Source organism: Medicago truncatula, chromosome 1 (assembly GCF_003473485.1).
Source record: "Medicago truncatula cultivar Jemalong A17 chromosome 1, MtrunA17r5.0-ANR, whole genome shotgun sequence".
NCBI classification, from domain to species: Eukaryota; Viridiplantae; Streptophyta; class Magnoliopsida; order Fabales; family Fabaceae; genus Medicago; species Medicago truncatula.
The window spans coordinates 47,918,278-47,990,366 of NC_053042.1; the positions used below are offsets into that span (position 1 = coordinate 47,918,278).

At 32.2% G+C, this 72,089-nt stretch overlaps 8 protein-coding genes and 2 long non-coding RNA genes across 11 annotated transcripts; 5 read left to right on the forward strand and 5 right to left on the reverse strand.

Annotated features, from left to right (window-relative positions):
- Positions 1-375: 375 nt before the first annotated feature.
- LOC120579318 (uncharacterized) lies at positions 376-1,002 on the forward strand. Its single transcript, XM_039831271.1, has one exon. The coding sequence runs from the start codon at positions 376-378 to the stop codon at positions 1,000-1,002; it is 627 nt and encodes a 208-aa protein (XP_039687205.1).
- Positions 1,003-1,921: 919 nt separating this feature from the next.
- On the reverse strand, positions 1,922-2,631 carry LOC120577919 (uncharacterized). Its single transcript, XR_005643854.1, has 2 exons — positions 2,283-2,631; positions 1,922-2,140 (listed from the first exon to the last, which is right to left on the reverse strand). It is a non-coding gene; the product is annotated as an uncharacterized lncRNA (long non-coding RNA).
- A 1,373-nt stretch (positions 2,632-4,004) lies between these two features.
- On the reverse strand, positions 4,005-5,483 carry LOC11410577 (phytosulfokine receptor 2). The gene has a single exon (XM_003592018.4). The coding sequence runs from the start codon at positions 5,294-5,296 to the stop codon at positions 4,145-4,147; it is 1,152 nt and encodes a 383-aa protein (XP_003592066.1). The 5' UTR covers positions 5,297-5,483; the 3' UTR covers positions 4,005-4,144.
- A 373-nt stretch (positions 5,484-5,856) lies between these two features.
- On the reverse strand, positions 5,857-12,056 carry LOC11418432 (histone-lysine N-methyltransferase ASHH1). Of its 2 annotated transcripts, XM_024786150.2 has the most exons (10): positions 11,823-12,056; positions 11,655-11,722; positions 9,497-9,653; positions 8,779-8,865; positions 8,591-8,675; positions 8,415-8,508; positions 8,078-8,276; positions 7,601-7,635; positions 6,788-7,211; positions 5,857-6,348 (listed from the first exon to the last, which is right to left on the reverse strand). In XM_024786150.2, the coding sequence occupies exons 1-10, from the start codon at positions 11,823-11,825 to the stop codon at positions 6,061-6,063; spliced, it is 1,440 nt and encodes a 479-aa protein (XP_024641918.1). In that variant the 5' UTR covers positions 11,826-12,056; the 3' UTR covers positions 5,857-6,060. The 2 variants fall into 2 exon arrangements, with proteins under 2 accessions (XP_024641918.1, XP_039685842.1); XM_039829908.1 differs by lacking the exons at positions 11,655-11,722; positions 11,823-12,056 and adding an exon at positions 10,935-11,598.
- Positions 12,057-19,472: 7,416 nt separating this feature from the next.
- Positions 19,473-23,887, forward strand: LOC11419453 (protein S-acyltransferase 8). The gene is made up of 5 exons (XM_003592021.4): positions 19,473-19,746; positions 21,365-21,550; positions 22,012-22,308; positions 22,419-22,655; positions 22,994-23,887. The coding sequence occupies exons 1-5, from the start codon at positions 19,705-19,707 to the stop codon at positions 23,498-23,500; spliced, it is 1,269 nt and encodes a 422-aa protein (XP_003592069.1). The 5' UTR covers positions 19,473-19,704; the 3' UTR covers positions 23,501-23,887.
- Positions 23,888-25,988: 2,101 nt separating this feature from the next.
- On the forward strand, positions 25,989-26,658 carry LOC11414193 (uncharacterized). Its single transcript, XM_003592022.3, has one exon. The coding sequence runs from the start codon at positions 26,055-26,057 to the stop codon at positions 26,583-26,585; it is 531 nt and encodes a 176-aa protein (XP_003592070.1). The 5' UTR covers positions 25,989-26,054; the 3' UTR covers positions 26,586-26,658.
- A 6,878-nt stretch (positions 26,659-33,536) lies between these two features.
- Positions 33,537-34,298, forward strand: LOC11416334 (uncharacterized). Its single transcript, XM_003592023.3, has one exon. It carries the CDS (start codon positions 33,574-33,576, stop codon positions 34,108-34,110), a length of 537 nt encoding a protein of 178 aa, XP_003592071.1. The 5' UTR covers positions 33,537-33,573; the 3' UTR covers positions 34,111-34,298.
- Positions 34,299-40,458: 6,160 nt separating this feature from the next.
- LOC11422432 (uncharacterized) lies at positions 40,459-41,417 on the forward strand. The gene has a single exon (XM_003592024.3). It carries the CDS (start codon positions 40,620-40,622, stop codon positions 41,163-41,165), a length of 546 nt encoding a protein of 181 aa, XP_003592072.1. The 5' UTR covers positions 40,459-40,619; the 3' UTR covers positions 41,166-41,417.
- A 14,955-nt stretch (positions 41,418-56,372) lies between these two features.
- Positions 56,373-59,207, reverse strand: LOC11405418 (ethylene-responsive transcription factor ERF110). Its single transcript, XM_003592027.4, has 2 exons — positions 58,309-59,207; positions 56,373-57,278 (listed from the first exon to the last, which is right to left on the reverse strand). The coding sequence occupies exons 1-2, from the start codon at positions 58,622-58,624 to the stop codon at positions 56,506-56,508; spliced, it is 1,089 nt and encodes a 362-aa protein (XP_003592075.1). The 5' UTR covers positions 58,625-59,207; the 3' UTR covers positions 56,373-56,505.
- Positions 59,208-64,323: 5,116 nt separating this feature from the next.
- Positions 64,324-65,076, reverse strand: LOC112416681 (uncharacterized). Its single transcript, XR_003007159.2, has 2 exons — positions 64,791-65,076; positions 64,324-64,594 (listed from the first exon to the last, which is right to left on the reverse strand). It is a non-coding gene; the product is annotated as an uncharacterized lncRNA (long non-coding RNA).
- Positions 65,077-72,089: the final 7,013 nt, after the last annotated feature.

Here is a 72,089-nt window from a genome sequence, read left to right on the forward strand (position 1 = left end):
ACAATGGATTAAACACACAAGATCTTTACACCAATCTTCCTCCCGCAATTGAAAATTACATCAACAACACACACATTATTTTCAATGCCTTTGTTGAAGATGTGTTCATTTGATCACACAACAAAAATGGGGTTTATACTGCGAAAAGTGGAAACTCATGGCTCCTCTCCCTCTTTGAAACTCAAGCTTCCACTGCTAACAAGTTTTCTTGGTCTTGGATATGGAAAATGAAAGTCCTAGAAAAATATAAATTTCTTGTTTGGTTAGCTTGTCATGATGTCATTCCAACCCTCTCCATGCTCCATCACCGCAGTATAGCCTCACCCCTCTTTATTTCTATCTAGTCTTTGGAGGATTTGGAGGCATCGAAGTTTAATGTGCCTCAACAATGAAGTTTGGTCCCAAACTCGTCTTATCAATAACATCCACAACTTTGTTGACACTATCATTTCGTCCTTCAATCAAGAAGATTTGATTGCCTCTCCTGAGCGTTTTGTTAAGTGGAATTGTGGCAATCATATTTGTAGCATTCTGAATGTAGACGGAAGCTGTAATGGAACTCCTATTTGTACCGGTTTTCGTGGTGTGTTCCGCAACAGTTTTGGTTTCTTCCTCTCTACCTTCTCAGGTTCGATCACTCACTCTAACGATATTCTGCTGGCTGAGTTAACAGCAATCTATCACGGTCTTAGGTTGGCAAGAAACATGGGCATCAATGATTTGGTTTGTTACTCAAATTCTCTCATTTCCATCAATCTCATACAGGGGGACACTCAGTACTATCATGTTTATGTTGTCCTAGTTCAAGACATTAAGGAGCTTTTGACCATTGGTAATTTCTCTCTTCAGCATACTCTCAGAGAAGACAACCAATGTGCGGATTTTTTGGCCAAATTAGGGGCGGTTTCAGATGTTGACATCATTATTCATCCTACTCCTCCAGCAGACCTCCTTAGGCTGTTAAGGAGTGACACTTCGAGAGTCTTTTTCCCAATGGCGTAGTTGCTCTTTCTTTTCCTTTTCTTTGCATTTTTCTTTCTTTTCCTTGATTAGCTTTGTGACCAAGAATAATAATTTATCCTCATAAGCCATTTTGAGTCCCAACCATTTAGTTTTAAGAACTTCTGTTTTAGAATAAAACGCTTTATTTTATTTTTTTTACTTAATTAGAATAAAACTCATAAATTTCTTAAAAAAAAAAAACTCATAAATTTATAAGCCTAAGGCAAAGCGCAATGTAAGATTTACAACTCCTAGTTTCGCAACTCAATTGGCAACAAATGTGCTCTCTTATGGATGGCATTTATCAATCGAATTGTTTTTGGCTACATTTTTTTTTTTTTTTTTGTTTACACGATTTATCAACTGAATGAAAACTAATATAATTAATATTTAATCCATTGGTTCCCTAATTAATTTCCATTTTTCATTTTGGTCTCATAATTAATAAAACGTACGTTTTGATCCTTCACTTTTTTCTCTGTTTGTCAATTAAATCCTGACTGTTAAGTTTAACCACAAATGCGTATGGTGGACCAACATTATATATAGTCCACCATAAACCTATTTATTTCTTTAATTTAAACCATTCGATTTAATTTTTTAAAAAGATGAGCGTTGGATTATGAAGGTCCATTATATGTTACGGTATACCATCAATAACTACTATTTTCTCCATTTCTTCATCTTCTTCCTTCATCAACATATCATCTTCATCATCAATCTTCATAAAAAATAAAAAATAAAAACACAGAAAACACAAAATCAAATTAACCCTTACCCCCATCAAACCCTAAATTCAATAATGGACTTCTAATTAACCAAACCCCATTAAACCACAAACCCACAATCACAAATCAAAACCATACAATAAAAGAAAATTGATTTTCCACCACCGCCGAATGAAGCATCAATCTTTGAGAACTGTTTATTTTTTTTAATTAGCACTACTGACATAATCTTCAAGAACTCAAAATACTGACAGCTTGTTGAGACCAGGACCCAGAAGACGAGGAATCTTCTTGATAACAGCTTCAGAAGCTAAAAAGGCACGGTACTTCTTTGCCAATTTCTTCACCAGTTTCTTATTTTTGTTTAGCTTCTTCAAAGCTTCAACATCCATTGATTCCAGTCCAATTTTCTGAGGCAATTTGACAGAACCACTGAAACACTTATCCTTTTGTGGGTCGTAGTTCTTTTGAGAATTGTGTTAACTGAGATTAAATAGAAAATGCTCACAAAATAAAAACTGTGTTTGGAGAATTTAATGGAAGCCATGTTACCTTGATTTACAGGAATGAGACATGTTCCAATTTTGTTTGTCTGATGTTTTGGTTAGTTTTTGTCACCGTGCGGTCGTCGTTGTTGTTGTTGCGGTAACTGTCACCGTAGTTGCAGTAACTGTCGCCGTCGTTGAGTTCATCTTCGACATTGTTGCTGCGTTCCCCATTTCCCTCATAGCGTGTTCCGGATCTTCCTCATCCTGCTTCATCGCTTTCTTCTTTCCCCACCTTACACCATCAATTCCGGCGAAATCCACAACCACCAACAGTTCCGGCGAAATGGGGTTACCTTAATTTATCTCTTTTTATCTGTATATTTGATACAAAGGGTGTGTTTGGTAAAAATAGTTATAAGCTAGCTGATAGCTGAAAAGCTAACTTATAGCTGGTGGCTGATAACTAAAAAACTAACTTATTAAATTTAAAATGTTTGGTAAAATTAGCTGTTGAAATGACTGATAAATATAAAATGACATAAAAGTTCATATTTGTTTATTTTTATTTCTTTATAAATCACATATATGATTTTTTTTCCTAATATATTTCTTTTTAATATTTCAAATTATTTTCATCTCCAAGATGATAAATGTGCTTTATGAACTCAATTGACATTTTTCAGTCAATAAATTTTATTTTTTTTACTAACTTTATTTAACTAAACTAGCTTCACAATTTATTTATTATTATAATTAAAATTAAATACTACATTAATTAAAAGCAATGTCATAAAGAAAAAGTTAACAACAAAATAGAAAAAAGTATATCGTGTGGGTAGGGTAGGTTGGTTGTAGTAAACTATAAAAACATGGGAACATGGGTAGTTTATTTTTCTTTTATAAAATATTAAAATTAATGTAATAAGGTTAAAATTGGAAAAAATTATAAAAAGTTATCAGCTATAAGCTAAAAAGCTACTTGAAATAGCTTTTTAAAAAACGCAATAAGCTCATGAGAAAAGCTTGTTACCAAACACATCACGTTTTCATCCAACTAGCTTATAAGCTAGTCCAACAAGCTATAAGTTAGCTTATTTGTGTTATCAAACACAGACTAAGTAAAGGTACAATGTTATGGTGATTGTGATATAGTTGATTCTGGTTTTTTCTTTCCTTTATTTTCTGGATTTTATTTGATGAATGTTGATGAAGATCAAGATGAAGAAGAAGTTGTGGGAAAGAAGATGAAGAAATGGGAAAGAAATTAAATGTTGTTGACTTACGGAAGGTAGAGTAGACATGCATAATCTAACGATCATGTTTTAATAAAAAAGATCAAATAGTTTAAATTAAAAAAGTGAAGGACCATCACTAACAGAACTTTTATTATTTTGACAGAAAGGATCTATTTGGCAAACGGAGAAAAAAATGAGGGACCAAAACGTACGTTTTATTAATCGTGGGACCAAAATGAAAACTTGAAATTAATTAGGGGATGTCTATGATCTCTTCCCAAACCAAACATGAATCTTTCAATCGAATGAGCATATCCTCTTTTCTCTATTTTTAAAAATCTTGAAAATGATTATTACCAATACAAGATTAAAATATTTGGAGGACTCTTCTGACCAAACAAATAATTGTCAACAAAGTTGTTTTTTTTTTTATTCAAATCCAAAGAATTCTGATTAATTTATATGTAGGTCATCAATTCCGCATTGTATAAAAGGAGGCGTTAAACAAAACACTTGTTTTTCCTATTTTTCATCGTAAAGAGAATTCACCATTGGATCAAATAAGCCTTAATTTTATAGCAATAATACAATTTAAATACATCAATCAACCAACAGTATTTCATTTGAATGTTTCTATTTACATGAACGTGATGATCAATTCTCAATTCTAAACTCAATAAAACATGCTTCTTCACAAGGGCATTGAGTCTAATAATTTGACAACCTCTGGCATTTCAGGTCTATCTTTCTGTAACTCACCAGTACACATGCAAGCAATACGTACATACTCCCTAACACTCTCCTCCTTCAACCCTTCTTCTCTTGGAATATTTCCATCCAACATCTCTAGTTCAGTGTTCCTTTCCTTCATCTTCCTGGCCCAATTAACAAGCCCAATATCATTTCCTTCCAATTTCACAGCCAAATTGGGCCTATGGCCCGACACGGTTTCAATCATCAACACTCCGAAACTATACACATCCACTTTCGGGTTTGCTACATTAGACCCATCTCGATACTCAGGTGGCATGTAACCTATAGTACCCGCCACCTGCGTTGACACATGCGAATGTGATTTATCCATCCTACGTGCGAGTCCGAAATCAGCTATATGGGCCTCAAACTCAGAGTCCAACAAAACATTACTGGCCTTGATATCTCGATGAATAATGGGCTTTTCAAGCCCATGTAAATAACAAAGCCCATGAGCAACACCACGTATGATTTTGACACGTGTTTCCCATGGCAAAGGAGAACGAATAAAATCGATTGAAATAGAAACCTCATCGTTTTGGTGAGTGGAAGAAGAGGTTGGAGATGATTCATGAAGCCATTGATCGAGGTTTCCTTTTTCAATGAACTCGTAAACGAGTAACCGTTCAGCTCCAGAAGCCCAATAACCGAGGATTTTCACGATGTTGTGGTGGCGGAGTTTGCTTAGCGTTTCCATCTCCGCTGCGAATTCACGGAAGCCTTGAAAAGCGTCAGGGGAGAGTTTTTTGACGGCGACGGTAGCGCCGGTGGAGAGACTAGCTTTGTAAACATAGCCGAAGCTACCATCGCCGACGATGAGGGTGTTGGAGAAATTTTTTGTAGCGCGTGAGAGTTCTTCCATGGAGATTTTGAGATTTGGATCCCATGACCAGCTGGCATCGACGGGGAGGGAGGAGGAGCTGGTTGGGTAATGATTTGGGTTACGAAGTGGTCGGGTTCGGATCTGGTTGTTACGGCGGGTTTGGGTGGTTTTGCGGTGTTGGCAGATGAGGATGATGGCGGCGAGTATGACTGTGACGACGAAAAAACTGGCGATGGCGGCGAGGACGGCTAGGGCAGCGTGATCCATGCAAGGCAAGAGAGAAAGAGAGTAAATTTATTGAGATTTGAGAGAGAAGGGGGGAAAAGATGGAATGAATGGTGTATGTAAGTTGAGTGGAAGGAATAAAAGGGTTTCGTGGAAAGTGTTGTTTGTAAGAGAGTTGACTAGACCAGTCAATGGTTTTTGTTTGCTTCTCTGGACTTAATCATTCAAACAAGTATACTCTCTTTTCTTGTTTTTTTTTTTTTTTTTTTTTTTTTTTAACATTTGGAATGCTGAATTGGAGCAATTATAATCTGTTATTAGTTGGTAATAGTTGACTTTAGAGGCTTGGAGTGAATGATTGAGTTTCCCCATCACAACATTGACTTTCATGACAATATATTTAAGAGCACCTTCTTTTAAAAAAAAAAAATTAATTTTATTAATGCTCAAAGGTAATGTCAATGGTGTTTTATGGTGGACTACTTGTTGAAGCAGTCTACAACTGCCCCTCTAGGCTCATGAATTTTGTGTAGTTATTTACGGACACAATTATTTGTTTTAGCGATTTAACGATACATAAATAAAACAGTAAACATATAATATTTTTTTGAAGAAGACGAAATAAACAGTAAACTTTGATAACTTCTCAGGTTGGCAAACTGCAAGTGCTGGTGCACTAGGTAGTATAACATGGAAAAATAACAGACAAAGATTTTGGATTTGTTTATCAGGTCCTAGGTTCTGTTATGAACTTCGGAAAAAAAAAAATGTTCTCAGAGTTGTCCATGTATTCTGTGAATCATCAATTATGGATTAGATGAGGGTGAGAACGTCAAAAGCTTCATTTTGTCTTCGTTATCGACTTCAGTACCTTTTGCTTGGCTGGGTGCCCTTTGAGGAGTACAAGCAACATTTTTAATAATTGACGAGTAAAGATCAAACTCCGCCTTGAGTTTTAGGCAGGAAGCCTGTATCCACTTCTCTGCTACTGTCGTAGATACACTATCTTGGGTATCCTTCTCGTGTTCTTCAATGGCAGGCCGTATTTCATTGTATAAAGAATCAAGGGCTTCCCTAGCGTCATCTTTTCTTTTCTGCATGGAAAATCTTTAAATGAGATGAACATAAAACCAGAGAATATAAATAACAATCACATGCTGCACATAATGAAACGACAATGAAGCATTTACGAATAAAGCAACAATGACCATGATTCATGACAGTTCTCATTCAAGCTATGCCTGAAAATTCAATTATTTTGACGATGAAGTTCAAATTGATGTTCTGTTAGTTGTGACAGATGATGTGTGCATTTGGCAGAAATTATAACAGATCTATGTTCTTACAATTATAACAAGGGTCTTCCAGATCGTACTATGAAATTACGACTAAATTATTAAAATGATCATCTTTGGAACTAAAAAGTTAAAATACCAAGGTAACTAAGTTTTAGTCCACTAATAACATAATTGAAAGCTAGATGATGATATTCAGTAATTGGCACTTAAGAGAAATGCATAAGAAACGTCATACCTCATAATCTAAAATCTCCTCCTGTGCTTCCTTTGATGCTAAAAGGCCAGCTGCATACTTTGCATCAATTTTCTTCTGTATGCGATTTTTAAGCTTTGCCCCCTTTGATCTTTTGGTAGAGATGGACTTTCCTCCTGCAGTGTTACTTCGAATGCGCGATATCATTGCATTTTTTTGGGGAAGATCCTGTTTGGTATCTTGGGAGTACAACCTCATGTCCTCGCTTTCTATTTCAGTTTTCATTTTCTGAATACCTAATCCATTGATCCCAATTGAATTCAGTGGTTGAATATTTAAAACAGTGGACTCCGATGGTTCTTCAACTTTCAGTATAATAGCCATGGATTGTTCACTCTGTCCACCAACATTTGACGTGAGTTCATCCTCCGCAGAGTCATATAAAGGAATTTTCTCAATTGAGTATCTGTAGTCAACAGCATAAACCAAAACTTATAAACCAGGATATGACAAGAAATATGAAATGAAGTAATCATGCAAAAAAGACAGTAAAATAAGAATAAAACTTTTATATTGCTGAAGTTATATGGTTTTGGATAAAGAGGAAGGAATAGATTGAATAAAAGACTTTGAATTGCTTTCAGGTTTGATATATGATCTGGTACAAAAAAGACTAAGCACAAAAGTGGGGGCAGATTCAATCAAGCACAAGTTCCTGTGCTAGGATCTCATCATTATGAGGTCTAGGAGTGGGGAAGGATTGACATATACATAGATATCCAGTCAGTAAAAGATAAAACGAAAGCAGCCTTTTAGAGATGAATACAGCACAGAAAAGAGTAAATTATAAATTACCTGTCATCATCATCTTCCCATAGATAAGTATCCTCCTGCTCCGATTATTCCAAACATGAGGAAGAAGAGTAGATGATTAAAACCAATAATAATCAATGAAAAAGAGAAGGAAATGAAGCTATTTCAATTGTTACAACTGCTAGATCTTTTTCATAAAAAAACATCATTTGAGCATACATTCCACACTATATCAAAACATACATAATCAAATCAAATAGAAGAGCCTGCCTCATTATTTATTAACATTGAATTTTCAATTTACAGTACTGTTTAACTTCAACCGTAGTATATCAAAACAATGAAAAACACCTAGCCATCACCTTCCAAGCTATTAGTGGGTCTTAAAAACTCATGGTCTACAACAGTCAACATCATGCCCATGCATTTAAAAGGCTTAACTAATAAAAAAATTGCAATGAATTTGCTTTCAAGCGTTTTAACATTTATAAGATACTAGTAATATTAATTAAAACTCACTTGAAAACCACGAGATTTTGCACCAAGGAATTCAGAACATTTGAGCGCACCACAGAGGCAGCGAACCTTTGCACCTCCAAACCATTCAAAATTATAGTCATATGCCAGTTCAGTTCCAATAGGAATATTTTCCAGTGCAAATATTCCAACTCTTATTTCCCCCATGACATTCCATTTTCTTGTCTCACAGTTTGGTTGACTGCAAACATAAAAGCATTCAGTTGATGTCAAACCTTGGGCAGTGGGAAATAGGAGGATAACAAAACAGGTCTACAATACTTGCATATTAGCAGGTCCAATTAATTTAATATTAGGATTTTTGTTTGAAGTGGTTTACCAGGAATGGTTTATAAATCTTGCAAGGCTTCCTTTTCTAGTTGCATCGATAGATTCAGACGCATTAAGAGAAATGATAAATGCATCCTTAAGACCTGCAAAAGCAAACATAAGTTTTACAAAAACATAAAGCTAAATACTAGTCAGATAGAAACATTGATTTTATTGATGTTTGACCTTGAATTTCATAAGTATGGGATCTGCGCTTGGCTTCTTTGCATGATATTACTTCTCCACAGTATTCAATGACAAACTGTCCTGCCTGTATGAAATAAACAAACAAATAAATAAATGAGAGCATGGCACTGCTGAAATAAAAGAAAAATAACCATATTAAGGCCTAAATTTCCCCATTATATGATTACCTTAATTTCCTCATCAGCCAAAAGACCCCACCCTCGGCCTTCAGTTTTAAACAACTTTGTTTTTGCATATTCACACTTCTGAAATTTCTGCAAGCATGAGACATGGGACATGAATATATTTCATCTAGAGAAGAGAGAAAGAAAACGAGAATATTTCTTTAGGTAAAAGCTATTGAATTCATCTTCCGATTGCAATGATATCTATAGCCGCACTACTTAGAAGAAAAGTTGTACAGAGTAACCAATTATAACTACAGACTGCTATTAGCTAACTAGTTCGTTCATAATTGAATGCCAGTTATGCAAGTTAAGTTAACTGACTAGAAGCATCTAAAACCTTTCTTGATATCAGAATATATCATATATGAATTGGCGTAAGCTTCAATGCATCATCTGAAGTAAAGTTTAAGTAGGTCAAAGATTAAAAAAAGTATGCAATGAAAATAGGATATGAAAAAATTCAAGACAAGCAAACTTGACTGCTACTAAGAAACTTGTAGAACAAAATAACCAGGGAAAGCAGAATACAAATACGCAACAAATTATCCTCTAAAAAAAAATATGCAACAAATTATGACAAGTGCCTCCAGAGACACAGGTTAAAGCAAATAGTAATAACTAATAACTTCTCTTGACCAACTTTTCAACTACCTGCAGGATGGTTATAGTGCGAAAGACTAACAAATATCATCACAAACAGACCCAAACACGAACTCACCTGATTTTTACAATGGATGTCACAAGGGCAAAATCCAGGGGTGCATTCAGTGCTGGTTAATACATTTAGACACCCATCTCCACAGGCACTGTCAGGATCATCTTCATCATACCTGCATTCACATATAGCAATATCCTCCTCCTTCTGCTTCTTATGCCTGCACAGAGATAAAGAGAAGTGCAAATGTATTAATATAACATTAAGATTTCTCAAGAATGCTGATTCAGTAGTCGGTCAATTTTCCATTCCTCTGTCCTGGTCCTTGTACCATAGCCCTTGAATTGGTGGAATTGGTGGTGAGGGATCTAAATTCCAATGGGCTGGTATTCCATTGTTTGGATTTAAATAGGATATAATACAATTCGATTGGATAGACTCCATTATACTCCACACTCCACCTTTCCTACCCTCCAAATCAAAGGGTACAAGGTTGGAGTTAAATTTTTAATTGATTAAGTTAGAAAACTATATTTCCATATACAATATAATGTTCTGCTACTGCATGATGATGTTACCAAATTCCTCTTCTGTATTATGAAGCAGGAAGGCACTGGATAACTTATGACAGCGGGAGATTTTATGAGTTCGTCAACAGAATGGAATTGGAAGTGAAGTGGTTAGTGCGATATTTGATTTCAGGGCATCAGCAATGAACCGCCTTCTATCCCACTGACTAAAAACTATCCCACAAGGCCAGAAGTCGGATGAAATTTCTAGAGAGTTTACTCTTTTCGGCTAATAGCAATAAGGATATTAAAGAAAGCTAAGCACTAAATCAATTGAAAGCTAAAAAACAAAAGATTCAGCACTAAAACAATTTAGTAGAACTAAAACAAAGGGGTTTTTCACTAAAGATCCAGCATAAGTGGGGGGAAATGCATAGCCCATAAGAATGATGGTTTTTACTTTGTAAAGCTATCCTGACGGTCTTCGCAAGAGTATGCATACTGCTATCACAGTTCAAGCTATTCATCTAAATTTACATTAAAGATGAAAGAGAGGCAGAAGCAGAGTGATGATTTTATTTCTTATGTAGTAGCCTATCTAACAAATACAAGCACTGCGCAGGATTAATTTGGCGAAGTACACAAGCAAAAAATGTTCAAAATATTTTGGTTGCGAGGCAGAAGGGCTAAATCTGAAGCTAGTGAAGAAAGAATAAAGGTTTTATAATCAGAAAAAGATAAGAGAATTGGTATGAACATGACACATCAAAACATTTTAAACAAAATCAAAATATCCACTAGCTGGGAGATTAATTCAATATGGAAAAGTTTCGGGATGAAAAAAATTGATATATCCGCCGGCTGGTAGAGTTGGTATATGTGGTCGCCCAGTATGACATAGGTCAAAATATCTATTAGCTACGCGATTCTTACCGGAAGTTACATTTAAGAATATATCCATTAAAGGAAGATTGGCCAATGGGGATCTTTACCTAACGATGCGGAGCAAATTCGGCATTTCTTGCTAGTTCTTCTCCCAATCTCGGACTCGACCTTTTAGCCGATTCGCACCTTTACTCTCTGTCTCAATCAATTCGGTCAGATCAATAGAGAAGTCAGGCACTCGATTGACTTAAAGGAAGATTCCGCCCGTAAATTGATTGATCAATGTTACCGGGAAGCAGCAACAGAGACAGATTGAGTGCTAAAGCTTCTTAACAATTAAACTTATGTTAATTGAGAAGAGAACCTACAAGGGCCGGCCCAAGGGTAAATCCACTAAAGCCCTTGTTTTCGGCCCACCAACAAAAATTTATCTGTCTTCAGTTTTATAAAGAAAAAAAAGGCATCATATGCGGATAAAAAAGTCCCGTGTTATAAAATTTGATTTAAGCCTCACCGAATATTGAAAATTATTGGGCCGGCCCTGGAACCTACCATAAGAGAGAAACTAATCCAAACAAAGCCTAATTGAATACAGAAAAGTCCAAGATAGAGCAACATCAAACTATCCTATAACCTAAATAACTCATAACAGTAATGCACCTGATAGTTAACTTAGCAAACCAGTAATTAACATAACCAGTTAGTAATGCTACCGAGTGATAATATTTTTAACAAAGTTTAGAATCAAATTATATATTCCATCATAAGCATAAGATAGCAAATTAAATTGAATGACCTAAATAAATTATAAGAAAATGAATACTAACCTTCGCATAAAAAAATCATTTTGATTGATATGAATGTATTGAGGCAAATCTTCAGCAGCATGAGGATCCTTCAAAATAATAATAATAATAATAATAATGTACTTGTTATTACTTAGAGTCAAACATGAAGGAAACAAAAATTGTAAGAAAGAGGGAAAAGAAAATTACCATATGAATAACCTGAGAAGAAAAGTTGGCAATAAGAGGAATGGGAAAATGGAAACGAAGGGAACGTTGCAGAAGAGAGAAAAGGGTTGGGGGTGTGAAATAATGAATTATGATCGAAGAAATTTCAAAGGGGAATTTGATTTCTGGTAGAAACTAAACTCTTCTTGCGTTGCGTTCCAACTGTAGTGGTAGCGGTGCTTTCCTCACTTCCCTTTTTCACCAACAAATTTTGTGTTGGTGTGTATCTTGAGTGTATATATAAAAATCAACTGGTCTTGCTAACCATTGCGCTTAAGGGTTAATAAGTTAAAAGTAACATGTTTGCATTGGTTTTAATAATATTTTAATTTTTAAAAAGTTAAATTTATCATTTTTCACTATTCTCTAATACTGTATTTTTATTTTTATCCTTTTATATAATGCCCCAAGGATAATAGTTAGCATTCTCCAAATCAATATCATGATCTTTATTGGATATCAAATATTGTATAAATGTTTAGTTGAAGAAAATGTTACGTTACAATCTCCAATATGGTCTTTAAATTTTTTTTGTTGGTTGGAGTTTTAATTTTTTTTGAATAGTTGAAATTTAAACTCCGAACCTTATATATATTACGTATTATTCATACCAATTGAGCTAAGTTTACGAATACAGTATTTAAAATATATAAAATAGTATACTGCAGAGTAAATGAAAATGTATCATGCTAGTCTCTTCATCTTAATAGTGAAGCATATTGAAATTTGTGATAGTCTCTAACATCTTAATAGCATAGAATAAAGTGATATATTTCTTATACTTTAAAAATTATTTATTATTTGTATACATTTAAGCATAGTGGTCAATAGCGGCCGTGCGTAATGTAGCGGCCGCTATACATTTAGTTGAAATTTTTTAAATTGACACTATTTTAAAAATATTTTGTATGGTTTCCGAATTTTTAAATTTATTTTATGGTATTTTAGAGATTATTAAAATCAAATTGACTTTGTTGTAAGGTTTCTCTATTCTTTTATTTTTCTTCCTCTGTTTTATGGTTTATCTTGTTTTATGATTTTTTATTTGTTCCTCTGTCTTTTAATTTTTGGCATTTTAATTTACTAATGTCTCATGAGATTTGAGTGTTATAATTAATTTTATATTAAATATAAGTTTTTTTTTAGAAATATGTAAGTTTGTTTATTCTTTATAACATTATTCATGTAATTTGTTCAAAAAATAATCAAACATCGATGACAACTATATGCCAACACGCTATCCCACTTTTGAGATCGGCCTCTACGCACCGCTATCCGAGATTGACTACTATGTTGAATTTTGATTAAGACCTTCGATACTATGTTGGAGACTATAAAGCTTTCATAATATTTTGGTGTTTTGTATGATTTATAAAAGATTCATGAGTAAAAACTTTCATAAGATTTGGGTGTTTTGTATGATTCATGAATGTTTCATGAGATTTGAATGTTATATTTAATTTTATATTAGATATATGTTTGTTTATAATTTATAGTATTATTTATGTAATTTGTCAAAGATGTTATCAAATAATGGTCATAGCGCTATGCGCTATCCCGCTATAGCATTTTTGGAGTCGGCCGCTACGCACCGCAATCCGCAATTGACTACTATGCATTTAAGTAACTAAGTTGAAGCGAGATTGATACTTTGTGTGAGTTTATGGTTTATTCGATCATAATGAGTATTTTCCTCTTTTATTCGACAATTTATATATTAAACTACACTTGTAATTTTAAATTATAAACGCATTCATCGGTCGCAAGTTTTTTTCTTTCTATAAACATCATCAAGTTTTTTTTTTCTCTAGAAGAAGAGTTCACTCATTTCGTTGGCAATTGTCTGAGCGATACAAGGAGAAACATAAATTACAAATAGTGGCAACTATATATGAATGTCCCTACTAACAAATGAGAAATCGTATTGACTTGTCGACTAATAAACTCGATTTTGATTGAAGGATAATTTTACAATTATTGATTGATGATGTCGCCTAACTCTAATATATTTGAGGAAGGGGAAGAATATTGTATATATACCACCTACTTAGAGTCAATTTCAAAAACAACTTGATCCACTGAAAGACTCCTAACCCAGTTTAATGCAGAAAGGAAACCAAGTTTCACCAACTTGGGCAAGAAGCGCGATTGGAATTAGGGGTGACTGTTATAAGCTTATTTTTTTAGGCTTCAGCATGACCTTTTAAAAGTTTGTTATGGTCTACTAACTTGTTTAAAAATCTATTTTATATGAATATCTTTAAAAACAAAAATCCGATCTCATCCCATCCAATTAATACGGTTTTAGTTAGATCGAAATTTGGATATCCAAAATACAAATGAATTTTTTTTATTAATATTACACAAACACATTAAAATCATAGATTTGATAAAAAAAAATACAATATAAAATATATTTGAAATTAATATTATGAAATGAAAATGATCGATTATGTTTGAAACATATTATGTGGTAAAAATTCCCTAAAAAGTATTATGCGGTAAAAATATAGATTAAATTAAACTAATATGTATTGTTTTTTACTATTAAACAATAAATTAATGTAATATATTATCATAATAAAAAAAAATAAGAATTAAGGCGGTGTATTGGATATTAAGACTATCAAAATTTACAATTTGGATTTCAATGGATTTACGTAGATTTTAAAGAATTTGAATTGATTTTATAAATTTATTATTATTTCAAAAGATTTGAAATCATAGATTTTATGGATTATGACACACTCTCTTTCCTATATATATGAGGCATATCACATGAGAATGGGTATCTTATGTGAGAATGATGAGAATAAATTACAGCCGTCAGATTAAAAATAATGGGTGAGATTAAAACATCACTTAAGTGACTCATGTGCCAAGCATGTGACCAATTCTCTCCCTCTTTTTCATCGTTCATGCACGCGCATTTCATCCTCATAAAGCTTGAACTTTCTTTCTTCCTTCAAATGGTGATAGGGTTATTATAATTGGTCATATGGTTATTGTCTACTTGCAACAGAACCATCAAAATCGAGATTGTGGCAGATTGATTGCAGATAAAATAGAAACGCATGACAGATTGCAGATTGAAATTGAAATAGAAAAACAAATTCAATCCCTAAATTCTAAAAAGAAGTCAAATTAGAAGAAATTTGATGGAAACTTTCAAAAGGGGATGAAAGATGGTATACGAAGAATCGGTGGAAGATGGAACGGCAAACCCAGAAGAGGGAGAAGAAAACCAGTGACACACGAGAATGAAGGAAGCGTGAACGATGGAAAAGAGGGAGAGAATTGGTCACATCCTTGGCACATGAGTCACTTAAGTGATGTTTTAATCTCACCCATTATTTTTAACCTACGGCTGTAATTTATTCTCATCATTTCACATAAGATACTCATTCTCATGTGGTATGCCCCTATATATATAGATAGAGAGAGAGCGAGGGGGGAGGGGGGAGAGAGCGAGAGAATATACAATCCAATGAAAGACTCTTTAGTCATGATTGAATACCACAGAGTTTTTTTTTTTAAATGACAAAGAGTCTTTATTGAATATTACAAGACTTTTTTTAAATTGAAAAGAATCTTGATTGATACACTTTTTTTATAAAAAAAAGTCTTATAATCTCAAAAAAATCCTAATCCAATACTCCCTTAAATCTGCTTATTTGCTTCAATTTTGGAAAAAAAAAATTACCTACAAAGTCGATCGAGCAGTTTATACAAAATGGCATCCAAAAAATATATTTGATTTTATGAAGATTTCAAAAAATTTGGATAGATTTTCCATTTCATTTTAGATCAATTCAAATTTAAACAACCTTAAAATGTAGGATACCACTACACGGTCCTAGTTGTTGGGTCACTGGGGGAGCTCGGGGGACCGTCCACATCGAGGCTAGAACAACCGTACAAGCAAGAAAGACACCATACTCTTACCCAAAACCTTAAGGCAATGGGTTTATGGGTCCTCTTACTTATAAGATGTTCAACCTTTACTATTTTATCCGATGTGGGACATATAACTCACACTTGCAAACCAACACTCCCCCTCAAGTGTGAGTCCATCTATTCATCATGCTCCCCCTTCAAGGGGAAGCTCTTACTTTGCCTGTATCGTCGTTCCTGCACAAGGAGCCATTGTACCACCGTTGCGGCTTTCTGCGCAACAACCGGCTGCCTCGGTCGCACCCTTCGTCGAACCGGGGCTCTGATACCACTGTTGGGTCAGTGGGGGGAGCTCGGGGGACCGTCCACATCGAGGCTAGAACAACCGCACAAGCAAGAGATACACCACACTCTTTACCCAAAACCTTAAGGCAATGGGTTTATGGGTCCTCTTACTTATAAGGTGTTCAACCTTTACTATTTTATCCGATGTGGGACATATAACTCACACTTGCAAACCAACACTAGCAAGCAATGACATTCCCCATTCCTCGAGTAGACTATTGTATTGTACCAATATGGTAGCATTTGGGTGACAATGTGGTTGGTGACACTGACCAACCACAATATCACATATGACTTTCTTCTCTCTTTTTGCACAAAGTTTTTTAATTTTTTGTACACTTGTGACATTGTGGTTGACCAATGTCACCAATATAACCAACCACAATGTTATCCAAGCGCTATCCATAGCCATACTAGGTTGTACATCATGGAAAGAAGTGTCAATATAGCTTTTCAAAGTGATATGCAAACATATAATATATTTTTTTGACTTAATTGCACTTTTGGTCCTCACATTTTGACCAGCTCACGAAAATGGTTATGCCTCTTTCAAATTGAACAAAATCGTCCATAAACTATCATGTTTTTTTTGCAGTTTTAGTCATACCTCCTGTTTTCAAATCCAGAAACGCACAAAATAGCAGTTTTAGTCGTACCACCTATGCACAACCATGAAATAAGCAAGGAATAAAACATATGGCTAAAAGGAATCTCCTTTATTCAGCACACTAACAAAACAAAACTAATTTCTAAGACCCTAATTTCAGGTAACATGTCTTAGAAATTAGGGTTTTTTGGTTGGTGTGCTGAATAAAGTAGATTCATTTTACCCACATGCTTTATTCCTTGTTTATTTCATGGTTGAACATAGGTGGTACGACTAAAACTAACTGCCATTTCTATGTGTTTCTGGAGTTGAAAATAGGGGGTAGGACTAAAACTGCAAAAAACATGATAGTTAGGTGACGATTTTATTCGATTTAAAAGAGACATGACCATTTTCATGAGCTGGTCAAAATACAAGGACTAAAAATGCAATTAAACCTTTTTTATTTTTTATTTTTTTTATGGAGTAGGCAAATACAATTATTTAACATAATTTTCTTATCCGTTTTTATAATAGGTTCCCATATCAACCGTCAACACCACCACTATTATCAGACTTATTAAGTTTTTTGGTTTTGAAGGAATCAGACTTATTAAGTTAACAAGGACGTCACAATTTTTAAATAAATTTATATAAAGCAATGGTATTTAACTTTGATATATTGTTATATCAGCTATTGTTTTATTTTTTATTTTTTATAAGAAACTAAATTAATCTAGTTCAAATTGGCACAAGAGAGAATAAAACCTAAGTTCTTGAGTACACTCTCATGTTCCAAACTAACATCACTAGGTCAATCCAAGTGGGTTGTTATATCAACTATTGTATAACTATAGTTTGTGTAAATTGGATGTTATTTTGACGGATCAAATACTTAATTTGCCTATATAATAAGCATATTGTCAAATTTTGAATGGAAGCTATGAGAAATGAATATTGTGTTAGATGTAATAACAATCAATCATGTTTCTAACATAAAAAAATAACGAGGAATAAATTGAGGCCATAAAATGACTTCTGGTTGGGAGAATTTCAAAGTGGAAACCATTTTTACACTTTTTTCTGCATAGTTTAGTTACATGTAGCGTACTGCAGTCCAGATTACAGAACAAGAAAGGCACAATTAAGAATAAAAGATCTGCTATGCTTAAAAAAGCTGACTTTGCTATGAGGATTCCTTGGTTTAGGTAATGCTTTAAACAACAACTTGGGCAACGGACTGTTTATCGTTATTTTTATGAGGAAAAAGTAACAAATTTTGGCAAGGGAGAACGTTAAAGCATCTCAATCTGCCACGGTCAAGCTAAGACCAACAAAGCCAGGTTGGACATTTCTCTTTTGTCATTTGCCTCTCTGCTTTTTTGGACCCATGCATTGCCATCTCAAACCGTTATTTACTTTAATATTGGAAAAGGTATAGATTTGATGTAAAGAGAAAATGATACTATTACGAAAAATAAATTATTTATATTAGGTATGTGTATATGATTACCGTAAAAAATGTTTATTTATGGCGGTGAAAATTAAATTTAAACAATTTTTTTTCTATGTAAAATCTGAGCAGTCGAACAACTATGCAAGACTTAATCACTTACATTTGAATTTTAACAATTTTTTTCTTTCCTTCAAAAAAAAAAAAATCTTTTTCTTAAGTTTGAGTCACTCCTAAGAGAATTTGACAACACAATTTCATCAAAAACTTTAAGACATTATATGAGTCACCCACATCATTAGACTTGATCCACACAATGATCTCAATTCCACTACCCCAGCAAGCTGACCATGATTTTGATACCATTTGTTGGAGAATTTGAGGACATACCAAATACAAAATTTTAAACTTGAAGTCAATTTATTTGTGTTAGGGGAAGATCCAATAATATGTGTAACGATAAATACTTCTTTGATCACAAACTTAAATAAAATGGATTTAGAAATAGACGTAAGTGAAAAGAATTAAATTAAAATAAAAATGAATTAAAAATGTCTTTTTTAAAATTATCAAATAATATGTATTTTGATGTGTTTAAAATAAGGTGGCAACTAGGCTATCCATGAAAGAATGATGAGTAATTTACCCCAACTAATATATATTAGCCACATAAGTACATATTCATGAACTATCTTGACCCCACAAATAAATTGTTCATTTTCATTGGTTGATGGGTAAATTACCTACTATTCTTCAAAGGTAATTTTAAAAAAACCTTAAAATAAAGTATTTTAACCGGTATATGGTTCGATATTTTTATCTAGGCTTAGGCTTGTGATCAAAATCTGAAAAAAGTATCCATTCCCAGGCTACCAAGACACTCATATGTGAAAGTGTAGAAATACATTTTCATTTGAATAAAACAAACTTCTGCACTAATTTCTTGTCATGACCAACCTTACAGACCCTGTGACAAATGAAAAACAATTGAGTATCTCATCAGAACCACTGGATCATGCCCCTATAATATGGACCCCACTAGTAATGGGGTAAAAAATAGATAGTCGGAACAATTTTCACTGTGACATAGACAGTGACATGAGTCATAAAATGAAATGAAAGAAGCACAAGTTTTCTTTTTCACCACACAATATTTATTATTTGAGAAATGATATTTGAATATCTATTTTGTGACAATTTTTGCAATAATTTTCTCTCTCATACTCACATTATTTTTTACTTTATTTCTCAATTGTTTTGATTTTCGTGCAAATATTAATTTTTTCTTTATAAATTATAGTTGTCCCAAAAGTTGTCAATCAAATGTTCAAATAACACTCCTCTTATTATTTTTATTTCCTCAGCTCAAAAACTGAAAAACCACACTTTCTTTTCTTTTTCTTTCTTTTTCTTCTGCTTGAAGCTTTTGCATCGCATTCTAAAACAAAACAAAGCCCACAAATTTTGACCCTTAATCCAACGCTCTCTGATTCAGCTAAATGCAAATGAACAGTTTCCATTTCTGGGTCTTACTCTTTTTCTCTTTCTCTCTCCCTGCTTAGTTTCAACCAGCAGGAGGAGTATTCATGGCAGCAAAGCGCGTGTACCAAGTTTGGAAAGGAAGTAATGTAAAGTTCTCTTCTTTTCTTCATTCTTCCTTCTATTTTTAGCTTATTTTTCATTTGGGTATGTTCTAGATTTCTGGGTCTGTGATTTGTTTGTTGCTGGAATGTGTAAGTAAAGTAAAAATGAGATTTTTATTTAACATGAAATGCATTTTATTGGGATGCTGAGATTGTATTTTTTTGTTTGTTTTGGGAATTCTACAATTGTATAATCAGTGGGTCAACCAAGTGATTCGGGAGAATCCGAGTTCGAATCCAGACTCAAACATATTTGGCTAGACTTTACTTAGCTTTGGGCCGAACTTTGTACTTATGATTACAAGGCCTCATTTCGTAGGAACCGGAGGGTTAAAGCCAAAAAAAATGTGAGTGTTGGGTCTGTATTCTGCTTGTGCCCGATTACAGCTGGCTTGCTCCTCAATATATTTGTTATTAGTGTAATGTTAACCAGTGCCCCAAGAACCAAATATAGTATATATTGCATTGGAAATTATGTTTTCAATCCCTTAAAAGTCAATAAAGTCTCTTTTTTAATTTAAAACTTTCTCTTTATTGGTTTTCTTAACTAGTGCCCGGGCACTGGTTAACCCGACCCTTGTTATTATTTGGGAGAGGTAGCTAAAGCAAAACTTCAGCTTTTGATCAATTTTCCATTTGTATCTTTGGATGGTTGTTTTCATGTAAAACAATAAAATCATGTCAGATATGATTACAATCACTGGCTTGCTCCTTCACTTATGCTTTCAATGTTTGTTGATTATTGAAGAAGGATGACATTCATGCCAGGTGTTTTTTTTTTGGTGATTATGTGCTTTGAGTAGAGGTATCATGAAGGTCATTTGCATTCTCCCTGTGAAATGACTTCTGATTGTTGGCTTCAAATGCGAGCGATTAAGTCCCTCTTCGATTATGAATGAGAGCAGTGTTGAATATATAAGAGAGGTGACCATATACATAATGCCTTAATGTTTTGGGTGGAGATGCAGTGTCAAGGTCTCTTAGGGGTCCTGGAATTTTAGCCCATTCCCGCTCCCGGCACTCCCCTAGACTCTGGACTCCTCAACACTAACTAAATATAAATTGTAAAGTTTGTGAGTAGAATATTAAATTGGTTGGATTAAATGGTCTGGAGGACTTGAGCAGTGATTATGTTTCATGTTTTGTTTTACCCCATTGATAAAGTACAGGGTGAGAACCCAAAGAAATAATGACTTCTGAAGTCTGAAAGATATAGTGCATGATAAGATTATTAACACGTACATCAAATTATAGTTGAACTCTTTAAGTCTTAATAGAAGTATATGCATAAACATGGTAAAATAAGTTGATATTGATACTATATATAGGCCACTTCTCTGTTGCACACTTGCACCTACTGAGTACTGAAGTGTTTTGGTTTTCTAGTCAACATTGGGTTTGTATTTTGTACTATTAATGCATCAGGGCCTTTTCTTTATATTGGTTTCCAATCTCCTATACTGTCTTTTTTGAACAATGTAGCATTCTGTTAATGCTGTAATCTTTTGGCTGATTTCAGAAGTTCTTTTCTTTCTTGTGAATTATTTTCAGCTAATTATTAATTTTTACCATATCTCGTAATTATCTCCTGAATCTTTTGCAGAAATTCATATTGGGAGGGAGGTTGGTATTTGGACCAGATGCCAGGTCCCTGCTTATCACTCTGTCATTGATTATTGTTCCAGTTATCATCTTTTGTGTATTTGTAGCAAGGCATCTTCGGCATGCATTTTCTTCATATTATTCAGGATATGCTATTTTAGTAGTGGCAATTCTCTTTACTATCCACGTAAGTTCTGTTAAATGTTTCTTTCATTTTTTAATGTGTTTATCCATTTATTTCCATTGTTGGGACTTGGTTTGTGTTTAAGGTCCATAGTCTCAATTTAAATAAGTTAGTGTATCCTAATATTATTATATATATTTACCATCTTCCTACTTACCTGTTATATGAAGCATGGACACTCCTCGAATTAGGTGTGTTCGACGCGTTTCCGACACGACACCGACACATATGATTAACTAAATTATGTCATTTTCTCAAATTATTACCGGTGTCGGTTTTTGTATCGTGTCCGTGTTTGTGTCTCACGATGCATCTATTAATGTTTTTTTCCTAAAACTGTTTGATTTTACTAAAGGAAGGTCAAGAGCTGTTTTTGTGACAGTTTTATTCTTATGTTTTTGATTTTCTCCAATCTTTTGTAATGATCTATATACACAGTATAATCCCACAGTATATATTTTTAGGTCCTGGTGCTTCTCTGTTTTACTTCTGCACGTGATCCGGGTATCATTCCAAGGAATTCACATCCACCAGAAGAAGAGTTTCGTTATGAATCTTCTACAGTAGCCGGACAACAAACACCAAGCCTTCAGTTCCCACGAACAAAAGAAGTAATGGTCAATGGCCTTCCTGTAAAGGTGAAATATTGTGAAACTTGTATGCTGTATCGCCCTCCTCGTTGCTCGCATTGCTCCATATGCAATAACTGTGTTGAGCGTTTCGATCACCATTGCCCTTGGGTGGGCCAATGCATCGGTCTGGTACGATATTCACAGTCATTCATGATACGTGTTTTCTTCTTCATTGATGTGCTTGGGTTGTTACTCGTTTGCTTTTGTTCTAATTTTTTTTGGGCTTTTCCAATGTGCAGCGGAACTACCGTTACTTCTTCATGTTTGTTTCTTCGGCAACAATTCTGTGCATCTATGTGTTTTCCTTCTCAGCATTTTACATCAAGGTTCTGATGGATAATAATGATATTGGGACGGTGTGGAAGGCGATAAAAGAATCCCCTGCATCTGTGATTTTAATGGCTTATTGTTTCATCTCTTTGTGGTTTGTTGGTGGACTAACTGGTTTTCATTTGTACCTTATAGGCACAAACCAGGTCAGTCAATTTATCTTTTACATTTCTGGTTTCTATATCATTTATTGAATCTCATTTATTGGGGTACTCTTAGAGTAGTTTGTAACTATGCAAACCAAGGAAATCTGAAAGGGCGATTTTCAAAGAATTAATTCCAAAGTGTATTAATTAGAAATACAATATTCTTTGTGACTGCAAATCTTTTGAATGCACAAGGCATGCTATGGGATAAAAACTGTATCATGTCTATGTTCATATATCTTATTAACTGTACTATTTTGTTATGTGGAAATTAACACGCAAAGGTCTGCGTTCCATGAATATTTTCATCATTCAGATTAGTGCTCTTTGTTTTGCAGACGACCTATGAAAACTTCCGATACAGAGCTGATGGCAGGATCAATGTTTTTAATCGTGGTTGTTTAAATAATTTTCTGGAAGTGTTTTGCACAGAAATAAAGCCCTCAAGGAACAATTTCAGGGCTTTTGTTCAAGAGGAGGTACAAAGGCCGCTGACTACAGTCATTTCCCGGGGACGTGAACCAGATGATTTAGGTGGAGATCGCCGTCCTAAGGTTGAAGATGATCTAGATATCGGTGAAGATCTATTGAAGATATCACAGCGTAGGAATATTGAGCAACTCGACGAGGACATTCAGAATAGAGGGAGCAATGGTGCGCCCCATAATACAGCTGAACCCGATTCAATTTTGTCGTCAGATCATCGAGCTACCACAATACGATCTGATGCTAGGCACTCGAGTTGGGAAAGAAGTGGAAACTGGGAAATTGCACAAGATGTCTTTGCCAATTCAAATGTCACCGAAAGCAGAAACTATGTCTCATCAAAGGAAACGCGCCAATGACAAGTACAGTTTGTCTTTACGATATCTTAACGATGTCGAACATAGCTGATGTGGGATTACTTGGATAGTAAAGATGGAAAAGAAAGTGCTCCTTGATCAGATTTTGAATTGGAAGGAGTTAAGTAGTTGAACTTTCGGTATAAAAACTTAGATTACTTTTTGTGGTTATACTAGCTATTTGGGAAGGCATATAAACATATGTTTGTAGTTGTTTACGAGATAAAGTGTCTTGGTTATGTTTCCCCCATTTTTTAACTGTCCAATATGTGGATCTCATCTTAAGTTGGCTTTATTCTTTGTGTAAATAATTAGTGATGATACTGAAAAACTTTTGCTCCATATATTTCGTTTTAGGCACTGTAAAAAGTGGATTATCCTTGGTATTAATGTGCTGACGGTTTTGTGGAGTATTCTCTATAGGCAAGTCAAAGATAGAAAATATGACCACTTGCTTAAAGGTCCGAATTCCTTACCAATTGGACCACATGCCTCTAATTATATTTTGTTTTCCTATTACATTTAATACATATTATGACGAATACATATTTTGTTTTCCTACCGATAGAAAATCGACAATTAGGTTTCTAAAAAGAAATAAAAATATACAATTTAACCCCACAACAAAAAATGTTTCTAAGTAATCTATTCTTCAATAAAATGTTTATTTTTGTTATTTTTCTTCTTTAAGATTCAAACAAAATCATTTAATGACAACCATTATTCAATTAAACATCAACAATAATCGACAAATCTAAAAGAGATCCATAACATATTTAAAAAGTTAGTATCATTAATGTATCAAAAATAAGATACATGTTATCAATAATAACATGTTTTTTCTACATTACCCTCTCTTGTTTAGAGGGTATTTACCCCTTCAAGATACCAACCAATCAAAATGTAATATACAAATGTAACATTAAATGTCAAATAAATGAGTCAATTTTTCTATAAAAAAAAAATCAATTTTAATAAGGTAACTTTTAATTTTTATTTAATTATATTTAGGTATACAATCTTAATTAATTTACACTGTAGGACTTGTAACAATTAAAATTTCACATCAAATTTAATCCATCATGGATGAAGTGTTCGGTAAAATTAGTCGTTGAAGTGGCTAATAAGTATAAAATGACATGTTTATATATATATATAGACATTTTTTCTAATGTATTTATTTTTTAATATTTTAATTTATGCTTAACTATGTTTTGGATCCCTATATATATATTCAAACTTTTGGTTTTAGTCTCCAATAAAATTTCACCGACAATTTTGATCTTAGTTTTTTTTTTTTTTTTTGTACAAAAGAGGAAAAAAGCTCATTGATCTCTACTTTTATGAATCCCAAAAATAAGAGGAAGGTGGAAAAAAATGCAAGCAAGAATATATAAAATTTTACAACGTACCGTAGGCTAGTTATAGTTAAATATAAAACATTTCTTTTAAGAAATATATATAAAGCGTTCATTAAAATATAAAATAAAGCATGACAGTTTTTTTTTTTTCAAAGGAGAAAACGTGGCAGTTGTTTTATTAAAAAATAAGCTATGAACTTTGCCGTTATTTTTTAAGCCATGAACATTTTGTTTTATTAAAAAATAATTATATTAAATTAATAGGGTTAAAATTGGAAGAAAATATAAAAAAACTACCAGCTATAAGTTCAAAAGCTACTTGAAATAGCTTCTCAAAAAACGCCATAAGCTAGTTAAAAAAGCTTTTTACCAAACACATCTTATTATATCAAAACAAGCTTATAAGCTAGTCCAACAAGCTATAAGCTAGCTTATTCGTGTTACCAAATGCATCCATGATGAGTTGAATTTGATGTGAAATTTTAATTGTTACAAGCCATATAGTGTAAATTAATTAAGATTGTATACCTAAATATAATTAAATAAAAATTAAAAGTTACCTTATTAAATTGATTTTATTTTTATAGAAAAATTGACTCATTTATTTGACATTTAATGTTACATTTGTATATTATATTTTGATTGGTTGATATATAAATACCCCCTAAACAAAAGAGGATAATCTAGGCCTCACCTAAAGAGATCCATGAAATATCTAAAAAATTAGTATCAATAATAATGTATCAAAAGTAAGATACATATTACTTAATTCATAATTACAATAAGATATTTTTTGACAAAAGTTACAATAATATATTTACGTAGTTTTTTTTTTTTTTTTTGCATAAATATATATTTACGTAGTTTTTTTTTTTTTTTTTGCATAAATATATATTTACGTAGATAGTAGTTGTTTGATTGGCTAAAGAAGAAAGAAAATAAAAATTAGTTATTTGATTCTGTTAACAAACATGGGGCCAATAAAAAAAAATCGAATGCAATTCTATTTTTTGACCGAAAAATGAAAGGCCAGCAAGTAAGTTAAATTATTGGAGCAGCGTTTCCCAAGCATCGCAATCGCTGTGATTTCTTGAAAGTACGTTACCCTAAATTAGAATTTCCGTTACTATAAAACACTCCAACACCTATGAAACCAAACACACTCCCGTCAAACCAAGGAACCCTAATTTAAAAAAATGAATTCTTCAACAATTTGTTCCATGTTCCTTGGTTTGATCCTAATTTCTCAATCACCATTTGCATCAAATGCAAGACTTCTTGGTTTAGGAGGAGGAGGAGGACCATTAGTTTCCTTAATTTGCGCTGCTTCATCCAACAAGGTAGAATGTAGCAATGTTCTATCGAGCCCACAAATAGCGCAAGCCAAGGATAACAAACAACTCTCAATAGCTGTCGTTGAAATCGCCATAAAAAAATCTGTCGAAGGACAAGCTTTTCTTAAAGGATTGGCACAAAAAAATCCAAAACTTGAAACATGTGCAGGTTTTGCTTATGATGGAGTAGTAGGGTCTTTCAAAAGTTGCTTGGGTGAAATCACTGAGGATCCTCAAACTGCTAGTTATGATTGCAAAGTTGCTGTTGATGGACCTACTCAATGTGATAGAGTAATGGCTGATGAGCATATTGTTAACCCTGCTATTACTGCTCTTAACAAGCAAATCGCATTCCTTAGTGAACTTGCATCCAAAGCCGTTGATAAACTTTAAATTGCATTCCTTGTATGGTTGTGTTATTTTGGGTATACTTAACCCAAAATGAGAAGAAGATTGTGATGGTTAATCTTGGTTTGGATATAATTTTAATTTTAGGGTCTTCTCCTTAATTTGGTGTGATGATATATATGGAGGGAGAGTCATTTAATAAACTAAATTAATAGCAATTTGTTGCTATTCTACCGTGTTCCGAATATTTATTGTTGAGTTATTTTTTTTATTTCTTTTTCTTTGCAACAATTGTATTTTATTGCAGATTAATTTCTTGATAAAACATGATATATAAAATGTAGATTAGAAGCATTTGATCACATAGCGAATTAGGGGTTGAAGGAGGAGGTATTGGATTCAATTCACATAAACTAACATTTACAATTGTCTATAAAAAACATAGCAAATTATGGGTAAGAGAAGCCGTTGTCAGGAGATGCCTGAACCTCAAACAAGATAACATCTAAAAACAATTAAACCGATCAAAACAAGCCAAAATCAAACCCTCCCAAAACCAAATCAGGAGGGAGGGAAACAATCAAGACTTATGAAATCTAGTAAATGGCATCCCTAATCTATCTCTAGAGAGAAAATTAAGGAGGAAAGTATGTGCAGATGGCCACCGTTGAGTGGAATGCCAAGAGAGTTCCTGTAAGCCGTTGTCTCTAACACGAGTCTAAATTTTTATTGGATCCTTTTTTAACACAAATTTATGTAATAGAATTCGATGATTATTTAATTTTTAAGGTGGGAGTGGATGATTATTTCATTGATCGGTACCATCATTAGCAATTTAGCATGATATCAACAAATAAGGAATGACACTATGCACATTAAATCAAAGATAACAATTGTAGGGACTTAGATTCTCTCCATTGAAATTTCTCTCAATTTTTTTAAAGTGAAACCATCAAACATGATGAAAATTAAATTAAAATTAAAAGTGGGTATATAAACGGTGTAGATTGAAATTTGAAAAAATTGAGAGAATCTAAATCCAATTGTTATAATGAAATCTCTCGATGAGATTTTTTTTGAAGAAAATGAAATCTGTCTATGAGATGACAACTAGAAAATTTTATTCTATTTTTCAATAATTATACTTATACCCCTACAAATAATTAAAATTACAATTTTAACCCTTTTCAAAATTCCATCTATTCAATCATCAAGTTTTGCAAAAATCCAATACTGTTGACAAGTTTCTTGAAATTATTACCATACCGGAAAAATATATTTTTTGGAAGAATTGGTTAAAGTATTTTTTTATCAAATAGAATTAACAATACGAAATCAACTTGATTCTTTTTAAGCATATTCATGATTATTATTAGTTATTCTTCATAAACTTATATAAGTATTAACTAGAATTTCATTGAAATAAATAAAAAAATCTCTATAGCTCTTTGTTAATCCTTAGAACCCTCTAAACCCATCTTTCACTTTATGCAAAATGTTCTTGTTCATCGTTTATGAACCACAACGAACATAACCTTTAATCAATATAATAACTCCCGTGTATGTAATCTCACACCATTGCCATTTTCTTTATCACTGAAAAATCATCAAAACATCATCAAACAAAAACAAATACATCTACGAGCAACAACACTTCACTAAAAGGCGTGAAGAAGACACAGATGGTCGAGGCAAAAAAAACAAAGTGCCGTTGATTCAACCGCTGATTTCTAGATCTAAGGGAAGGAGACGAACACTAACAAAATGTTGCCACTGGATTCAAAATAACAAAAATGGATGAGACTAATAAATCATCGTCCATGTACCATGGTGGTTTTGGTGGGATAAGAGAAAGAAAGAAGATTTTGTAGAAAGGGATTCAAAATAACAAAAAGGCTAGGACGAGGATCCTTGTTTTTGATGATCTCTAATTTTCCCTAAAATTCCGAAAAATCTGTGCCAAATTTCGGAACACTTTGTAGGGTGAATGCTTGAAGGGTGCGATTTTAGAAAGGTTAAAATTGGTATTTATGATGGTTTGTAAGGATAGGGGTATAATCGTTGGGGTGCATGGTAAAACTTCTTGACAACTAACTATACAAATTTAATACAGAGTTGATCCACGTGATGACATTGATGGATCGTGAGTATGTGATAGGCCATGAGTATCATGTATGTCCGATATGCCCCCTAAAAATCAAGTTCGCGTTGTTGGTAAGTTCATCTTGTTGGAAAAATCTGCAAATATGGATGTTGCAAGGGGTTTAGTTAAGAGATCCACATGTCGGTCTATGGGGGAGACATGTGAGACTTTAAGACTCTGCTTGGGAGTTTGGAAGAAAAGAAAAAAGAGAGTTTGAAAAAAAAGGAAGAAAGAAGTGGAAAGAATGGAGAGCATTGGGGGGGAGGGCTTTAAGGGGTTTACTTTTCTTCATAGTACAATTTTTTTTTTTTTTTAATTTGGGAAACTAGAAATTGTATTGGAGAAACGTTTTTCGGGGTTTGGGTAAATTTTTCAAATCCAATATATATTGTTATAATACTCGCTAAATTAAAAGTACATTAATCATTAATATTATTTTAACATTAACTAGAAAAACACTTAAATTTTTTGAAAGATTTATCTATTTTTTCTTCTAATATCATCCTTCCAAAACACTCCCTTCTCTTTTCCTCCAAACTCCTAAATAAAGCCTAAGTTTTCTATCCTAAACTTGTTTTCAAACATAATGATAATCCGTGAAGATGTGTTTCATCTTGAAGTGGTAAACGTATGAAGGACAAAAAATTGATGGACCGTGAGTACCATGGTCCAATACAAAACTCATACTTTGCAGGTCAATTGAAATAGAAAAGTAGTCGATCTTAGAGTATGTGATGGACCATGAACTTCATATAAAATTTTCCAAACTATCTCTTGGAGCTTCAGAAAGATACACATTTGAGGACCGCCTCTGCGGATTACCAATGAGCTTTTCATTTTTATTGGAAAAGTTTTTTTTTTATTTTTTTATTTTACCACATTTTAGTGGGAAAAGGTTAATAAATAAAAGAAAGGTCTTATTATTGTACATTTGTACTTCTTACAAATATTTTATTAATAAAAGTTCATGGTTTTGAATTAAACCCTAAACTTTGTATCATGTTAAGTCCTTGCAATTGATCTCACCCTCATTGTTCCCTTAAACTAAGCATATATCACGAGATAGATTTTTTTATTTTATTTTACAGCAACTTAGTTTTAACAAAACAAACTTAATTCATATCATAAAAGAATTCAATATTATGAGGAAATAATATGATGATTAGCTCAAGAAATAATCGCCCTTGCATGGGCTGCGCAACCATATTCACTTCTTGTCAAACAAACTTTACCTCAAAGTTAGAAAAATAAGACAAATTAGTTTTAATACTAAAATATAAGTCGTTTTAGAAAAATAATTTTCCCAAAATATAAGTCATTCTATAACACCAATGATTTTTTTTCTATCAAATATAGTTTTTTAAAATGACTCGTAATTTCTTTTTCTTACACAAAATTAATAACATTTTTTAATAGGTGTGAAATATACGAAACCCACTTATAATTTGGGAAGTCACGTGTGCACCTCCTCTTCAACCATGGACATCTTTGTAACCAAAACTCTCCATCGTTGTTTCTCACACAACAACTACGTGAAGCAATACCCCGCTACAGATGAAGATTGGCATCCACATTACACCCAAGCCATCCTTGATTAGGCTTCTCCTACCACAAGCTTTTACCGCAATTTTATCACTGGATATATTAAAATCAGCAATTGCATCAAGACAGAGTATCAAGTCAAAAACTTGGGTACTAAAATATGAGATGCTACATTCACTTGTAATATCCCAACATGCAATTTCTTTATGAAGATCCTTGCACCAAATGAAGTTGAAATCAAACTTGATTTCACTTTCCCTACACCTCTTGGCCGAACTTTTCCATCATTCTCTCAACTTGGAGGTTTTGTGTAAATCAAGCTAGAATAGTAAGTTGGATGTACGTATTGTTGAGTGATTGTGGCTTGAATTGATGATTAGAGGCAGGGGCGGAGCCACCCCCCAGCTAGCCTGGGCTAGTGCCCAGGCTCAGCTCCAACTTTCTTTGTAGGAAGCCCTACAATTACTAGAATTTTTAGCTTTTCCTGCGGATTTTTGTGTAAATTCCGCAGGAAATGTATTTCCTGCAGATTTTGCCAAGGATTTAGGTTCCACAGGAAAGATATATCCGTAGGAAATGTGAATTTATCTGCAGGAAATGTGAAATTATTCGTAGGAAGGAAGTAACGTTTTGCGATAATTTTTTTGCCCAGGCTCTATAAAATTCCTGGCTCCGCCACTGATTAGAGGCAAGGAACAATAAGAAGGGTTTAAGCTGAAGCTGGGGTGCATAAGCTGGAATTGGAAGCTTTGAAAGTATCCAAAATTCAATAGGTGAGTTCCGTTAACTAGAACCCACCTTTGGGTAGCTTATGTATATGCATCGTGAGAAAACTATTGTATTAGGGTGTGTTTGTTTCATGGAATGAAAATGTATTCCTAGGAATCTAAGGCTGGAATTAAAGATTGCTTTGTTTGGTAGATGGGAAAAACAAAAATATGCCTAAGAATACATTTTTCCCAGGAAAGCAGCTCCCCCACGTTCTCCCCCACATTCCACATATTTTTTCTCTCTTTTATTCCCATCTGATAGCTTGGGAAACTTTTAGTCCTAGGAAATATAAACCCATGATCTATTTAAAAAGCCATTTATGCCCCTGCAATTCCCGCTTTTCTTTCTCTGTGAACTCCTATTCCCGCTAAACATTCCACCTTCTTTTATCTTCTATAAAAACCCATCATCTTTGTGGTGTTCATCAACTGCTTGCTATTTTGGTTCTGGATTTCACTCTTCTCTTCAAGGTACCATCAAATTCTTTTCAATTCTTCCATTACTCAACATAGATTTGGTCATTGATATCATTATCTCATTATTTTTTGGTGTACTGTTGTTGCTTATTGCCTTCTCTCAACTCATTTTTGTTCCTTTTTTGAGAAATTTAACCCACCTTTGTTTTGGTAAGCTAGTAACATGGATATTGTTGATTTTGATTCACTTAATCTTCTCTTTTTGTTTTTTGAGGGGTTGATACTTATTTTTATTGTTTTTTGTTTTTCAATTCTTCACCAAATTTCGTTAAAAAAAAAAAAACACTTTCTTTGAAGTATTAATTTTCATGTTTTTTTTCGCACCTTCCAATTGTATCAATTGAAGAATCTTGGTTTTTTAAAGATAAAATAAAATAATTTTGCAAATATATAATTTTTCAGATATAGGACAAGGTTCATGAGTAGCGAGTTAGGGTGTATGCCTCAGTTCTTGCCACTCTGAAATATGCCGCAGCTTCTAAATTATAAACATGGGATAACTCTACAAGGCAAACACAAACAAGAATCTCGATAGTGCTCCTATTTTAAGGAGATTTTTAACTGATGTTCTGTTTTTCATTTGGCATAAATATTATTTAAAACACTTCATCCTTTGCAAGGAGTTGATATTCACTGTTGTATTTGAAAGAGTAACCAAAAGGAACCAAAGTAAGTTGACAGAGAAACTCAATACTGTACAAATATTTTCGAGCAAACTTCAAGGAAATGAAACAAGTTTGTGTGCTCGTTATAAGGTGGACTGGTTGGACAATTAATCGCTAAAGAATTACCGTGATGAATAAATGAAAGAAGGATCGTAAATGCAATGAGAACGAATGTAATTTCCTTGATGATTGAAATGATAGTGCAATGCTTAGATTTTTTTAAGTTTTTTACAATAGGGGTATTTATGTAATTATAATGTTCATTCTCATGATTCTACATCTCAAACCAACCATATTTCACTTATTCCTTGGAATTATTTTAAAAAAAGTTCCCAGGAATTAAACAATTAACCAAACACTTTTTTTTTATATTTTTCTGGGAATACAAGTTTCACCTTCACATTCCTGGGAAAGTTAATTCATGGGAATAAGTTTTGAAACCCTCAAACAAACACCCCCTTAAGTTTAATTTTTGCTTGTGCAGAAAGCAACTGAGTGAATTATGTTGATATGTCTCATATATTAGTATTATGTTGCTAAATGTCATGTTATTTGTACACAAATTATGGTTTTGATATCACACACTTTGTACGCTGCAGTTTGTACTTATTATGACATTGTATGAGACATTTGTGTATTGTATTTTGATTTGACTTGTATTGTAATTTAATATATCTAGTACGAAGTTTAACGTTCATATAAATATTTTAGATAAATTTTTATGGGCGTTACATCACTTGTCTCGATAAATTATATCTTCAAATTAAAAAGAAGGAAAAAACGTCAACTCAACAACCAAACTCAAACATATCAGGTCCAAAGGTTTCAAACAACGGTCCCAGTCACGTATAGAATTTTACGATTTCGGTTGTCACCAATGTTACATTGGGGATTTCTGTTGGTGTGAATTAATTACAATATTACACCACTTTTATGTATTGTATAATTAAAGATATATTTGAAGTTATAAACTAAAGAAATAGCCTAAATGAGATAAATATATACTAAAAATGTGATTTTCATCCATCCCAATTAAATCGGGGGGTTTCATTGTACCAAAAAAAAAAATCGGGGGTTTCATCGTGATCTTTTCTCACTTTATAAAATCGGGGGAAACAGTAGAGGCAACTTCCAATACCTTATCGTCGTGGTCTTTCTCGGCGAGGGACCTTTTTCTCAAACCTTGATCAGGACCATATGATGCTTAAGAGCCAAACAGGAAAATGACACAAGAATTCAATTTGCGAGTGAGCATCATTGAAGGGAAATCTAGATTATTGGATCGCCGTTTCCCAAGCATCACCATTGCTGTGATTTGCTAAAAATATGTTAATTACCTTAAATTAGAATTTCCGTTACTATAAAACACCCCAACACCTATGAAACCAAACACACTTTTCCTCAAACCAAGGAACCCTAATTTAAAAAAAAAAAATATGAATTCTTCAACAATTTGTTCCCTGTTCCTTGGTTTGATCCTAATTTCTCAATCACCATTTGCAGCAAATGCAAGAGTTCTTGGTTTAGGAGGAGGAGGAGGAAGAGGACCACTGGTTTCCTTACTTTGCGCTGCTTCATCCAACAAGGTAGAATGTAACAAGGTTCTATCAAGCCCACAAATCACGCAAGCCAAGAATTACAAACAACTCTCAAAGGCTGTCATTGAAATGGCCTTAAAAAAAGCTGTCGAAGGACAAGCTTTTCTTAAAGGATTGGCACAAAAAAATCCAAAACTTGAAACATGTGCAGGTTTTGCTTATGATGGAGTAGTAGGGTCTTTCAAAAGTTGCTTGGGTGAAATCACTGAGGATCCTCAAACTGCTAGTTATGATTGCGGTGTTGTTGGTGACGGACCTACTCAATGCGATAGAATAATGGCTGATGCGCATATTGTTAACCCTGCTATTACTGCTCTTAACAAGCAAATCCTATTCCTTAGTTCTCTTGCATCCAGAGCCGTTGATAAACTTTAAATTGCATTCCTTGCATGGTTATGTTATTTTGGGTATAATCAAACCCAAAATGAGAAAAAAAGTCGTTTAATTTTAGGGTCTCCTTAATTTGGTGTGATAATGTATATGGAGGGAGAGTCATTTAATAAAGTAAATTAATAGCAATTTGTTGCTATTCTACCGTGTTCCGAATATTTATTGTTGAGTTATTTTTTTTTTTTTTTATTTCTTTTTCTTTGCAACAATTGTATTTTATTGCAGATTAATTTCTTGATAAAACATGACATAAAATATAGATTAGAAGCATTTGATCACATAGCAAATTAGGGGTTGAATGAGGAGGTTTTGGATTCAATTACCGCTTACAATTGCCTATAAAAAAAACATAGCAAACTATAGTTAAGAGAAGCCGTTGTCTCTAACATGAATCTAAATTTTTATCGGATCCTTATTTAGACACAAATTTGTCCCTAGACTTAAACAAACTTTATGCTCTGTAGGTTAATCCGAAGGACAATTGAAACAAAATTGTAAGGAAACAAATTGATGTATAAGAATTCGATGATTATTTGTAAAAAAAGAAAAAGAATTCGATCATTATTTAATTTATGAGGGGGTAGTGGATGATTATTTCATTGATCGGTACGATCGACATGATATATGCTCTCTTCAATAAATAAGGGATGAAATTATGCACAATAAATCAGAGATAATAATTGTAACGATTTAGATTCTCTCCATTAAAATTTCTTTCAATTTTTTTAAAGTGAAATCTCAACCATCAAATATGGGAGAGGAAATGAAAATTAAATTAAAAGTAAAAGAGGTTGGTGTATTTAAACGGTGTAGATTGACAACTGAGAGAATCTAAAATTCCGCTAATATCTAATTTGTTGATCTCTAATTTTCCGGAAAACTTGTGCCAATTTTTCGAAACACTTGATACAATGAATGTTTGAAGGGTGTGATTTTAAAAAGGTTAAAATTGATATAATTGGTATTTGTGATGATTTAAGGCAAAATTGATCCACGTGATGGCTTGATGGACCGTTAGTATGTGATGGGCCATTAATATCATATATGTCCAATATGCCCCCTCAAAATCAATTTATTGTTGTTGGTAAGTTCATCTTGTTGGAATCCTCAAATATGGATGTTGCAAGGGGTTTAGTTAAGAGATCCACATGTCGCTATATGATGGAGACATGAGAGATTTTAAGATTCTATTTGGGAGTTTGAAAGAAAATAGAAAAGATAGTTTGAAAAAAAGGAAGAAAGAAGCGGAAAGAATTAAGAGTATTGGGAGGGGAGATCTTTAAGGGGTTTACTTTTTCTCATAATACTTTTTTTTTTTTAATTTGGAGGGTATATATAGAAATATTTGATTTTTGGGGGGAATATATAGCAAAATTCTCTGAAAAGGCCGAACATTGACATAATGAAAGACTGAGCTGAAATCTGTTAATGTTTTTGGCCATTTTAGCGCGATCCGCTGTATATACCCCATATAGCATAAACATTTCTATATACACTCTCTTAATTTTTTTTTTTGTTCTTAATAATGTGCTCAAAAATTTATTATCTAAGAAATTAGTGATATTTTTTTTGGGCCGTTTGTTCCTAATAATGTGCCTCACTAATATTGAAAATATTGGTGATATTAATTATCCATGAAATTGAGATAATTTTCATAACATTATATCAATAGAGTAATGTCAACTTTAGTAATGTCAACTTTCTTGAATTGATTGAAAGAATTGCATAATTGAATTTGATAATGCAAGATCATGTGAAACACATTCATCATTATAAAACCGATGTGAGATCACTACAAAAAAAAAACGATGTGAGACGCATCAACTCTTTTGTTTTATTGTTCTTTTTATCAATAGATGCATTTGACATACGATGTTTTAGGGTGCTAAAATTTCAGTATACTTTGCATGTGCTATTGTTCTCTACTTCTACGATATTTTATTTTGTTTTGGTGTGTATAGAGTATTTGATTTATTTTCAGATGTTGTCTAAAAAACATTTATTTGGTAGTGAAAAGCGAAATAAAAAACGAAATGAAGAGCTAATAAAAGCACAACAATGAGCTAAATTTTTTTATGATGTATTATGTAAGGATCCTTTTCTCAAATTATGCTTAAGACCCGTAAAATTCTAAGAACGGCTTTGTATGAGATAGACCATGAACTTCATATATACTTTTTTAAACTATCTCTTGGAGCTTCAGAAAGATGAGGTGTCTTTGCGGATTACAATTGAGCTTTTCATTTTTATTGGGAAAAGTTTTTTTTTAACCACTTTTAGTGGGAAAAGCTTAATAAATAAAAGAAAGGTCTTATTATTGTACATTTGTACTTCTTATAAATATTTTAGGGTTAATAGGCCTTTACCCCCTGTAATATAGGACACTTTTGCTTTTTTCTCATGTAAAAGAAAAATTTAGATTCCGTCCATGTAAAATAAAGATTCTTCAAGATTGCCCCCCGTGCCCTTTGAATCAGCAGAATTTCTGACGTGGCAGCTACATGGTTTTTTTTTTATTAGGACAAAAATAATTTGTTTTCAAATTTAGAAAAAATTATAAAAAAATCTCAAATTTAATATATTTCAATTTTTTTAAAAATAATTACAAAAAAGATTCTAAAATATCCAAATATCTAATTTTTTTTATTTTGAAAATTAAGTTCCAGATTTTTTTTTAAATGTTCCTAATTTCGGAAAAAATTGAATTTTTTTCATTTTTTAATTTCGAAAAAGATCTCATAAAATATTATATTCAGAATTTAAAAAAACTTCAAAATTTTGGAACAATATTTTCCAGAATTAAAATATTTTTCAGAATTTTTATTTTTGTAGAAAAAATTAAAAAAACTTTTTTATTGCGAAAAAAATCTGAATTTTTTTTCTTTTGAAAATTAAATTCCACATTTTTAAATATCTTCTTAATTTCGAAAAAGATAGAACTTTTTTCTATTTTTTAAATTTCGGATAAATAAAAAATCTAAATGTTTTTTAATTTTTGAAAAAAAAAATCTAGTTTTTTTTTATTTAGAAAAATAATTTGAATTTTTTTCAGATTCTTTTAAAAAAGATTTTTATTTTTTTTAAATTTTATATTATTTTTTAAATATAAATGACGTGTAAAATATTTTTTATGCGTGGCAAGCAAAAAAAAAAGAAAAGTAAAAAGAAAAAGCCACCTAATTGTCACATCAAAGATTATGCTGAGTCAATGGGCATATGGGGCAATCGTGAAGAATCTTAATTTTACAAGGATGAAATTTTATTTTATTTTTACAGGGGGCAAAACCGAATGTGCCCTATATTTCAGGGGGTAAAGGCCTATAAACCCAATATTTTATGAATAAAAGTTCATGGTTTTGAATTAAACCTTAAACTTTGTATCATGTTAAGTCTTTGCAATTGATCTCACCCTCATTAGCCCCTTAAACTAAGCATATATCGCGTGATAGATTTTTTTTTACCACAATTTAATTTTTAATAAAACAAACGTAATTCATATCATTAATATAAAAGAATTCATTATTAAGAGGAAATCATATGGCGATTAGCTCACGAAATAACCGCCCTTGTACAGGTAGTGCAACCATATTCACTTGTTGTCGAACAAACTTTACATCAAAGTTAGAAAAATAAGACAAACTAGCACTAGTACAGAAAATATATTTTAAGTGGGGTGAAAATGATTTTTTAAGTCGGTTGGGGATCCCACTTATAGGTGGCCAACTTAGTAACTATTTTAATTTTAAGTCAGATTTAGTTCCACCAAAAATCGTTTTATTAAGTCGGGTCATCCCAGTTAAAAAGCTATTAATTAAGTCGGTTCATTCCACTTAAAAAGGGCTCAAAAAGTATAAAGTATAATGTTATTTGTACTTATTATGGCATTATGTTGGTGTGTCTCATATATTAGTATTATGTTGCTAAATGTCATTTTTTTTAAGGGAACAAAACTCATTGCATTTCATTTATAATAATTGTTTCAATACAAGAAGGGATATGATAATAAATGACGGGACTAGCTAGAAATGTAGCTTCTCTTGCAAGCGCATGAGCTGCTGCATTTGCTTGTCGCCTAGTGAACCTTACCCTGGAGTTGATGAAGAAGGCGGAAAAGAGAGCTTTACAAGATGCAATGACATGTCCAAACTCAGAGACATCGTCTTTACTGGAGCGAAATGCATCACAAGTAATTTTAGAATCAAGCTCGAAGTCGATATTATCTAACGACATGTCACTAAGCCATTGGAGAGCTTCAAATAAGCCCATGGCTTCACCAACCGTAACCTGATGTAAACAAGGAAAAATCGTCATTTTTGCCAAGACGAAAGCACCTTCCTCACCACGAATGCAAATACCAATGCCCGTACGGTTGAAAATTGAAGAAAAAGCGACATCAACATTACACTTGTACCGCTCGGATGTCGGTTTCTGCCACAATACCAAACCATCATCTGAGGAATTTACCTCTGCAGAATTTGAGAGCAGCTGCGTGGGAGGTGCTGCTGTAGCAGCTCGGCTCTCAGCTGATGTTTTGGTGTTTGCAATCTGCCACTCAGTAATCATCACACGTGCACAGTCAACAACAACTGCAGCAACTTCCGTTACATCCTCCCAAACCTTTAAGTTCCGGTGTTTCCAAAGGCTCCACACCGTAGCAGCAAATACCACTCTCTGTTCTGTAGTAAGCATATCAAGTAGTGCAAAAAAAATCCCTATATCAGAATCAACATTCGAATGTGCAGCACTAACATCAGACCAAAGCCCCGACAAACCCCATACTTGTATATCAAACGGACACACAAAGAATAAGTGTGCCATATCCTCATGACTGGATTCACAACTCACACATTGCGTAGGACACTGTACTCCTTTTTAATAGAGTCGAATTCGCGTAGGTAAACACCGTCTACAAATTCTCCAAATCAAATTCCGAACCTTAGGAGGTACTTTAAGTTTCCAGCTTGACCAATTACCGGGACGACGAAGATGAGAAGCATCAATGAGTTCCTCGACACACAGGCGGTAAGCACTCTTCACTGAATATTTCCCGTTTCTTTCAGCTTTCCAGATCAGACGGTCAGATTGTACATGAGCAACAAGGGGTGTGCTAAGAATTTTATTTGCTAATTCAGCACTAAAAACCTGTCTGACAGTAGTCTCATTCCATCTCTTCTCATCCGGCATCATCAAATTGTTGATAGATACTTCACGTACAAACTGCACGCCTTCAATATTAGGATCAATACATCCACCATGTAGAATCCATGGTTCTCCCAAAATACGAATAGTATCACTCGCACCAATGCTCCACCGTGCTCCTCCTCGGACAATGAAACGATCACGATGAATGCTACGCCAGACATAGCTGGGGTTATGCCTAATAATAGTTGTGAGAAAGGAGTTGTTTGGAAAATATCGAGCTTTAAACATCCGGGAAACAAGGGAATCCGGCTCCGTAAAAAATTTCCAGCCTTGTTTTCCCAACATCGCAAGGTTAAAAGCCGTAAGGTCTTTAAACCCCATGCCTCCATGATTTTTGTGTACAGATAATTTTTCCCAACTTAACCAATTTATTCATCGTTGAGTAGTACGTCCATGACCCCACCAGAAGGAGTTTATCATTTTTTCAATCGTGTTATTTGTACACAAATTATGGTTTTGATATTATGTACTTTTTACGCTGCAGTTTGTACTTTATTATGACATTATATGAGACATGCGTGTATTGTATTTTCATTTAGATAGAATTTGTATCGTAATTTAATGTATCTAGTATTAAATTTAATGTTCACATAAATATTTTAGATCAATTTATTATGTGTGTTACATCACTTATCTCAATAAATTATATCTTCAAATTAAAAAAAAAAAAAAAAATCGGCAATTCAACAACCAAAGTCAAACATATTAGGACCAATGTTTTAAATAACGGTTCCGGTCGCATATATGATTTTGCGATTGTCATAGATGTAGCATTTTGGATTTTGGTCGGTGTGAATTAATTACAATATCACATCACTTTTATGTAATCTATAACTAAAGATAGATTTGAAGTTCAAAACTAAAGATAAATGAGATAAATATGTATTAAAAATGTGATATTCATCCATCCCAATTAAATTAGGGGTTTCATCGTGATATTTTTTCACTCTATGAAATCGCGTGAAACGGTAACGGCAACTTCCAATGCCTTGTTCTCTCGGTCTTTCTCGGTGAGGGACCTTTTTCTAAAACCTTAATTATGACCATATGAAGCTTAAGAGCCAAACAGGAAAATGACACAAGAGTAGTCAAGAGGTCAATTTATGAGTGAGCGCCATTGATTGAAGGGAAGATTATTGGATCGCCGTATCCCAAACATCACAATCGCTGTGATTTACTAAAAATACGTTAATTACCCTAAATTAGAATTTTTCCGTTACTATAAAATACCTCAACACCTATGAAACCAAACACACTCTTCCTCAAACCAAGGAATCCTAATTAAAAAGAAAATGAATTCTTCAACAATTTGTTCCCTGTTCCTTGGTTTGATCCTAATTTCTCAATCACCATTTGCAGCAAATGCAACACTTCTTGGTTTAGGAGGAGGAGGAGGACCACTAGTTTCCTTAATTTGCGCTGCTTCATCCAACAAGGTAGAATGTAACAAGGTTCTATCAAGCCCACAAATCACGCAAGCCAAGAATTACAAACAACTCTCAAAGGCTATCACTGAAATCGCCATGAAAAAAGCTGTTGAAGGACAAGCTTTCCTTAAAGGTTTGGCACAGAAAAGTAAATCTGAAGGGCTGAACATATGTGCAGATTCTTGTTATAGTTCAGTAGTTCGGGATTTCAAAAGTTGCTTGGATTTTATTGATGGTGATCCTGATACTCTTAGTTATGATTGCAAAGTTGCTGTTGATGAACCTACTCGATGCGATAGTGCAATGGCTGCAAATCATATTGTTAACCCTGCTGTTACTGCTCTTAACCGTCAAATCTTATTCCTTTGTGAGCTTATATTCAAAACTATTGATAAACTTCCGAACCATTGATAAACTTTAAAGTTATTTTGGGTATACTCAACCCAAAATGAGAAGAAGATTGTGATGTTCAATTTTGGTTTGTATGTATTTTAATTTTAGGGTCTACTTAATTTGGTGTGATGATTAGTGGCGGAGCTGAAAACATTATTATGGGTGGGCCTACAAAATATACTCTAATATATAAACATAAACTTTTCTGTTGTAATAAACGCTAAACACAAAGTTTCATCAAAAAAGTAAACTACATACCTACTTGCACTAATTCCCCTTTCAATATATACGGTCATGTTATCATTTAGAAACCCACTTCCCATCTTGTTTCTCAACCTATATTATATGGTTTGTCTCATGTAAATTCAAGGAAAAATTGCACCAGGAATCAACAACGTTGGACTGAACCAATGAACCTCATTTCTCACATTATCAAAATAAACAAACAAACCTCATTTTTCACCATATTGGTTATTGGTTATCAAATGTCTTACATAACTATTTTCTAAACTATATCATCAATTCATCTAAAATCAAAATAACAGTTACAACCTTAATCCATCAAAATTAGATGGTCTTTTTCATAATTTATCTAAAATTGTGGTATATTTAATTTGTTGTCAATTCAGGTCTAACATTGAAGTTTAGTGGTAAAACAACAAGCAAACATCTTTAAATTCTAAAATTAAAAAGAAAATCACCAATAGCCAAAAAATTATCTTTTAATTTGGATTGGAAAAACAAAGAGTCAAAAATAAAAAGGGTTTTTGTTTGATCTTCTCTGAATGAGAGAGAGAAGGGAGTGCCGGAGTGGTCGGCGCCGGTGATGAAGATGGAAGTCATGCGACCGGAAATTAATGACAACGGACAATCGTCGGAATGACGATTATGGATTTGTAGGGTTTAGGTCGCGTAGCAGAGGAAGGGCAATGAAGTGAGTATGAATGAAGTTTTGTGTACGTGTAATATAGAGGAAGGGGAAAAGTCTGGATAGACCAATCGAAAAAAATAAAATAAGTTGAGTGTATTTTCGTATTTTCCCTATAAAAAAATTGGGGGTGGGCCATGGCCCATCTCAGCCCATACCATCCTCGCCTATGGTGATGATGTATATGGAGGGTGAGTCATTTAATAAAGTAAATTAATAGCAATTTGTTGCTATTCTACCGTGTTCCAAATATTTATTGTTGAGTAATTTTTATTTCTTTCTCTGCAAGAATTATATTTTATTGCAGATTGCAGATAGTCATAAACTACCATATTACAATTGCCTATAAAAAAACATAGCAAATCATGGGTAAGAGAAGCTGTTCTCTCTAACATGAGTCCAGATTTTTTTTGGATCCTTTTTTAAACTCAAATTTGTCCCAAGACTTGAACAAACACTATGGTCTACGGGTTAAATTAAAGAGTATATTTATAAGACGATACTGAATTGATCCGAAGGACATTTAAAACAAAATTGTAAGGAGACCATTAAAAAATATGACTAAAAGTTGAAAATTGTAATATTGAATTCTTTTAAAGTATTTTATCCAACCCTAACTTATCCCTAAATTTTTGCTACACCAATTCTTTAGACCATAACTCATCTTTAAACTTCAACAAATAGATTATAAAGGATACAAATTGATGTAATAGAATTGGATGATTATTTAATTTTTGTGGGGGGAGTGGATGATTATTTCATTGATCAGTACCAATTCAGTGGGGGAGCCTTTCATGACCCGGAAAAATTAAAAAATCAACGATTATAGGTCTATTTTGCGAGATTTTATGTAATTTTGTGTTGATTTTATGTTTTGGTTGATCTAAATTCCTGTAAAGTGGTGTAGTGGCCCACCCGAAAATTTAAATAATTTAATTATAGGTCTATTTTGCGAGATTTTATACAATTTTTCAATAGTTAATTTTAGTGGCCCACCTTGACATTTTTTTCTGGATCCGCCACGGGGTACCATCATTAGCATGATATATGCTCTCTTCAAGAAATAAGGAATGAAATTGTGCACAATAAATCAGAGTTAACAACCGTACAAATTGAAATTCTCTCAATTTTTCTTAAGTGTAAACTCAACCATCAAAAATAAGTGAGAAAATGAAAATTAAATTAAAAGTAAAACAGGTTGATGTAGATGGGCCGTGAGTATCATGTATGTCCATTATGCCCCCTCAAAATCAGGTTGTTGTTGGTAAGTTCATCTTGTTGGAAAAATCTTTAAATATGGATGTTGCAAGGGGTTTAGTTAAGGGATCTCTAGGTTGGTCTATGGTGAAGACATGAGAGACTTTAAGTCTCTGTTTGAGAGTTTGGAGGGAAAAGAAAAGGAGAGTTTGAAAAAAGAAGAAAGAAGTGGAAAGAATGGAGAACATTGGAAGGTGAAATCTTTGAGGTTTTTTTTTGAATAATACAAAATTTCTTTATTTTTTTTTTTGAATAATCAAAATTTCTTTAATTTGAAGGAACTAAAAATTGTATTAGAGGAACGTTTTGGGGGGATTTGGATAAATTTTTCAAATCCAATATATATTGTTATTATACTCGCAAAATTAAAAGTACATTATTTCTAAGTATTCTTTTATCATTCATTAAAAAAACACTAAAAAAATTTAAAAGATTTATCTAATTTTTCCTTTAATCTCATCCTTTTAAAACGACACCCTCCATTCTCTTCCAAACTCTGAAGCAAATTCTAATTTTCTTTGCCAAACTTGTTTTCAAACATAATGATTATCCGTGAAGGTGTGTTTCATCTTAGAGTGGTAAATGTATAAAGGACATAATATTGATGGACCGCGAGTTCCATGTATGTCCAATACAAAACTCAAACTTTGCACGTCAATTGAAATAGGGAATTTACTTTCCCCACCTTATCACCTTATCGTGCGCCTTATGTTTTTTTTTTTTTTTTTACGAAAATGGCCATGTAATTTTTGGATTTTAGAATCCGAATTGAGTTTTTCCTTTGATATGGGGTGGAAAAATGAGTTTTTCACCAATTCGGATTTTAGGTCATTGTTAGTTATTCTTAGTTATATAAATCAAGTTTTTGGGCTGTCCATTGCTTTTATTTTCTTGCATTTTATTTCTTTTTAGCATTTTTGCATTTTATTTTATTTCTATTTAGCATTTTAATTATTGTTATTTATTTTCCAGCAATTAGAATGTATTTAGGTCAAATGTAAATATAAATGAGAAAAGTGTGTGGGTGTGTGTCCTTTTATTTCTTTACCACCTTATATATATATACAAAAATACAAAAAAATTAGATTAGGCATTTTGTGGTGATCCAACGTCACTACAAAAATCCACGCGCTTTTATTTTTATTGCTCCGTTAGTTTAATTTTCATTTAATATTCCAAAAACAACAAAAATATGCAAATAATCAAAATCACAAAAAATATTTTCATAATAAACCTTGATTCCAAAATCAAGTGATCCTTTTTTTATTTTATTTTTCTTAATCAAACTTTCAATCAATTTAATCATACCTTGAGTCCATTTTCTTTTAAATTAAAAAATACAAACCAAATCTTATTTGCCATTTGATTTTTCTTTTAAAACCTTTTTCAAAACTAATAAAAAACACAAAACCAATCAAACGTCAATTTCTACCCCGAACTACGAGGTTTTGATCCCTTACAGGTACGTAGGCAAAGAACACCCGTCCTTCCAAATCATAAAAAATGTAGAAAATTAGGTCTTTATTTTTCCACTTTAATTCCTTCTTTTCAAAAAATAATAAGCAAGTTATAACATATTAATTAAATAAAATCAAGAGGTTCTCGTAGAGTACTACGAATATTTAGGGTGCTAATACCTTCCGTAAATATAACCAACCCCCGAACCCTAAATCTTTCAATATGGGGTAGTTTGAACTTTTTTTTCCTTTTCTTAATAAAATTAAATGTTCAGTTGTGAAATAATAAAGTGAGTCAAAAGCTAATCAAATAGCCTTGATCTCCAAAAAAATGACGCGACAACCCTATCTTAATGTAAAGAAAAATTCAAGTTTCAACGTTCCCAAATTCATTTTCCAAAGCCTTACACAAATAAAGAACGAAATTCGTAGTACTCTACTAATAAAATAGAGAAAAGAACAAAAATGACTTTTAAAAAGTATAGAAAAAAGGATTAAAATGAAATAAAATGCTAATAAATAAATTAAAAGATGTAAAATTAAAGTAAAAGTAATAAAAAATAAAACTAATAAAATAAAACACTTAAGGTTGTCCCTTTCGGAAACCAAATGAGGTACTTTCAAGTAACCTCCCTGCTGAAATTTCGTCTGAAACGACGATCCTTCTCGGCGTTTAAAATACGAATAAAATGGGTAAAAAGCGAGAAAAGTGGTCAAAATTTGGGGTATGACAACGGTCAAGTAACGGTAAAATGTTACTAACGGTCACTAAACGGTAAAATCTTAGTTTTACTCTAGTAACTTAGTAAAATAACTATTCTCACTAATCACTAAAAGTAATTCTCACCAAAACTTATAATTTACCCGTTCTCACAAAATGACCGAAATACCCCTAAGTTCAAAATGACTAAAATACTCTTCTAACACGGAAACCCATGAAAATGCACCCAAGTATGAATAATCACACACAAAAACATATGAACACATACGGTAAAGATACGAATGTAACTGATACTATAAAGATATTAATGTTGAGATTATGATAACCGATACAGTAAAGATACTAATGTAATTTCAAACGTAGTCTATATAGAAGTATTTCATATTTTATAATTAATTATGTTAATGTTAAGTGAACTGTTCGTATCATACAACTTACTTTCTTTTCAAATCAATAAAATGATATATTTGATTTCTACATATTATAGCCGATATGAACCGTACGTAAACAAGAGATATGAATGCTTTGGTGCCCAACTAGTTGGAACAGATTTCCAACGTCTCATTCGACCTATAATAATGGACTATTGTTGTTTCTTTCTTATGATATTTAAATGATAATTATAATATGTATTCATAATATATCGTACTTTTTTTGGTAACTATGTCTATATGATTGACGTGAAGTATTCTCCGACTTTTGCCGAACATTAATTTCTGTCAAGGAACCTTGTTGGTCACCATTAGTGGGGTTTCCTTTCCTCTCCCAAGCATGTTTTCACAATGTGTTTTACTTGATCATGTTGGTAGGATTCAGCTAAAAACGAAATTCTAAATCAAATTACAATATTTTGATGTAATGAATGTGATGTGACGATTCTGCTAATTCTTTGTGACGATATTTTTTTTGCAACCATGTTCCTTCTCTTCTAATGTTTAATTGGAACTCTTTCTAGGAGATACATGAGGTTAAATTGAAGTACTCTTCTTGTTAGTGATTTTTTTCAATTTTGCTAATGTGTTACTTATCTTTTGTTGTCTCTGCTGCAATCCATTGAATCCACTAAAAGAAAAATTTCAAAAAATGTACTATGCCAGAATTTTAAGGCCAAGTGCCTAACACTACCTGATAAGTTATAGATTGGTAATCATAATTCAGACCTCTCATCTTAACTCATCATTCTTTTAATCTAATCTTCATGAAAGATTAGTTTTTTTTATTGTTACGAGATGAAAAATTAGTAAATTAATTATCAACGCGTTTTGATTGACATGAAATTTTATAAGACTAGTATACTCGTTAGAATTTTGACTTCAGGGATAGGAATTCATTTCATATTCTACTTAAAATTATTAAGCAGTGTGAGTATTAAGATTTCATAAATGCTGATTGTGTTATTTGATACTGGCACTATATACATAGAGGGACAGATTTATACCCTTTATCTTGTCATTTTCTTATCGTTATTTTGTTACAGATGCTACCAAAAATGGTGTCACGCAAGAGACAATACAAAATGCAGTCCATAGAGGAAGCAAAATGATGACAGGGGAAGAGGCTCGACTGATTCTTGGTGTGACAGAGAAAACATCCTGGGAAGATATTGTAAAGGTTAGTTTATCAATTTGTGTCTCGCTTCTTATCTGTTTATTGTGACATGTAAATGTGCTAAAAACATACATTTATGTTGTGCAGAAATTTGAAACTATGTTTGAGAAAAACACCAAGAGCTTTTACCTTCAATCCAAAATCCATCGAGCCAAGGAATTTCTAGAGACTCTCCAATGAGACACGGGTCACCCCTTGTGAGAACTTCGGTTTAGTGCCATCTTACAACAATAATACAAATCCCCTTCTGTCATTACTTTGGCCTGATTATGTACCATATTTGTATCATCAGTTTTTTTAGACTAAAATTATCTTTACCATACAATGAGATTTTAATTAAGTAATTGGGATTGACTGCAGAGATAATAAGAGCTGCTTCAAGTATTGAAGCTTAGTTATTCCTTCAAAATGGATTGTTGAATTTAGCTAAGTAATCTTTAGAGTTCTCTTTTGAAATAAATCAATAATATGGATTGGTGTTGTGAGACCGTTGCGTCGAATAAACACATACATCTGTAAAAGTATAACTTGTAGGGGTCATAGTCATGGTCTACCCCCGCCACTTAAAATCTTTGCCCCTGATTCAATGCGAGCTTTCCACTTTTTCTAGTTATAATAGATAAATGATTTGACAAACAATTAGATTTTCATTACAAGTGGAACGAGTTACACCATTTGTTTGTCTACGCACAGAATTACACTCAAGTCAAAAGAAGAAAGTAAAATTCTGATACAAGAATCGATAATTGCATCAGAAGCTGGAATATTCATGAGCGGCTTTGCATGTGGTCCACTGTTGGCTAGCTATCAAGTTCGAAAATGAAACGTTGGTATCTGATGTTTCTCTTGTAGAGCACGGAGAAGACCCTGGCACAAATTAAGCTTTCGTTGTGTCTTGTAAGCGCATTCTGAAATCGGTTAATTTGGCTAAGATTTTCTTTTTATTTTGCTAAGATTTTCGTTGTGGGTCCTCTAACTTTATTTATTAGTATCATTTTGGTCCTATGCCTTGTTAAGGTATTATGATTAAATTGTGACTGATATTATTGGTAACTGTTATGGTTCATATGTATGTGTGAAACAGGAGGTCACGTACCCACATAACACAAACCCTAACATTTATTTGAATAAAACTAACAGAAATGACTAAATGTAGTAACGGTGAGAAACTTAGAGGACCGAAATAAATCAATTTTTAGTTAGAGGACCAATCCGATACCAATTAAATAGTTAGAGGACCAAAAAGGTAATTAAGCATTTTTGTTATTAAGTTGTTTTACGTCTTTAGATTATGGTTTTTCTTTTTTTTTCCTATTTTATTCACCATGAGAACCCTCCAATGATCAAGCTTATACACAGTTTGGGACAGTTCAGATTATATAATCTGAAATGTTTCTAAGGAACTCGACATATATAATCTAAACCTTCCCAAACTATGGACGATGGCCTTGCACCAAAGGTATGGACAGTTTGTGGTGTGTTTAATGTTATTTTTGGTCAGTTTAGGCATTGTAAACGATTTCGTTTGACTATAATTACATGCTAGGATAGGTTTATGGCTATAAATAGCCATGTATGCTTCAACATATTCATTCCTTCTTTACTTATAATCCTTTATTGCTTTTTCTTTCTCATTTTTTAGTTGGAATTGTTTATGATATCATAGTCACTGTTGATCGCTCATACGATCCCTGAAGATTGTTTTGCAATTTATGTGAGGATCGTACGACAGTCAACAAAAATATTTGATATCAATTACGACACATTTTCTTTTTATTTTGCTAAGTTCTAAAATCTAAAAATCCGTACAATCTGGTTCGGATTTCATAATATGAACAAAGGGTATTTTCGAGAAAAAATAGAGTGCGCGATGTAAAAGTAATAGTATAAAAAAAAGTTTCCAAGCCCAAATCCACTTTCTTTTGAAACAATTATCCTAAAAAACCGCCGTTGTCCCACTGAACTCAAGTGCAAAAAGGCACCGCTTTGCCTAAGATTAGAGTTTAGGGTTTGCCTCCTCTTTGCAACTATTCACTAACAAATGATATTTCAAGTTTCTGAAAGCGATACCAAGTTTTGCAAAATTATTGATGAAGACTGCCTTGGAAACGACGATTTGATGATTACAGCTTTGAGCAGTAAATTTTGGGATTATATTTCTAGCCCTGTATGTCTTCAGCTTCCTGATAAAACCACATGGCTATTGGATTGGAAACAACATGATGATACTCATGTGTTATTCAACAAGTGGAAGGCATTTGCTGAAGCTTATTCTTTGAAGCATAATCAAGTTTTGCACTTCAACTATGTTGAAGCCTCATATATATCCCATCAACATATTTAACCTATCCATATTTGATGAAACTGACACGGAAATAGAATACCCTATGTTATCATCCTTATTTTCCCCATGGGAAACCAAAACAACAAAACCTGCAGTTTCTCTTTATCATCTCAATAGAATGAAGAAAACCAACCAACAAGAGGAGCCTAAAGGCTATCTCAGCCTTCTAGCTGAAATATGTGGACAATCTCCATCTCAAATGACAATGCCTGTTGAGTATGCAGATTTTTATACCGCAAACCCTAAAAAAAGAGGTACATAAGTTTTTTCTTCCCCGTTTTGTTTCCTTAAATTAAGTTGTTTTTATTTTTTACGGATTTCATTAATCAAAATAGTAGCAATACAATCCGGCAACAAATCAAAAACTTGAGCGTTGACCGTATATAGCTGTCTTAGTTAATTCGTGGACTGCCATATTGGTTTGCCTTCTATAGAACTCAACCAACGAGTTTGAACATAAGTGGAAAAAAAATCTCTAATGATTAAAATCATAGGGTAGGGAGACTATGAAGCACAGACACTTTTCAGTTTTTGATGGTAAAAGATCAAAAACTGCTATATATGTGTTGCTTTCATTCTGCATCTCAAATTATTTTAATAGGTAGAAGAAGAGAAGTACCCTATAACACTAGGGGATCCTCGACTATGAAACAAAGGAAGGTTTTAGGCACTGGAGCATTGGAGAGAGCCAAGGCTTGCTGCAGTCACATCAAATCTTTCATTCGTCAAATGCGCCCATCACATATTCAAAGAAATGTGTTGGTAAGTTTGTGCTACATTTCTGGGTCGCTTCATTTTTTTATTGAAAGTATGTGAATCAAATATTAAATCCAATAACAAGTTATAATATTGAATTTGTCAAATAAAAAACAAGTTATAATATTGATATAAAATTGGAGCTTAATTCTGCGATTGGTAATGTTGTTTTTGCTACGATAAAAACTGTCAAAACAGGTCATACCGCGCAACTTCTTAACAACACGTCAACAACAGGAGAGTGCTATGTTTTGGATTGTTGAGGCGAAGAGATTTTGGCATGTCAAGTTAAAGCTTAATACTTGCAATGGACAAATATCTTTAGTGATGGTTGGAAGAATTTTGTCACGGACAATAAATTGAAACAAGGTGATGTGTGTGTTTTTCAGCTAGTTGAGGCACCAAGACTTTTTTTTGAAGTTGTTATCTTTCGTGCAAGAGAACAATCAACCCCTCCTCATATTCAAGGTACTTTTGATCTTTTACAATCAAATTTGCAGTTTTTGATGCACACATATATACTTGCGCCATGACTAATTAAATTCATTTTCCATGTGGTGACCGATTAGCCGGACAGACCAGTTGAGTTCTTATGAAAACATGTCATTGATAAGCTAAAGATATGACGTGACAAGTTAGGAAGAGATCATTGCTTGTGTGATCCTCGTCCAAAGTAACTGTACTCAAATTTTTCAATGGATTGTTCTGCATATCAAGATATTGTTTTAAGATACATTGACTTAATTTATTTCCATGCCTTGTTTAAAATGTTTGCATTTACGTCTTCTGGTGCACCTTGGTTGCTGGCTAGTTTCACTTTTGAAGGTTATGGTTTTGATGTAAAATACATATGTCTTTGATTTGATGAGTTTGAAACCAATGGATTGAAACAAGAGTGGTAATTTCTCTCAACAGGATTTGAATATTGAGCAAATGGATTTATATCTACTCCCCTCAAATGGAACTAGCTGACCTCTTAAATTTATGGATATTTGTTCTTTATATTGCTCATCTCAAAAGAGTTATTATGTTTAAATCCATTTGCTCAATATTCAAATCCTCATAATAACTCTAATTTCTGTTTGCTTACATAAAAGGATGTCAATTTACTTCATTCTGAACATGTTGAACATTTCCTTTCCTTACTTAGTTGATTCTTATGTTATGGATCCTATGTTAACTTGGTGTTATCCCTTTTGTACCTTGGTTTTTGAATAAATGGATAATGAGGAAAACTAAAAGAACAAATATCATATTCCTTGTTTAACTTGCATGCAATAGGAAGATTATGTGTATCTGATGGAGCCAGATACATTAGAAATCCTTGATTTTCTTTATTTAGTTAGAACATTTGACCGTGTGTGATAATTTCATTTCCCATTCATTTTTTAATCATTGGCCCGTTTGTTATATTTCAATGTTAATTGTTTACTTATAATTCTGTTTTGCTTTCTCTGAAATGCCATAATATTGAAATTCAACCTTAGCTCTTACATGTGTCATGTGTGTATATTTATAGTGAAATAAACTAACATGCTGATGGATGGATTATTTGATAAGTCAAAATCAAAATCAGGGTAAACAAATTGTGATCATGTTTGACATTTGACATTATCTATTGTGTTGGGGAGTTGTAATTGATTGCCACCGTAAACCGTGCAATTTTACTTTTCTTTCTTTTTTCTAAATAAGCGATTAGGGTTTTAATCTTTTGATTAGGTCGTGCCTTGGAGCAATTCCAAAGGTGTTATTTATAGCATATATGACCTTGTTTTCCGGAACTTACTCATTAAGCTATCTAGCTGAATATTGAGCCTAAAGGCTAGCATTGACGCTTTCGTGGATTATAAGGAAAGGCGGACGCTTTGTTGAAGGTAGCACATTTATCTAGGACTATTGAGTCCTTATCTTGATATTGACAATCCACAACCCCCATGAACAAGTCCTTGTTAAGGGCGAAGTGGCTCTAAAGTCTTGAGAGTCCAACCTTATCTAGGACAATCGAGTCCTTATCTTAATATTGGTGGTTCACAGCTCCCCAACACGAGTCCTTGTTAAAGGCAAAGCGGGTCCACTTTCATTGTAATTTTGAAAAGTTTGTACATCCATTTTGTAGAGGCTAATAGGGTTCCTTACTTTGTAATTTGAAATAAGATGAGAATGATAATAGTAAAAGATTATGACGGTAATACCCAAAAGTACATGTACTCGTTGGAATTAAAATAAGAGAGTAACACTAAGAGTTTTGTAACTTATTGGAAATCTCAAATTGCAAAAATAAAAATATAAAAAATAAATAAATTGTGGTATTAAAAATTTGAAGGAACCAAAAATTTATTAATACAATGAAGTATATATAATTACACATATACGAGCTGATATGCTAGACCTAGTAGGCTTTTCAATAAGTTTTAACCTGACCTATTTAAATTAAAGAACTTTTTAAAAAACTTAAATCTAACCTATTTTATAAATGAGTTAGATTGACCGAACCCTAAACCCTTGACGAGCGGCCTAACATATTATTACCACTAATTTCCCTCTTTACAAAACTTTAGATTAGCGTAACTCTTTAGGGATGGCAATTGGGCCCAGACCCAATGGATACCGCAAAAAATACCCACAATGGGTAGGGTAAAACTCCGCTTTTATGGGTCTGGGCACGGGTACGGGTAATACCCACAAAATTAAATGGGTATGGGCACGGGTAATGGTACTATATTGCCCAGACCCGCAACCCCGCATATACATATTTATATAATATCATAAATTATTTATTTATTTTTTATGTATAATTAATTAATTTATTTAGCTATTTAAGCCTAAACCTAAACTTAAACCAAACAACTGTTTAATACAATAACAACTCCATCATGCCGGTGTATAATTTTTTAGGGATATTTTGGATGTTTTTTATTTGACTAAATACCACGATTCATATTATTTTGAGTTAATTTTAAAAAATTGGGATCGTAGTTTTATTTCATTTGTGATGTTTTTTTTGTTTTTTCATAGTTAAAGTGCGGGTAATGGGTGCGGGTATGGACACTTAGGTACCCATAGGGTATGGGGAAGGGGACTAAAGTTGTTGCTCACGAGGGTACGGGTACAGGTATTTTTTTATAAATACGGGTATGGGGACGGTCACTGTAGTACTCTACCCATTGGGTACCCATTGTCATCCCTACTTTTCAATGAGAATGAGAACAGGGAGATTAATATACAAATCTTACATCATGCATGCTCCAATTATTGATGTCATTGAACCTATGCGTTCAATCCATATTCTCACGTTTATTAAAAAAAACTATATTCTCACGTAACATCCATTTGAGACGCACTTCAGTTTAATTAGTACTTATCCTTTTCTGGGCTAACAATACTTATCCTTTTACTGCTTATTATTTCAACGTCCATCTCTAACACTTATTTTATTTCATCAAAGCATATATATTGTCAAATATTGTTACCAAGACACCAAGTTTCATGATTCGTCACACTCACATGACTTGTACAAAAGCCCAAAAAAATTAAAAAATAAATAAAAGGAAAAACAAATATGGCATATTGAACTTGATAAACGATACTTGCAAATCCAACTATTTGCAACTATTCGTACATTCTATGTGTAATTTAAGTTTTGGGGTGTCAACTTCAACCAAAGTTGTATTTTGCATGCACTACTTTGTTTGAAGTTCCACAATAACACTCATATAAATATTTAAAGAGTTTTGCTACAATAGATTCACTCTATTTTATTAACATTTATTTTAGCAACTAACAAATATTTATTTGGACTAATAGACCAATTTGTTTACATTAAAATATATTTAAATACATGGGACTAAGGTAATTTTGAAATTCTTATTAACTGTTTTAACATCCCTTTTCGATCTCTTCGTTGATTTCTATGAAAAAGAAGAAGGAAAAAAAACTTTTTTATTGGTTAAAATGGACTCCCTTCTTCCTTACTCTCAACATTCTACAACTCTGAAATTGGAATAATTAAAATGATTATTTCTTGTTAATTTAATGTTATGGCTTAATTTCTCTATTTGTATTACTTCCTCCGTCCTTTTTATATGAATAGTTTAAAAACAATTGTGGGTATTAAGAAAAGTGGCTGAAATAATAATAAATTTGTTTAAAATGTGTGTAACTATTACTAAATTATCTTTGATGTATTAATGTATTTAGTGCTGATTTTCTATATTACAATATAAACTAGGAGTATCAATGAATGATATTTGAAAAAACAAGTAAGAAATAACTCTAAAAATTTGTAGAGGGTCTTCTATTTAGAAGACAAAGATATGTTTGTAAATTTGAACGTGACCTCATTGTGAAAGACCGTATTTATGTAACAATATGATCTCATTCAACGGTCTCCATTGTTACTCAGAAACTTTTTATTGGAGTAGGCTTTAATGGTTAATTTATATATTGATTGAATTTAGCTTTCTCTCATAACTTTGATATAGATATATAGTGGATAAGTATCACAATTCTTGAACTCTCACTATCAAATGATAATTATTCTTTTAAAAAGTCAATTATTATAATTTTCAGTGCATTTAATATATAACTTTTTATTAAAAATTTTATATTTAAAGTGCTTAAAGAGTGTCATGGGGGCACTCGTAAACATCATCTCATATTTAATAATTATTCTTTTAAAAAGTCAACTATTATAATTTTCAATGCATTCAATACATAATTTTTTACTAAAAACTTTCTATTTAAAGTGTTTAAAGAATGTCGTGGAAACACTCGTTAACATTTCCCTCAAAACTTCTTTAAAAAAAAAAACAAAATTACCCTCGAAACTAAATGTTGTGTTGCTTTTAACTTTGATCAAATAAGAGATACTGCTGCCTGCTAGGTTTCATATACCTAACTTTTTATCTAACCCTGTCTAGCTAGGAGTGAAAATAGGATAAACTAGGCTTAGAGCTTTTAAAGTCTGAATTCTATTTATTTTCCAACAATTTAATACCTGATCTTAACTTTGTTTACTTACTAATATACTCTTCATCTTAAAATATAAGTAAAAATTGATCAACATAAATTGATGTATTTAGTATAAATTCTAAACTAATATACTAATTTTTGTTGAATAAGAGAAAGTATTTGGCTTTGCCTTGCAACTGTCTAAGCGCAAGTTCCAAATGCTCCATTATAAGCGAGCATATAGTCCAAAGTTCATATGTGTACTTTTATCATCGATCTAACACAAATCTATGTTATTCTACTATAAATGGAATTTTGAGAGATTATTAACGTGTTTCATCTTAGATTTGATGGTTTTTCTGCGTTACGCTTGTTGAATTAGGAATAATTTATCTCTATTAAAGAAAAATTATATTTTCTATGTCTTTTTAAACTTCTTCATTCTCTTTGTTTAATACGTGATTTCTAGCTCATTTGTTCCATATTCAAATCCTACTAATTATTAGAAATAAATTACCTCCAATTCATCAAAAGATAATCTTTGCCTCACAAATATAATTTTTTCTTACAACCATTTACCATTTTCATATCAAAAACATCACACTTCTTCATTTCCATTATTCTACATGTGATCTCTATCTCATTTATTCAAGAATTGAATCATACTTATTATTATGAGTAAATTACATCTAATTCATCAAAGGTTAACGTGAACCTCACCTAAATTTAGTAGGTTATGTTCAAAGACAACAAACAAAATTTAATGTATAAAAATAATTGATAACGTCTTTTTTTTTTACACAACAATTAGAATAATAAAGATAGGATTCGAAAATTAGAATAGTTTTTTTTTTTTTTTTACAAAATTAGAATAGGTTTAAAGTCTAAAAGACTTTTTCAATAATTTAGAACCTGATATTTTTAATTTATAAAAAAAGACTTTCAAAGACTCTGAGTTTTTTATACAACAAGTAGCCAAGAAGTCCAAAACTTTGATTAAATTATTCAGATAGTAACCCTAACTTGTCCCAAACCTAATGTGATTTAGACCTTAGACTACAAAACAGGTTGCCTAACTTAGTTCTACCCCTAAATTCTGCTACATTTTATCATCACTCAATCTTCAATTATTTTAATCTCAATAATAACATAAACAAAAACCAAAACTACATGCCGAATTCAATGAACTCCAAATCATCCAAAATCAAGAAGAAAATAAAAATAAATAAATAAAGTTTTTTTTGTTGTTGTTTGCAAGTATGTCATAAGAAATAAAAAATAGTATTTAAAAAATAAAACAAGAAAATTAAAGAAGTTATGTATATTATATTCCATTATCAACTAGAAGAAGGTGGTGGAGGAGGAGGATGATAACCACCAGTATCTGACCATGTTGAAGGTGGAAAATGGGACCCACCAGTATATCCTCCGCCGCGAGAGTTATCTTCCGGTGGCCGGAAAAACTCCATTTGCTGACCAGGAAACAGAGGAAGTGAAACAGAGGATAATTGACTGGAAGGTGAAAATGCAGTTGGAGATGAAGAAGATGACAAAGAAAGTGACGGAGAAGGCGATAACATGGAAGAAGATGAATGTATTGCCGCCATTTGTGATTCATAGAACCATTGTTCAAGTCCTTGAAAATCACCAGAACCTTTCAGAAGCTGAGAATATTGATAATAGTCTCTCAACATATCAGAAGAGGTTTGAAACTGAGGAAATTGTTGTTGTTGTGGCTGTATTTGCGGTGGTGCAGGGGAATAATGGGTTGCCGGAGAAACAGAAGATGTTGAAGTATTCACCGGAAAAGTTGGTCTTGTTGCACTTGCTGGAACATTTTCAGGGAAGTTGAGTTTCGCTCTGTTTCCTCTGAATCTTAATGCAGCTTCATCGTAAGCTCTTGCTGCAGCTTCTGCAGTTTCAAATGTTCCAAGCCATACTCTTGCTGCTTTGTGTGGATCTCGAATTTCTGCTGCCCATTTTCCCCATGGTCTCTGTCTTACTCCTCTGTATCTTCTTCTTCTCTCCCCGGTTTCTTCTTCGTTTGTTGTCGATGCTGCTTCACTTGATTGTGTTGTATTGCTTGTACTTGAAGTTGTTGCTTCTGCTACTGTTTTTTCAAATAAAATAAAAGATCATAAGGTACAATATATATATTGAACAATTTGAACTAAACAATGGTTTTTCATTTCCAATACTGTTTTAGAGACTATTGTATATTATTAAGTTTCATTTTTGTATTTGTCAAGTGACAAACACTACACAAAACTCACACACACAACTGCAAGATTTTGGATTTGAACCCGAACGAAAGCGTTTAACCTATCAATATCGGCATTAGCAATCAATCGGATTTTACAGACTATTTAGTTTCACTTTTATTATGGAAAATGTTACATAGATACCTTTTAATTGCATACACCCTTGTACACTCTATGTATTAGGAAGAGAGAAGAGAAGAAGAAAGAGAAAGTATACTTGTGCGGGGTCCATAGGGCCACATGTCAGATTTTTATGTGGGTGTCAAGAGATATATTGTGGGTGTTTATGTATCATAACTCTTTTGTTAATGAAAATTTTAATATCCATGCAATATAAGTTGAAATAGTTTTTCCAAGATGGGATCAAGATTTGTAAAAAAAAAAAAGAAATCAACTACTTATGTTTATGTGTACTTTGCAATATCAGATTTGGTTGATATAGGTTAATGTTGCTTGCACCCTTTTAATAGACAAATGTAACTTGTTGGTTTATTAAAATGGTCCCTTGTTAACAGCTAAACCTTTATATTGATCCTTCACTAAAATAAAATAAAATAAAATAAAACTTTTCCTTGATTGTTCTTTAGCATCTCAACCCATATACTAGACTGCTCCTTCTGGACATCAGTGTTGCACTTAGAATAACATGTTTTGGTCATGTGAAATTTAAGGGGATTATTATTAATACTAATTTTTCATAGATTGTTGCATTTACCATATTTGAAAAACAAGTTGAATGAATTTTGGTCAACATTAAATTTAGAAAAAAAAGTTTACCAAAAAGGAGGATGGAAATCTTATGTCAATTATTTAAGATAAAGATGATAATGCAATTGTGTAGGTAAATGTAAGAAAAAGAAAATGAAAGCAATATTGTACCTGATGATGAGTTTCCCTGTGAAGAAGGTAATCTAAAATCAGCAATATTTCTCATATCTTGTTGAGAAGAACCACCAACAGAATCATCACTCTTAAGAAGACCATCTTCACGCACTCTTTTATGTCCAACCCATGAACTAGACCCCAAAAGAGCAGCACTAGAAGAATACATACGAGGAGAATTAGAACTAGAAGAGACAGGGACAAAACCTGACATCATTGGAAAATAGCCACTTCCTTGTTGGACTTGGACCCACTCATTTTGGGCCTGGCCCAATCCATGCTGAGTCGGCGCTGAAACCATAGGACAAGACATTGCCACCTCCCCATACTGCTGTTGGTTCAATCCATGTGATCCTGAAGCTTCTTCCTCTTTCTCATCACCACCATGTTCCTCCTCCTTCAACCTCACGAACTTTCCTGAATCCCTTTGCTGCGCCACTTTTTTTTTCTTTCTTTTAATATATCAATCACATGTAACCTTAACTATGCTTTTGATATGCAACAAAATCTTTCAACCTCGAATTTCTTTTCAATTCTGAGTTCTGAGAAATTTTACACAAGCACCACCCTCTATGTTACAAAAAAAATTTCAACTTTTGTTTTTGGATCAGAAACTGTTTTTGATTTTGATTCTACAAAAATTACTAAGGAAAAATATCTCAACAGATAAATATATGTAAAAGGTTTGCGTCTCTTTTTGATATTTTTTTGGCGTGCAAGTTGACACACCTAGATACGTTCACACTGAAAATTAATATGCTGGTGGCAAAATTGGAACTGAGTAGCACCACCCTGTGCAAATCTTTACTGATGTCGGTTTCTTGTTCTAAAATAGTGGAGAAAGAAAGAGATAAAAGGAAACAGTGATCATTTTTGGTTTGAGTTCTATACCCATAAGGAGTCAAAACAAGCATTTATATAATATGATACAATATGTGCTCACACACGTACCTTTGTACGAACATATTTTCATCTTAGGAAAATGTTTTGTGTACATATCATTCACCTTTAAATTAAGAAAAAAAAAAATGTAATAATTTAGTGATGTGATAAAAAAAAATAAAAAATAAAAAGGAAAATATTACATAGACACAACTTATTGTTATACATCCTTGTATATCTGTCAATGTGTGTTTGTGCTGGGTCCATGTGACTACGTGTCAGGTTTTTGTGTGGATGTCAATGTGTGTATTACCACCAAAGATCATGTACAATGGTTTTTTCATTCAATACCATTCAACATCCACTTTTTCAATTCTCAACACTCCACATCATTTTCTCTCTCTTATTCAACACTCATTCAACTTTTACTCTCTCCAATGGTTTTTCATTCATCACTTTACCCTGCCACTTTTTATTTCTTATTCTTATTTAATTTTATATCTTTGTTTTTATAATTACATAAAATTACAATAATCGATTGTAATTAAATTAAAAAACACTTAACAATTTTTTTTGTAGAAACAACATTTATTTAAATAATTTATTTTTATTTTCTTAATTTGAAATGCAATACAATAAATTAAGCACGCGACACAAATAATTTAAAATGCAAAGCAACATACTAATAGAAAGATAATAATATTAAGATAGTGGAAAATTTGGGTTTTTTTTTGTGTCCAAATCAAATGAACCAAATCTTTATTTATAGACAAAAAAAAATCATGAATTTTGGTAATAAAAAAAAAATTAAAAATTCATTTGTCATGAAATAATTGAGTTTAAATAATTAAGAAGAGATTAATCCAGCAAGCCAATCAACAAGCGCCACATGGCAGCTCTTATTCACCACCACATTCTCTCTCTACGTCTGGAGAAAGACCAATCGCACCTGTCAGGCGTGTGTAATGCACTCTCCGTCTCCCTACAAACCACTTGTTTTGCGCCACATCATCTTCAGTTTGGCCCACCATTCTCCCATTCAACATGTTGAATGCATTCAACATTTCTCTCCTCCATATCATCATTCAACACACCATAGATCATCATTCAACACATCATTGGAGCACTTCCACTTGTTGAATGTTGCTTTCAACATAGCAATTCAACACCATTGGACATGGTCTAAGGGTGTCTATGTATCATAACTCTAAAAAAATGGTGTTGGATAGTAATATATAATATGGCGTTGGATAAATATTTACCATACAAAAATATGCATTTAAATTATTTTCATATAAATTATAAGTTACTTTTAAAAGATACTCCCTCCGTTCCTATATGTAAACCCCCTTTGTTTTTTCACATTTCTTAATAAAAGTTGTCAGTGTAATTAATGTGTCTGTTTTGTGTGTTAATATTACCAAATTGTCCTTTGTTTGTACGTGTATAATTAAATTTGACTTTTCAAATTTCAAAGACAAGTTAGTAGTATTAATTAAGGATATGTTTAAAAAAAATATACATCTTATTATTTGAAAAACGAATTTATATTTAGGGACAAAAATAAAATCAAATGAATGGCCACATTAAATGACGGAAGGAGTATTTTAGTGTTCCTTTAAAAAAAATATATAATTTGTGAGCATATGAAAATAGGCTTAATACGGTACATGACAGCATATATGACATAAAAGTAAGGCAAATTATACACTATCGTTGACAACTATGAGTAAATTATCTACGATCAATTATAGATTAGGAGAGTATCACTCAATTGGTAAGGAGTTGCATTATATATAGAGAACGGAGTTTGAAATTTTAAACACCGTTTATTTAATATAAAAATGAATTTCGAATCAAGGAAAAAAAAATCATGTATGCACCACGAATTTCTTTTTACAATTTTATGATTGACATAGTTAATGGAGCTAATTAAAATCAGACATTTGTACACAACAATTTATAAGTGCTTGTGTTAATAGGTAAATTGTGGTAAATAAAATGTCCATAAGTAAATTTAAAGAAACCAACTTTTTTTTTTCAAGTACTATAGTGTTTAAAAATTCATTTTTAAGTTGAAAAAATAGAATATCTAAAATTCGAACTTTAAACTTTACATATAAAACCAATTCAACCATGTGCTCTATTATATTGTTTTGGAGTTGATGGTTTGTGGCTAGTCCATAAATATCTAATGGAGGGTAGGGTGAAAAATAAGAGTGCATAATGAGGCCAAATGCAAGTCATAAAAATAAGTGGAGAATTGTTGTTCCCACATTTGATAAGGTTATGACACACGAGTATTTTTTTTTTCCCTTCAGCAGTTAACTGTCGAGGAATTAGAAATTCGGCTGCAGTTAACTGCCGAGGAAAACCTCGGTAGTTAACTGCCGAGAAAAATGTTATAAGAACAGAACAGACATAGGAGTTTCCAAAACTCAATTGTTACGTTTTTTGATCTCCAATGTGCAATTTTGAGTTATTTCAAGCCATTCCAAGCCAATTTCAATCACAAAAACAAGTAAGTTTTTTTAATCCTATTGCATTGTTGTTTTGCGGTTGAATTGTTTTTTTTTTTTTTGTTAAATTTCGATTATATAGGTTCGACTATATTGATTTGTTGATTTTATGATATGTTAGGATAGTTTAGGTTAGAATTGTTAGAGAATTTTTATTGAATTGTTAGGTTTAAGTTTTGATGAATCGTTGTAGAATTGTTTAGGTTTAGATGTAGGTTTTGATGATAGTTTAAGTTTAGGTTTAGTTTTTGATTTTATGATTGTATGACATTGTTGTTTAGTTAGGTTTTGATCGCCATTTGTTTTTAATGTAGATATGTCTCAAAATCAGAATCAGGGTAACGTTCAAGGTGATGAGAAGAACAAAGAAAAATCGCCTATGACGTGGCACGGAATTGTTTGCGATGGTTCCGAAAAAAAGAAGGGTTCGAAGGTGCCGGTGTACAATCACTCGAGGTTGAAGAGAAGCGGGAGGACATGCTATTTTGGTCCTCAACCAAATCAAGGTGCCGCAGGGACTGTAGCGGGAATGTGCATTCCAACTGCAACAATTGTCTTACCTTTGAATGAGATAAATTCAAACCTGCCAAACAACATGAGTCACGCATTTCGCCCGGCATTCATGTTTTCCTTTGAAAAGAATAAATTTTTGTTAGGTGTGCTTTAGATAATGGTATTCAATTGCCAATGAAATGAGGTTCATTCCTTGACACTTAATACCTTCATCTAAACCAACCTAACAAGAATTTAGTATTTTCAAAGGAAAAACATGAATGTCGAGCGAAATGCTTGAGTCCTGTTGTTTGGCAGGTTTGAATTTATCTCATTCAAAGGTAAGACAATTGTTGCATTTGAAATGCACCTTACCCTAACTAATGACGATCTTCTGGCGGAATCAAATTGTTGATGATATCTTCAGTTGATCTCAGCAACGTCACCCGCATATCGATCCACTGAAACATGTTGTGCACCCAAAACATGCTCGTCACGTTTTCGTCGTTTGTGAATTCCACCCAAGTGAATGAAACTCTCCCCTCGTCGAGCGTTGGACGTTTATACCGAAGGTGTTCCACCATCCTTGTGTCTCTGGGGTTGACTCCTTGGTTGAATTCAGTCAGTTGATCCTTGAGACCTCTTAACGTTATACCAAGGCACCGAACCTTCAACCTCTGAGGTTCTTCGCCGTTGAATTGTGCATGAACGACGATCCACCCAACCATTGTTTCAAATCTACACAATAAGAAATTAAAAACAATCAATGAAAAACTCATTCAAACATTTCATCAAACACTTGATGTGCACATTATACATAGACTCTAAAATTCATAAAAATAACCCTAAAATTATAAATCATATACTCTTACTAAAATAAAAAAATTAATCATATAATATAACATTAATCAACTAACATCTAATTTAAAAATGATTTATAACATGTAAATCTAATTAAAAACTAAAATAAAAAAATAAATATAAAACAACAAAATAATAAATAACCCTAAAATTCTAAATTATAACATAAACATCATGCAAATATTTTAACAACATTAAACAATTAACATCCACCCAAAAAATTAATTATAACATGTAAATCTAGTCAAAAACTAAAAAATAATAAATGTACTCAAAAACTAAAAATAAAAACATTTATAACAACTAAAATGTAAGTTAATAACATTATAATTACTTACTTGTGATTTTGTTTAATAAATTTGGTTGGATTTGGTTGTTTTTTTAGAGAGATTTGTGAGAGAAATTTAAAGAAGATAAGATGAATAATAGATGAGAGAACTTATGATAGATTTGTAGCAGAAGATCTAACTGCCGAGAGACAAAAAAGTAAATTACTTGTCTACCACAGCTTATCAAATCTGGGAACAGCAATTCTCAAATAAGTGACGGGTGATTGCTACAGATTTGCTTAAATATAAAAAGTAAAATTTTAAGATAAGACTTAAGCCGTAAACAGATGTGGATTGAGTTGGGAATAGTAATCCTACTTGCTGAAGTGTTCATGTTGAGTTTGTCTTTGTCAAAGCAATTTGCATTTAAAAAAGGTGAAAGAATCGTTTGAAATTCTATTAATTTTCCTGATAAAATTTAGTTTAAGATTATTTTCTTATACCAAACGAAAAAGCTTGGAAGTCAAAACACGGCTCTCAGAGGAGGGCAGTTTCATGCATATATAGGTGGTGATCAACAATACTGTTTTTTAAAATTTATATTTATATACCAAACAGAATATAGTATAGCATTTGACCTAGTGTCTATACCTATAATTGTGTTATGACTTGACTAGTATAATAGAAAGGGGAGGGTATATGTTAAATAAATCTAAACACATGCTGAGTTAGGTGATCTGAACTCAGATTGTTCATCTTCTATCATACGTTTTTTGAGGGAGAGATATATAACGCATTCCCTAGTACTAATGTGGCTTAATACATGCTTTAGTCCCTTAACTTATTTTTAGATTTCAGTGTTTCAATTTGGTCCTTTATCGTTATTTCCGTCAATCAAATTAGTCATCTCTATTAATTTTTTGCAAAATCTGTTTCCTCATATCATTTAGGATTTGTAATCAATGACTGGATTTAAAAAACACACATAGTATACAATAAAGACACAAACATATGATAATTTCTTATTGTCTTTCCATATTTTTTTAATTTCCTAAAAATAAAAATTAAAAACTACAACAATCTTTATCCTGCAGCTTCTCTGCTTTATTCCTTCTTCAATATCTTCCCTTTCCAACCTCAAAATCTTAACCTTCTGATCCAAGTGCCATATAATTATTCGATTCATTTTAATTTTATTGTACATAAATTAAACATTCAATTTGGGACAGATTACACATATCAGTCCTCAACTTCTTGAATCTGAAAAAAAAATATCTTGAATCTGAGAAAAATCTCATTGTTTAATAAACCCCAATTAAAATAAAATTGAAAATTATAAGATTATGATTGTAAATTCTAGAGGCACGATAAACCTCAATTCTGTAACAAAAAAATAATCAAATGTACTCATAAACTAACATGAAATTGTAACGAGAATTAACATCAAATAGAGTACCTGTGCGACCACCAACACCGGTAACAAGGACAGTGGTTTGAGATGAACCTGCCATTGAATTGAACCGAATTTGATAGAGACAAAACAAAAACAATACTCAATGGATTGAAAATGTGATACTTATGATGCCGATGAAGAAAAGAAGGTTCTGGATGATGAAATTAGTTTAAATAAGAAAAAAAAAATCATTTGGGAATTTATGGATTTTTAATTGAATAAGAGATGAAGAAGATTGAGTTTTTGAAAAAAAGAATTTGAAGTTTTAATTTTTTTGATTTTCTAGGTATGATAAGGCATGAAGGTGGATGAAGAGGATAAGAGATGAAGAAGGAATAGAGCAGAGAAGCTGGAGAATGAAGATTGTTGTAATTTTTAATTTTTATTTTTAGGAAATTAAAAAAATATGGAAAGACAATAAGAAATTATCATATGTTTGTGTCTCCATTGTATATCATGTGTGTTTTTTAAATCCAGTCATTGATCACAAATCCTAAATGACGTGTGGAAAGTGTTTAAGAGATTTTGCAAAAAATTAACGGAGAGGACTAATTTGATTGACGGACGGAAATAAAGATAAGGGACCAAAATGAGACACTTTATAATTAGGGGATCAAAATGAAATCCAAAAATAAGATAAGGGACCATAGCATGTACTAAACCTACACATGTAGAAAATTTAAAATTCAGCAGAGTAAGTTAATTAAAAAATGACAAAATTTATTTTTTGACACAAAATGACAAAATTTAGAATTTCACTTTGATGACTAACCTTAGTTTATTTAGAGGATGAATAAATTATTAAAATAAACTAATTAGATGAGAGAGATTGATTCGTTAAAAAAGAGTAAGATCGAAGTCATCAATGTCATAATGCTACAAAGTTACTCAAGTAAAACCCCAAAATTTATGTAAAGCTCTTTATGTACTATTTAGTTTTGTCCCTCGCTCGTTGTATTTATATCATTGAAGAGTTCGGGGAAACATTGAAAGAGTTAGTTAGTGAAGAATCAGATTGGGTCGTTCAATTAAGATAAGACAGATTAAATCTAAAACAATTTAAATAATAAGAAAAAGTTTGATCAAGATCGAACGGTCAAATCTCTTCTAACGCTTGTAAGTTTGTTGATTGTTATATTAGTATTGTTCTCTCTTGTCATAATTTAAACCTTAGACTTTCAACTCAACCAAGTCAGCTACTCATCCTCATCCTATATGTTTTTTATGTAAATTTTCTATATAAGTGAAATTATTTGAGAAGAAATCTATAAAAATTAATGTCTTTTAATGAAAATATTTAAGTTGTTATTATTTTGACAAACTTCTGTAGCATAGCATATCAAATCATTTTGGTTGTCTTCGTGAGCTTAGTTCAGTTAGTATGGACAATGCATGATATATATAAGGTTCGGGATTCAAACCCCGACCACCACAAAAAAAAAAAAAAAAAAGATTATTTATTTAAAAATTTAATTACATTATGCCCCAATAATAAATTTTGCATAATATATAAGAGAATTACTTACTATTTTGAAATTTTATTGTGTACGATATATGTAGAAAAAAATAATTTCAATTTTTTTATTTTTTTGAAAGAAAAAAAATTTTAATTTAAATTTATTTAAAATAATTAGATATAAAAATATGACAAGAAAATAAAATGATTGAATAATTGAATAATGAATATAGACCCAGCAAAAATCATTGAATAGTATATAACACTGTATATATGAGTTTAAATTATAGAGATTTGTCCCGTGAGCGAGCATAGCTCAGTTGGTAGGACAATACATTATTATAAGTAGGCCGGGGTTCAAACTCTGGACACCCCACTTATTCACCTTATATAAGATGAATTCTAGGTGACAAAAAAAAATTATAGAGATTTTACACGACACAATTATACAAGACTGAGGAAGTTCTTGTGTCTTAGGATGAACGAAAATGAGATGGAAAAAAATTCACGTTCCCTTGATATGATTATGAAAGTTACCCTCATGAGCACTAACAGCACTGCGTAATTTATTTATTCACATCAACCTAAACTCTACTGATATTAGGTCGATAGCCTTTAAGGACATCTTAAGGAGGATCCACGTTACCAAATTGATGTCTAAAGTGGGAGTGTTGAAACTTGAAAGTAGCCAAATTAAAGTTCTATTAATCGATGATTACTACATCCAATGGACGTTAAACTGATCAAATGGTGAATATTGATGAGCCAAAAGTCTTTCAACATATAACGAAGTTATAATAACTACACTAGTAAACCTATAAGAAGTTAGGTAAATACTTGACCTCGGAAGTTTTAAGGAACAATGGCGTATGAGATGGGTATGATAGCTCTAGTTAAAATCTAGTTGACGGACGAAGTATTTCTATCGGAAGTTAGAGATTAATATTTTAAGAAGATGATAGGCCAGGCCAAGGTCTACGTTACTTATTGGTGAATTAGGGGTAATTTACTCATAATGATAAATAAAATTTAATTTTAAAACGAAGTAAATGAAGATCATTTGTTGAATGATTGCAATGAAGAAGTTTGATGTTTTGATATGAAAATGGTAATGATAGTAAGAAAAAACTATATCGGTGAGCCTACATTTTTCCTTGATGAATTGGGAATAATTTGTCCATCATGATAAATAGGATTTGATTTTGATACGAAAGGGATATAAATCACGTCTTAAAATAATAGAGATAAAGAAGATTGATGTTTTTAAGATGAAAATAACTAATTGTAAGAAGAAGAAAAACGAAGAAAATATGATTTTTCTTTGATAGAGGTGAATTACCCCCAATTCATTAAGGGTAATATAGAAAAATTAATAAGGTATATTTGTTAAACACCGTATTCATTGATCATATTTGTTAGTAGTTCTTATAATATGTTCACTTTAAATCATGTTTAACATTCTGCTAATATTTGTGCTCATCTTCTTGTTTAAAAATGTTTGTTATACATCACCATTATTTATAAATGAAACTAATTTTGATAAACTATCAATGATTATAGTTGAAGTCAACTTATTTTTCAATAATATGATGCTTATGATTGATCCACAAGTTAACAAATATTTATTATACACACCATATAATTTATATGATTGAATCTTTTATAAATTGCTGCGTTTGTGCTTATTCATGCATTAGTACTCTGTTTTTGTGTGACAAGATTCATGCATCACTCTATTTCTATACTGTATCCTTTTTCTCCTCGTAAAAATCATTGCCATCTGAATTATTAAGAAAATTGACAGTTAAGAAACTCTAAAGTCTAATCTAATTTTCTTAACCCTTAAAGCATTTCCTAAAACAGAGAGGCAGAACCATATTTGATAGACCAAGTAGCCAAACAATGTTTTCCAATTTGAAGGATGCAAAATGGCTGGTATAACCAACCAAGCATTCACGATTGGGGATGCTTTTCCTTTTTTTTCCTCTCTGGTGAAGTTTAGGGTGACCAAACAAATCATATCCTTCACCGATTGATTAATTTGTCACCAAACTTTATTATAATTGCATCCAAAAGATATATTTTTTTAAAAGATTAATGCATATCTTGTAAAAAAATAAATAATGGATATGCATTATCCGTGTAAAGTAATTTTTCTACAAAAAGTTCGATCACATTTGTTAAATTTAACACCCCATATTTGATAATTTTTTAATGAACACGCTTATGTACTCCAAGAAAAAAGAATTGTACTGGATAAGGTCCTCACCCTACTAAGGATCTCCATTTGGAGTAAGAAAAAATGGATACCTATGAGTTAACGGACTATTATATAATGTCTCTCTCATCAGCAACCAACGGATCTCACGGTCAAAAGAAGTAATAAAATATGTATAAGTTGGTCTCACCTTTCAAAAGAAGATGTATTGCTACTAACACTACCTTTTGTATAATGTTGCAAAGTTAATGAGACATATTTAAGTATTTTTCATTGGAGTCCTTACTAGTATATTAGAGCATCTCTAATAGGGGTCCTTTACTTAACAAGGACCTCGCCATCCGTGGATAAAATCTTTAGGGTGGCAAAAAAATTCGTGTCTGCGGATATCTGTGGATAAAATCTGTCATGGGCACGGGGGTATCCACGGGTATAATAAACAGGTACTCCCTCCGTCCCAAATTGTATGACGTTTTGGGCATTTCACACATATTAAGAAATGTAATTAATATTGTGTGGGAAAGAGATATTATGAGTTGTTTTACAAAATTATCCTTAATAAATGATATGAGAAAGATAAATGAAAGAATTGAAAAAAGAAAGAGTAATAAATAGTTAAGGATATAATAGGAAAAGTAACATTAATGTTTCATTGGTATTTTAAAGTGACATACAATTTGGGACAAATATTTTTTCTAAAGTAACATACAATTTGGGACGGAGGGAGTATTTAACTATTTGTTACTTTATGGGCATGGATACGGATTTGATGATACCTGTGCCCGCAGGTATCCGTACCCGATAATAAATTAAGTAATTTACTAAAGGCAAAATTACACTTTTAGTCCCTTAACTTAATTTCAGGTAACAAATTGGTCCTTTATCTTTTTTTTCATTTCAATTTGGTCTTTTTTGTTCATTTTCAAATACATTTTCAAGCTTCAAATCTTATATTCTTATGCAAACATAGACGAAGATCATAGATTTGAAGACTGAAATACCATAAGAAAATAAAATCATGAATTTTAAGCTTAAAAATTAATATAAAAATAGATAAAAAGGACCAAATTGAAATGAAAAAAAGATAAAGGACTAAACTGTTACCTGAAATTAAGTTAACGGACTAAAAGTGTAATTTTGCCTTTACTAAAATATCTATGTGTATAAGAGTTTGGTGTCTAAAAAAAATCCTAGTTTACTCATGTCTCAGATGCTAAGATTTTGGATGAATTTATCCTTTTATTTTATTTCAAGAATTTGTATGATTATGTAAGAATCATGAATTTTGTATGCTTTATGGTATGGTGAATTTGCATGAGATTATGTAAGATGAATTTGTTTGGATTATGAAATTAGAATGGAACATGTTATGTATGGATGTTTAAAAGTTGAAGTTTGTATGTAATTAAAAAAATATTTTTCTTTGTACAAAAAAATTAATTAAAAAACTCATGGGTACATGCGAATATCCGTGGGTATTTAAATACTCGTGGGTTATCCGTTTTGAGATACCCTCACGGGTATGGGGTCCGGGCACGGGTTCCATATTTATCCAACGGGGCGAGGACAGATATCATACTACCCGTACCCATGGATACTCATTGACATCCCTACACGTGAGTTCCATTTAAGAGATCATTATTGGTTCACTATCATTGTGGATCCTCTTACCGTTGGAGTCATTGGATTCTTAAAATATACTTTTATTAAAAAAACTATGAATAAATAATGTGTATAAGTAAGATCCATTTAAGAAGTCGTTATTAATTAACTACGATTGTGGATGTTCTAAAGGTTATTTATTTGTTGGTTTAATAGTGTTTTTCACCCCTGTAATATATGTTTTTTCCGATTTTCGCCCCTATAAAATTTTCGGTTTGATTTGCACCCTCGTAAAAAAAAATTCCAAAAAACACCCTTAATAGGCCATTCAAAAACCAAAATTTCTTGATTTTTTTTTTTGAAAATGACCTATTAGGGGTGTTTTCCACAAAAAAAAAATTACGAGGGTGCAAATCAAACCGAAAATTTTATAGGAGCAAAAATCGAAAATAATCAGGGGTGAAAAGCACTATTAACCTTTATTTATTTTCAAAAGTCCCATTTTACTAGTACAAAAAACAAGGGATTTTTCAAAAAAAAAAAAAAAAACCATTTTACAAGAAACAGAACTAAACAAAATACAACACATTGTAAGTGATAAAACTCAATATTCATATGAGACGGAAAAAGTAGTAATTATGGGCGTTCAAATTCAAATAAATCCATAAATTGATTCAAAAATTGTAAAACTATGCAAAATCGAATATCATTAAATACATTTTCTCACCTTTTAACATGAAAATAATTTTTCTCGAATATTAAAAGTTATGGAAAATTATTTCATTTTCAAGAACCGTTTTACTCATGATTAATTGTTTTTCAATGAACCCAAAAGCGTTTAGGTGAGATAACATATGTCACTTCTAATTTAACCAAAGTCCTAGTTAAAATTCAACCTTAGGCATGCAGTTGTGTTAAAATTCTTAAAGAAATTTACCGCTCATTTGAGTCTCACAATGTTCGAGGATTAGCTGTCTGTGAAAAATACCCTATTAACAAAAAAAAATAATGTTTTTCAATCTTGTAAATGGGTATACTCATCGTAACTAGTAAGTAGCAAGTACATACAGTAGACACCTAAGCACAAAAGTGGTTGACAAGTGTGTCATTACAGTCCTCAAAGCCTCCACATACCCTCTTGTTTCATTTTCATGACTACAGTCCATCGTCCAGGTGCATTTCAAATTCGATCATAGTTTAGTGGATTCATCATGCCTTTGCTTGAAAGCTGGGAAGGCTCTGCTCTGATTTGAGCACGTTTTTATTTTGATGTCTTGTATTTTTCAAAAGAAAAAAAAGAGTAAACCGAATGCTTCATTACAGGTTTTCACTTTTTATTATTATAAAAATAAATAAATAAAGGTTCTATTGCGCTGTGGGAATTTAAGTGTAAGTATGTCTTTGTAAATTTAGCTCAGTTGATATGGACAATGCACAATATATGCGAACCCCGTCCACCACCAAAAAAAATTAAGTGTAAGTTTGATTTCCTCTTAAAAAAAAATGTATTTTTGATTCTATTTTAGAAGGGACAAAGTTAATCTTCAAAGTGTGTGTAATCGATTATAATATGTTTTATTGCTTTTTAATAGAATTTATTTGAATTGAAGATAGAATTTATAGTTTTTTATTTTAAAATACACAAATTTATAATTTAACTCATTTTTGTATGAATGTATTTAAAAAGAAATTAATTTACCTTAATCAAGGAAATGAGTTTAATTGATTAATAAACTTCACTAATGAAGAATAGTGGAAGAACCCAAATTAATTTTTAGGTATAATAATTCTTGATCAGACTATTATTTTCTCACGGTTAAATTTCGAATTACTAAAGTCTCTTTCCCTGAACCAGGGGATTAACACCAAAAAAATTAAAAAAATCAATTTTTTTTTCAACTCAATTGCACAAAATTCATTTACTCAAAATCAATTATTATCGTCACATATTCAAACATACACTAAATTGGTTGAATAAGAGTACTATTTTTTTTTGGTAACAATAAGAGTACTATTTTACATACAT

Coding starts and splice junctions, on each gene's coding strand:
- LOC120579318 (XM_039831271.1), top strand. CDS start 376: ATGTGCCTCAACAATGAAGTTTGGTCCCAAACTCGTCTTATCAATAAC.
- LOC11410577 (XM_003592018.4), bottom strand. CDS start 5,296: ATGGATCACGCTGCCCTAGCCGTCCTCGCCGCCATCGCCAGTTTTTTC.
- LOC11418432 (XM_024786150.2), bottom strand. Junction 9,654..11,654: donor AATGATTTTTTTATGCGAAG/GTTAGTATTCAT, acceptor ATCTCTGTGCAG/GCATAAGAAGCAGAAGGAGG. Junction 8,866..9,496: donor ACATCCATTGTAAAAATCAG/GTGAGTTCGTGT, acceptor TCATGCTTGCAG/AAATTTCAGAAGTGTGAATA.
- LOC11419453 (XM_003592021.4), top strand. CDS start 19,705: ATGGCAGCAAAGCGCGTGTACCAAGTTTGGAAAGGAAGTAAT. Junction 21,551..22,011: donor CAATTCTCTTTACTATCCAC/GTAAGTTCTGTT, acceptor ATATATTTTTAG/GTCCTGGTGCTTCTCTGTTT. Junction 22,656..22,993: donor ACCTTATAGGCACAAACCAG/GTCAGTCAATTT, acceptor TTTGTTTTGCAG/ACGACCTATGAAAACTTCCG.
- LOC11414193 (XM_003592022.3), top strand. CDS start 26,055: ATGAATTCTTCAACAATTTGTTCCATGTTCCTTGGTTTGATCCTAATT.
- LOC11416334 (XM_003592023.3), top strand. CDS start 33,574: ATGAATTCTTCAACAATTTGTTCCCTGTTCCTTGGTTTGATCCTAATT.
- LOC11422432 (XM_003592024.3), top strand. CDS start 40,620: ATGAATTCTTCAACAATTTGTTCCCTGTTCCTTGGTTTGATCCTAATT.
- LOC11405418 (XM_003592027.4), bottom strand. CDS start 58,624: ATGTCTTGTCCTATGGTTTCAGCGCCGACTCAGCATGGATTGGGCCAG. Junction 57,279..58,308: donor ACAGGGAAACTCATCATCAG/GTACAATATTGC, acceptor TTGAAAAAACAG/TAGCAGAAGCAACAACTTCA.